The sequence below is a fragment of the Dioscorea cayenensis genome, chromosome 7 (assembly GCF_009730915.1).
Source record: "Dioscorea cayenensis subsp. rotundata cultivar TDr96_F1 chromosome 7, TDr96_F1_v2_PseudoChromosome.rev07_lg8_w22 25.fasta, whole genome shotgun sequence".
NCBI lineage: Eukaryota > Viridiplantae > Streptophyta > Magnoliopsida > Dioscoreales > Dioscoreaceae > Dioscorea > Dioscorea cayenensis.
In genome coordinates, this window is record NC_052477.1 from 26,781,717 (window position 1) to 26,853,805 (window position 72,089).

Below are 72,089 nucleotides of genomic sequence, written 5' to 3' on the forward strand. Positions count from 1 at the left end.
GAACTCAGCAGTCTCAAGACAAGAGTTTCACAAGTCAATATTCAAAATCCATATAAATCGATAATTGGACTCAGCAGTGTCAAGACATCATAAGTCAAAGACCCAAAGAGTTTCACAAGTCAAGACTTGAAGGAAGCTTCACAAGCACAAAAGCCGAAGCCTATGGAAAGTCAAAATCAAGTTTATGATTCATCAACATAGAGAACCCAGAACTTGAAATACAAATCAAATCAAAAGATGCAAAAATTTCAAATTTCTTGTATTTTTGATGAAATCCATGAAATAAATGAAATTGATTGTCACAACTTATTTCAATGTTCACACTTATTTCTTAATCGGAGGTTCCTGCGACAATGTCCAGGGTAATTAACATTAAGGGCTTGCCCCTAATGGAAGTCATGAACCCACAATCTCTTGAAGTCATAAAAATTTAAATTTGATTTGTGATCCATTTATTTCAACCGGTCCAACCCTAATTAAAGGCCGGGTGAGAAAAAAGGAGTCCACAGACATATCATATGTGTCATCTAGTTTCGGGATTGTTCTTGCAGAAGATGGGAAGTACATGGCCTACCGTACAAGCATGCATGTGCCATGATCATTCAAACAGACACAAATGTCCATTTTTACATATACAATTAATTTATAGTTAAATGGTGTTGTCGGGCGTATGCCAACCTAATATCCTCGAATTTTTTGACAATGACAAGCCATTTGATAACAAGCAGGAGCTTTGAATTCGGCCGGCAATATAAAAAAAAACGGGCCAACCGTCCAAGAAGGAAGAGAATCGAGTCACAAGCCTTCGATGTCTGCTATTTACATTGTAGCCAGTGTCATCAAGATGGACATAATCGTAGATTATGTAATGCAATCATAACGGACTAAACATTCTATCCATAACGGTAATGTAATTTATTTGTTTTTACTATTGCAATGTTTAGTTTCCGTCTAATATAAGCATGAATTATGTTTGTTTTTGTTGTTGTGTAGTTTTCTTTTTACTTGTGTATTAAATCTCTTTCCTGTATATATATTCGGAGTACTATGTATTATTTTCGTTTCATGTGTAGAAAACCGGCTTCCTGTGGTGTGCTTCAGTTTGCTGTGTACTATATCCGTTTCCTATGTGTTATATCGAGTTGGTGTGTATTATTTACATTTCCTGTGTATCTTTAACTTTTCCTGTTTAGTAAATTATATTGATCTGCATTATTTTCTGTGTACATTTCTTATTTAATGCCAATTTTGTAATTAACTGATACGCAATGTTTTTATTCACAAAGAACAAAAAAAACACAAGTACATATATGGAAACTAAAGTTATGAAAATGTAATTGTTCACATGAATACGGAATACATCAACATTATGACCGTTTTGAAACGGCTTCGTCGTTTGCAGCAGCTTTTTTTTGCTGTCGATCTCCTAACCATCAACAACTCTCTTTGTCACTAGTTAACACAAGTTTGAAGAACTACAAAGCAATCACACAACAAATACAATGTCGTCAAAACACTGCATATTAATTATTTATGTTTCTTGTGTATTGTTCATATTTTCCTGCTTAACATTCAATTTGATGTGCATCATTTGTTGAGTACATTTCGAATTTACGACTGATTTTGTAATTACAAACAACAACAAAAAAATGACAAGTAATAATATGGATACTGAAGTTCTTGCAATGTTAATGTTTACATTAGGTACTGATGTCAGAGCCCAACAGATTTATATCAGGTTTGATGTTTAAGTCTACCGTTGTCTCCTCCATCATGTATAACACACCATTAAAATTAAGAAAATCTTAATTTATACAGTTAGTATCCATTATGTATAATACACCATAAAAATTAAGAAAAGTTTAATTAAAAACAGTTAGTAAACATGTATATATATATATATTGCATAAACCAATTTTTAAAAATTATAAAAAAACCAAATTACAAATTCAATAATTCTTCAAAATTGTAGAAAAACTTAATATATTTTTGGATTTTTTTCTATGAATAACGGTCTAATTAGATATGCAATGTTTTTTTTTTGTAAAGTTGAATATACCATAATTTCATTTATAAAAAATTACAACAAAAAAAAACAAGAAGATAGCATGACAAGAAAGAAGCAAAGAAATTGAGATAGATCATTAAGAGTGATTGATATTCTTACAAAATAAAATAAGTTTTATTAACCAATTTAAAAATAATTTTATAAAATAATAATTAAATATTATTTAAAACTATTTTAATCTTTAAACAAAATTAAAATAATATAAATTTTAAAAGAAATAAATTTATTATCTTTAAAATAAAAAAAATAAAAAAACAAAAGTTTCAAATCCAGCTGTTCCCAAGGAAAAAAAAGCAGGGTTAAAAGCATCATTTCAGCCAGTTGAAATGATGGCCAATTAAATCATCTCACAGGTTATCTCTCAAAGGCATGAGTGTAATTTCACATGCCATTTAACGCTTCCGTCTTCTCCGTTAATAGATATTGGGCTGAAAAGTAAATTCAAGAAAAAGAAGGGACCCCTGACGAAACTCAATACTTTGGGGGATTAAATGGAATTATTCAAACTATTGAGTGATTTTTAGGTAATTCCCCAAAATTTTTAAATTTTAAATATCAAATTAAGTAATTATGCTTTTTTTATTTATTAAAAATAGAAATTATATAATATTTTTATAATTATTAAATATTATAATATAATTTTTAATATTTTATTATTGCACCAGTTTAACTCAGTCGAACACATCGACCCAAGGACATCGACCGGAGCCTTGGGTTTGGCCGGATTGATGCCTGGGCCGGGTCAGACAACTTTCACTAAAACCCCTCTGGAATGGACCTCCTATGCTTTGCTTGGATGGGGGTTTTAGGGGGTTTTATAAAGTATGGTTTGAGGGCAAACCTTGTTTGGATGCATGGTTTTATAGATGATAAGGTTTTATAGGGTAAAATGGAGGTTTGAAAACCTTTATTTTACTCTCATTTCTCAACCCTCCAAAATGGGGGGTTGAGAGGGTTTCAATTTTTCATTAGACAAAAATACCCTTTCACATTTCCGAAATTTACATTTAAATCATCTCTCACCCCTATACATTCTCTTCTCTCATTTCTAAGCCCTAAATTCTGCTGCGATTCCATTGTCTCCACAATCCGGCCAAGCTTCGCCGGACCTTCACCGGAGTCCATCAAATCTCTTAGTTCAAGCAAAGGTATGTGGAAACTAGAGTTTGTTCCTCAAGCTTTTAAAAATTTCAGAGCCTTTTATTATACTTTCCTAGTTTTGATCTTCATTTTTTTCACATTCCAGAACCTTCAAGTTTTGATACTCTTTGCTGTTGTTGGTGGTGGTGTTGTTGTTTATCTTCACATTTGAACAACATCTTGAAGTAAGTTTCATTCTTTTTTTTCTAAGCTAGATCCACTGATTTGATTCTCACTAGTATTTGCATTTTGATGCTGGAGTGCTACTATGGATTGTTCTCCTTTTGTGATCTTGCTAGACTAGTATAGAATTTTGGATCTCTTTGTTCTGATGAATTTTTTGTAGAGTTATTCATCTAATCAGTCATGGAGAAATAATATTTTCATCAGAGAGTAACATCAACCCTGTAGAAGAAAGAAACCTTACTGACAACTTGTTCATTAGAAAAAAAAGATTGCAAAAGACTTTCTTAACAATACTGAATTTATAGCTACATTAAAGAACTCTCTAACCTTCACGAATATTACAAATAATTATGCAAAATTAGCCTATTAAATGCCATCAAAGGTAGCCTTAATTCTCTTCAAAGTGTCAAATGCAGTTAAAATTTTGATAATTCAATGGAAGAGGGGAAGAATGAGTAGAATAACAAAAATTCGCTTTGCACACCTGTGATACTTGGTCATCAATAGAATACATGATCGCCATCCATCTGGACACATAGGTTTCTGTCCACTTGGAGCTCTTTGTTTGCTTCAACTCATCTGAAATGCTAGGTAAATTACCTGACATGCACAATGTGTGACAATATAATGAGCATGGTTACAGATGATTTGCAAGTATATACTCTATAGTACAATTTTGAAATCCAAAATGTCCACATTCCTATATAATATAACAAAAGACTCCTATGGTAAGTCATAGAATAGATCCTGAATAGCAAGAGCACAAGCTATTTCACCAAAACAATATATTTTTTTTTGAAGAAAGAACAAGATTACTGCATCATATAGGTGCGAAAAAAATATCAACAGTAGTTATACCAGCCAAATGCTTCCACCTTAACTTAAGTGACTCAACATTCAATGATAGCAGGAAAATATTGAATACAAATTTGTAATGCCCAATGACTGAAAAAACTGGAATATATGATTAATTATATTTTAAAAACTGAAATATTGAATAATAGGAAATACTTTAATGATGGTAGGAAAAGTACAGACAAATTTTCTCTTCTTCCTTTCTGCTTAGTATAATAATACCACCTCTTAATGGAGGGTTATATATGATTAATTATGGGTTTTGTTATATTTTAATTCCTGTACGAATTATCGTGGATAATCCTGTCATGAAATTGCACAGCATGCAACATTTAGCAACAGCTCAAGTGGTTATTGCCATAATTAGTTCGCTTATGCGACGTCGGAATGAACGTAGACAAAGCAGAGATCAAATCACACGTGAGATACGGATTGAAGGCGACCGAGCAAGAGATGAATTAATGTCTTACTTACTTTCAAGTGATTTATGTCATAGTATGATTAGAATGAGTTCGTCGGCTTTCTTAGGGTTATGTGATATGTTAGTTAGAGATGGTGGTCTTAGAGCAACTTTACACGTATCGGTCGAGGAGCAAGTTGCAAAAACACTTTACGTGTTAGGTCATAATGTTACCCATCGTGAACTCTCTTTCTTTTTCCGGCGTTCTCGTGAGACCACTTTTCGCCATTTCCATAATGTATTACAAGCTATAATAGAATTGGAGGACAAATATTTGACACAACCTGATGGGTCACAAATTCCTTCAGAGATATTCAACAGTAACAGATTCCATCCATATTTCAAGGTAATCATATATTTATGGAATTACAAATTTAATACAAATATGATAACATGTAGAGATAAAATATCAAATTTTTTAATGTCAGGATTGTATTGGTGCTATTGATGGAACACATATTCGTGTCAAAGTTCCAAGTGCTGAAGCTCCCAAATATCGTGGTAGGAAGGATTACCCAACACAAAATGTGTTGGCGGCTTGTACATTTGACTTAAAATTCACGTATGTGTTACCTGGGTGGGAAGGAACAACATCTGATTCAAGAATCATAAAGAATGCTCTAATTAGACCTTATCCACTAAGAATTCCCGAAGGTAACTATAAGTACTACGTAATATTGTCCAAAATTCATAATATACACTCACATAATAAGAAAGTTTACTATCTTTATAGGGAAATATTATCTTGTTGATGCGGGATTCATGTTGAGACGTGGACTTATTACACCATACCGAGGGGAGCGATATCACTTGAAGGAATATTCAAGAAATCCTCCAAGAAATCCACGTGAATTATTTAATCTTCGTCATGCGTCATTGCGTAGTGCTATTGAACGAGCATTTGGTGTTCTTAAAAAACGTTTTCCTATAATAGCAAGTTCAACCGAGCCTCATTATGGATTGGAGACACATAAAGAAATCATTTTTGCATGTTGTATTTTGCATAACTATTTGATGGGGGTAGATCCCGATGAAGCACTAATTACCCAAGTTGATAATGAAATTCGGGATGAAGCGGGAGATGAATATCGTGCTAGTGGGGAGAATAATGAAGAAACTATTCAAGGGGAGATCATTAGAGATGAAATAGCCGTGGAAATGTGAGTTAATTATGTGGAATGATGTAATTCGTTAATGTCGTATTATGCATTTTTTTTATTTCAACGATATGTATTAAATGGTTCTATGGTCATTTACTAATATCATATCATTAATAAGTTATATGAATTGATTCAAATGAAATAATTGGCACAAGTAATTTATTGTCTGAGTTATATGAGTTGATTTCAATGATATATTTGGTTTATGTAAATGTGAATTGTATATGTAATATTCTTGCTATACACAATTTGCAATAAATATGAATTGTGTATGTAATATTTTTTGATGTTAATTATAGGCATATTGTTAATCTATCAAATGTGTGTGTGTGTGTGTTTTTTCTTTGTTGATGTAGCTAAAAAAATGACAAAGAGGAAAACAATTTCAAACACTAATGATGCAAACACCACATGCATATGGACCGTTGTGATGGATGATGCTTTGATAGATGCATATTTGCACTAACAAGCAATGGGGAACCGAGTTGGGGGAACTTTCACTACACATGCATTGGATAATATAGTTAATGAGATGAAAGGTAAATTCCCCGATAAGCCAATAGACAAAGAAAAAATACAAAATCACATGAAAAATATAAAAAGACCATTTACTCGATGTTATGACATTTTTAAAAATGGAATGAGCGGATTTGCATGGAGTCCAACAACGGAAATGTGGAGTGTCGAGCCAGAGGTGTGGCAACACCTAATTGAGGTTAGTTTATTTATTACTTGAGACATAATTGGTTTTATATGCATGTCATGTTTGTGATATATTTAAAAATATGTAGGCTAAACCCGAAGCCGTCGAATGGAGGAATAAATGTGTTAGAAATTATGAAAAGTTGGTTCAACTTTATGGACAAGATAGAGACAACCGGAGCAACATGCCGAGACCGCTTCGGAGATGAGAAGAAGAAGACTTCAAAATTCGGAAATAATTCATGTGGTCCTAATCCGGGGATACAATCGATGATATTGATTTAATGGTTTCTCAAAATGAAGCAAATTTGGAGAATTTGGTCGACAATGAAAATACGGCTACATATCCGAATCAAGTTGAGGATGAAGCTTCACCTCCAAACCAAACATCACAATTTGAGACTCCAAGTTCATCTAGGGCCAAAAAGAGGTAAAAAGAAGTGATAATCATGAAGATGTTATCTTGGCCACATCCCTTGATGGGGTAGCTAATGCTCTCATTCAATCAACCAATGCAATGCTTCAAACAAATGCAACCATAGAAAAATCCACAAACATCTTGGAAAAATGTGTTGCAAATCGGGATGTACTTCAAGATTTTGATATATGGGGTATGCTTAAGGACATAGGTATACCACCATCTCTTTTCAGGAAAGCATATGTGTTCCTTGTCAAGAACTCCAAAATGTTAGAAAGTGTGATTAGATGCCCGGTTGAGGATCGTAAATCGATTTTGTTGGATCTAATGGGTATTGTTGATGGATCATAAAGCTAAAATGAAAGGTTAGTATTTTTTTTATGTTTTTATTTTCATTTGGACACCAAACTATTTTTTTATTTAAATTACATAATTGTCATACTAATGTATTTATTTTTATCTATTCTATTAGTTAATGAATATAATTGGTGTTGATTTTTTGTTTTAATTTATCAGGGCAATTGCACCGGTTACAATGTCGTCACAATGATGTCTTGCCCGATGTTTCGTTGCTTTAAGTGTTGGGTTTTTATTAAGTGTAATAACTATAGTGAATGATACTTATGAAAGTGTGGAGGTTATTATGTGAACTTTTTTTGTTGTTGAGAAATTGATGTAACTGTGGATTGTATCATGTTGACTACTTTATTATCTATGAACAAATTGGTATTTGGTAACTTTGTTATGTTATTTTTGCAAATTTCATATGGTAGGATTCGCTAGTCTCACTCTTATATATACAAATACATGTATACAAACACTAGGGTTTGACATGTTAATTATATAAATATATGAACTCATTGAATTAATATGTGTTTATGTTTGTTATTGGACTAAAAAAATAGCATTTATAGTTATAATAAACAAAAATATAATATTAAAATTAATATGTTTGATTTATATACATTTTAATATTCAAAGGGCATTATTGTCATTTCAGAATAAACCTTACTCTACCTTACCTTTAAACCAAATACAACATGGTTTGAAAACCTTATTTTGCCATACCTTTCTCCCAAACAAAGTATGATTCATAACTTCTCTAAACCATACCTTACCATCCTTTATAAAACCCCCCATCCAAGCAAAGCTCTAATCTCCAGCAATGTTCCGATTGATCACCAAAAACCTAACAACAATCCAAACCAAAAACCCCAGAAATCCAACACCACCAATCCCCAATTCCTCCTCCATTGCATTCTACCTCATCGACTCCTTTGGCCTCTCGCCGGAGAAGGCCTTCGCTGCCGTCAAGAAGCTCAACTGTCGGTGCAAGCTCGATATCAAGAGCGACAAGATCAAAGCCAGGCTTGATCCCAATGCCGTCCCCTCCTTCTTCGTCTCCAATGGCTTCACCAAGGACCAGATCTCCAAGATCATCATCAAGTTCCCCCGAATCCTCCTCTGCCGCCCTAATCGAACGCTCAAGCCTAAGATTGACTTCTTTCTCGGCGCCGGCTTCTCCCGTAGCGACTTGGCGAGGCTCATGTCCGATGATGTGGAGATCTTGCAAGCGAGCTTGAACAAGCGGATCATCCCAGTTTTCGATTTTTTGAAGACGATCCTTTACTCGGACAAAGAGGTCATTGCTGCATTGAAGCAAGCCCCACGGTTGCTTCACTACCATGCTGAGAAGAGGATTTCGCCCAACGTCGAGACCCTGCGCGGTTTCGGCATGCCAGAGCACAGGATCTACACGCTCTCAAAGGCTCGTGCGAGGATACTCGTCTGTGAAACCGATCGGTTTCGTAGATCGATTGAGAGGGTCAGAGACTTGGGTTTCAAGGTGTCAGACTACTCGTTCGTCGTCGCGCTTCAATGCGTCTCCTGGTTGAGCGCTGCTACTTGGGAAAGGAAGGTGGTGGCTCTCAAGAGCTTTGGGTTGTCTGAAGACCAGATCCTTTTGGTTTTCAAGAAGGAACCTGCGGTTATGATCATTTCTGAGGATAAGCTGAAGAGAAACATGAGTTTCTTTGTGAGCAGGGTGAATTGGTCGCCGGAGTATGTGGTTTTGGAGCCGCGTCTGCTTGGCTTCAGCCTTGAGAGAAGGCTTTTGCCAAGGACTTTGACTTGCGAAGTTCTGTTGTCCAAGGGTTTGATAAGTGATAAAGCTTTCAATCATCGGGTGTTTCTTATGAATGAAAGCAGGTTTTTTGAGAAGTATGTGATGAGGTATCAGGAGGAGCATCCTCAAGTGCTGGAGGTCTACCAGGCTGCGCTGAAACAACAGCATTAGAAGGATGAGGCTGCTGGGGGCATTGGATTTTTCAAGCGTTCTGCTTCTTCACTTGACCAAGTGAAGATTTTGAAAGGTGTTAATTTAACCTTTCCTTGTTACTGTAGTGTGGCATTTTCAGCCTTTTTTTTATTATCGTCCGCCTGGTTTTTTTTATGCTATATTGAGAATATCTTGTTTTCTCGCCCAGCTTTGAATTATCTTAAATCAGTACTGCATGGCTGTGAGTTTACTTTCCTTTGTTGTATTGAATTTTTTAAATGCTAGATTCATTGAAAAATCTGGTCTTGCAACATCTTCTACTGCTGTTGAGATGATATGGCACAGAATGTACCAGGCTGAAAGTGGTTCATTCTAGTGGACTTTTTTGACTTGCAAAAGTTCAATCTTTGCAAATAAGATAATTGCCCGCCTCTCTTATGCTTGTAGAAAAGCCATTTAATTGACTAATAAAAATGATAGGATTGTTGCAATTGTGAACGGTGCAAATTATTTCCAGACTAGGAAATGCTTAGTCAAATGTGCTTGAGAACAGATCAGATTTTGTGTTCGTTCAAGGGGTGAAGACTCGTAATTGGTGTTTATTTTTTGTGCTTATAGTCTGAATACACTGGGGAATGTGATTGCTGCTGATTCTTATCTAATTTTAACCACTTTATTTTGTGTGGTGCAAAAATTGACTTTACTGAGCTTCAGGAAGGAGTGTTGTGAGGAACAAATTGGTGCCATCTTTGCAGAACTCTTTCATTGAAGAAATGATGCAAATTTTTTAATTTAGGGACCATATTTATTCTTTTGGCTCTATAAATGGTATTTGTCTCAGTATGCCTAAAAACATGAAGCCACTGCTTTATCAGCCTTTTGTCAATAATCAGTCCCCATCAACATATGAAACCATTTTACATAAAGGTTGATTAAATTCTGTAGGTATGCTGCATTGTACTATAGAGCTGCTAATGCATGCACACAAGAGTGTAAGACCAGGACACTCAGGTTAATCTTACAAATAAATGCATTCATGGACCAGTCTTTTGGTTAAAGGGACTAGATCATTATAGTACACTCCATTGTTAATGCCTTGTCTATTTGAACTCCCGGTTTCTGGAGAAGTTTGTTGGTGTTTATGTTTCTCAGAGGTATTGAATTTTGTTAAGAACAGAGAGGGATGAATACACTGTATGTTATTTTTCCTCTGTTGCAATCACATGTGGGACTATAACCATACATTCTCCTTGAGATATGTCATGAATGATGATAGAACAATGTTCTGTGCTAACAATGATGAGATGCAATAATTTGTCATATGTTTACCCTCTTAGTTACATAAGCTAATGTACTTGTGTCCAATGTCCTAATTGATTCTTGTCTGTTGCCAGTCTTCATATCAAAAGTGATTTGGGATTCTACTGCTATATTTATTCAATCTGATAAATTAGTTGAATGGGGCATCCACATATATTTTGGTTGCTGGTTGCTGGTTGCTGGTTGCTGGTTGCTTGCTTAATCTCTCTTGTTTTTGCTTTGCAGTAGGGAGTGAAAATGCATATTTAACTTGTCATTTGTTAGCATTTCAGCTCAAAAGTCACAAGAAGCATGAGGTGAAAATATCCTTCTATATAAGTTCTTCAAAGGCAAGCTTTTGATGTGAATTCTTATTAGAAGATCTTGTGAGCTAGAAATGTAATCTACAGCAGAAAAATAAAAATGGAAAGAAAGGCGATGAGAGAACAGAAGCAGCACGATGGCACTGCATAACATCCGGTAAGAATGGTTCCAAGCTTTCAGCATCATAGTGTTTCATTTCTCGATTCAAAATAGAGCAATGTGCATTTTGGAGACATTAGCATGTGCTGCACCCAAGTGGAATTCCAATAGGTTGTTGTTTAATCTAGTTGAAGTGATCGATCATCTGATCAAGTTCAGAGGTTTCTTAGTGTTGCCTGGTGCACCGAATTTCCTGTGCCTTGTTTGTTCATGTTTAATTTGATCTTGCATAACTTTAGATTTTGTTTAGCTTTTAGTATATAGTTGGAAAGTGTATCAAGATAACAATGTTGTCTAGTGAATTGATTTGCATTTGTATTAAGATACTCTCTGCAAAAATTGCCTTAGAAGTTTTATTTAATATATTCTTGTTTTCATTGTGAAGTGCTGGACTTTTATTCACAGCTTTATATTCAGGAATTGAAACAAAGTATAATTTTCTGATAAAAAAAAATAGGGCTTTACTGATGCTTATGAAACCCTCCATTGGTTGTGCAGCAAAATTATTGGTTAAATATATATAAGCAACTCAAAACCTGAGGTTTCATGCCGTGCCTTGCCCATATATATATATATATATATAAATTTTAATTGTTAATTAAGGATTATTTCAAAATCAAATGATCAGTTTATGAAAATGTTCATTCCTTATTAAAATAATCTTTTTTACAGAGGTGATTTTATAGTGGTGCACCAACAATGATTTTATGACTTTCACATGCGACTCACCGCCTCTCCGCTCACGTGCCTCACATGTTTGTAAGCCTTAAATAATAAATTTGTAATCTTTTAAATATTTTTTATTAACAAATTATTATAATCTGAAATGCAAAAAAAAAAAAAAATTGTAAAATTAATTTATAAATAAATACATAATATATATATATATATAATGATGTGAAAAGTTGCGTGATAGAATTAATCAGCTAAGAGTAGAACAAACATTGGGGTTTTAAGGGATCCTCTTTCACTTCTTAGACAATCTAGTCCTCTCTTCCCGTATACTTGATAGGTCAGTTGCACATCTCTCAACTCTGTCATTCCTTGCTAAGAAAAACACCAAGATACTCATATCAATGTTCAAACGCCCGCCAAGTCAAGTGATAACCATTCTCAGGAGAGAAGTTATGACAAGGAAATGCTGTGAAATTCTCTTGTAAGTCCTCTCTTTTACCTGATTATGATGTCATTTTTTTAATAATCTTCCTGTAATTCTCCAATTTTTTTTTATAATCTTATGGCCAGATGTTTGATCTTCTTTATTGGATAAATAATACTAAAATTTAATTTATTGGGTTTATTTACTTATTCTATATATTAATAGTCACAGTGTTGTTGAGTTTGCGGATGCGCTTCACATCTGTGAGCATCCCTGACTATAACTTTTAAATGAGGTGCTTGTCAGTAATGCATTTTCTTACCCCCAACTTTAACCTTGACTTCACATATGTAGAATAATTTTTTTCCTAAGAGGATTCCCCTACATTTTTTATGAAACATTATTATTATTTTAAAATAAAAATAATTAAAATCTATACAATAAACTAGAAAAAAATTTCGTAAAGAATGTAGGCGAAATCAAGGGTTTGCTTTGATTAAGCCAGTCCATTGATCCTTTGATCTAGTTGAACCATGTTGAAATACCAAAATGTCATAATTATTTATAAACCATTCTATTGATCCGGTCATATTGTAAATTGCTTTGAACAAATTCGGTTTTTTTAAAAGGGATCTTTTATGTTTATCTGTTTAAAATTTTTTATTATAAAAGGATCTTTATAAATGTATTTTTTAAATACTAAATGTAATTTTTAAAAATATAGAGATGTATATATTAGGGGACAAGGGAAAGCCGAAAGCTGTTTAATCGGTTAAAAAAATCCCTTTAAATTAACATTTTTTTGTTGAAAAAAACTGCTACATCTTTGAGAAATTTGTTTGGTTTTCAATTTTTTATAAAGAAAAATAAAACTGCATTAGAAATTTAGAATAATATTATTCTTTAAAAAAAATAATGGTGGCTTTTGGTTTTTATTTTAGTGGGTTTTTAGTTTTTACCTCTAGTTAGCTTTATGCCTTATAAATTATAAACTTTTGTATTAAAAACTAAAAAAAATAATACATAAATATAGATTTTCTTTTTAATCCATAGAATTCGCTCTCCAATCTCATCTCTTACTCTATTAAATTCGTCCTTCTCAACTCAAATTTTATTTACTATAATAATCTTTGCTAATGATGTAAAATAAATTATTTAAAAATTCATAAAAATATAATCTAAATAGCAACTCTTTTTTTAATAATATTTATTTAATTATCAATAATATGATAATCAAACAGAGTAATGGTTTTTGAAACCTTTATTTAGATATTTATAATAATAATTTAAATAATTAAATTATGTAATTCTGGCGCTGGATCTGTAGAAGGTATTTTCACACACGTATAATTAAAAAGTGTTTTAAGGAGTAAATTTATTATTTTTATTATATTTAAATTTTTATTTATATTAATTATAATATTAATAATCAAAAATTAATAATTATATTTATTTATTTGTGATATAAATTTTTAGGAGACCTTTTAAAATTTTAATATGGCAATCCTTTTATTACAGAAATTATTTAATCATATTTTTTTTCCATTGTATTATATATATATAGTAAAATTGTAAAAGCTCACTGCAAAGTCGAGAAGTTGGCCTAGGAGATATATTTTCAGAATCTTGAAGTACATTTGCATGTATTTATATTTATATTTACATAAATTCAATTTAATGTCATTAATGACTTCGATTTAATTTGACCTTTAGATTGGATAAATAAATTAATCCAAATTGTTCAGCAAGATATATAGCTGGCTTATTATCCTCATTCCAATCGGTATGTTGTGAACTCTCTATGTGGCAGGAGATATGCATGCCATGTTGTCATTGCTGGAACACGTTTCAAACAACAGCGGCCAACTAATCCTATTATTATTATTACAATTTTTTTTTTTAAATGAGTCGGCCACTAAAAAAAATAATAATATGTATAAATATCGACTGAGTAAATAGTGAGACTCATGCACATATGAACAATGGAACCACCTGCATACAACCATTTATTATACTCCAAAAAATATATACTCACTAGTGATTCAAAATCTTACTATATTTATGAAGAGTTCTAACTAGTTTCCAATTACAATACGCTAGTTGGTGGTTGGTTATTACAAATTTTTATTTTACCATAAAATGCATCCCTCCACTCAGAATCTATTAAGCATTAGAATTAATAATATACCAATTAATTTCTACCGTATGTTAAGGCGATGTATATGCATGTGGACACTCTTGAACTTCTGACTTCATTGCTACAAAAGGAAAGATACAACCTGGTCTCACGTATGGCAATAATTAATCTTATTGCTGTGATGTTGTATAAATAGCTATTTCATGCAGCGCTTTTATTCGTCAAGAAACACTTGCAGAAAACTTCTTGGCTGTAATTATTCTTGAAAGAGATGGATCTTGGAAGAGTGAATGTGTTTCTAGCTTTCGCTGTAATTATTCTGTCTTCATGTGCTCCTTCAAATGCTCAGCTTCAAGTTGGTTTCTATAATGGCGCATGCCCCGTAGCTGAATCCATAGTAAAAGAAGAAGTTATGAAAGCTGTTAATGATGATCCTGGCTTGGCTGCTGGCCTTGTTAGAATGCATTTCCATGATGCATTTGTCAGGGTATGTGTATGCATATTTATATAAACTTAATTAATAGTGTGTATAATGTTAATAATTAGTTTCTGCATATGTACTTCTTGACATATATATATATATATATATCTGTTTACATATTATTAATGCAGGGTGCTGATGGATCAGTTCTGATAGATTCAACAAGCAACAACGTAGCAGAAAAAGATTCACCGTAAAACAATCCAAGTCTCCGAGGATTTGAAATCATCGATGCAGCGAAATCCCGGCTCGAGACTGAATGCAAAGGCATAGTCTCATGTGCTGATATCCTTGCATTTGCAGCAAGAGATAGTCACTACACCAAAAAAGTGCTTTTGAGGCGGTTTTCAAGCTCTATAGAGGCGGTTTTAACCGTCTCTATAGCTGTAGTGTTAGTTTTTTTCACCCGCCTCTAAACCGCCTCCTATCAAGCCGGCTCTACAATATAGAACCGGTTTATACCAACCGTTGGGGTAAGTTTTATTTATAGAAGTGGTTTTTAATAGCACGTATAGAGGTGGTTTTAACCGCCTCTAAAAATTATAAATGGTATAGGCGGTTATAACCACTTCCATAGTTAATAGGTTTTCATCCCTCTTCAATAGTTTTAGAGGCGGTTATAATCGCCTCTATAGCTAATATTTTCTTAACTCTTCAAAAAATTTTAGAGGCGGTTATAACCGCCTCTATAACTAATAATTTTTTATTTCTTAATCTTCCCAATAGTTTTAAAAGCGGTTATAACTGTCTCTATAGCTAATATTTTTTTTTCCCTCCTTTATACTTTTAGAGGTGGTTATAACCATCTCTATAACTAATAATTTATTATTTCTTAACCCTTCCCAATAGTTTTAGAAGCGATTATAACTGCCTCTATAGCTAATATTTTTTTTCTCCTTAATACTTTTTAGAGGTGGTTATAACCGCCTCTATAGCTAATAATTTACTACATATTCAACTTTTAAAAGTGGTTATAACCACTTCTAATTTATTCATTAATTGAATTAAATTTTAATTTATTTTTTTACTAATAATAAATAAATCTGTATAACATGTAAATCAAAAACATAAATCTGACTTATATAGACAAGTAATGAATTCAAGTGCAATGTATTTTGATTAATAACAAAATGTAAAGAGTTTTACACTATTTTTACTTTAATTACAAAATATTCTTTGGCTTAATTACACGAAGTGAAAAGCTTCATGTGTCCTCTTCATCTTCAACCCCCTTTATCTTTATCCATGAATTCTCCTGATTAAGTAAACAAATATTATCAAATAAAGAGCTAATGCGTAATTGCAATGGTAAACATTCCAACATGAGTTGATAATTAAGCATAGGCAATGAGCATGGGAGGGCTTCAATATGTTTTTATGAATGAAAACTACTAGCATTTATGTAAACTAGAACTGTTAAAAAAAAAAAAAGAAAAGAAATTAGAATGTTACCACCATATCTTTGACAGTAGCATCATTTGCTAGAATTGCTGCTTCATCTTGAGGAGTCATATCTAATGAATCGCCATTTGACAATTTGCCGACTGTGAGGAAAAAGGAAATTTACCATATGCAAAAGTATAATTTAATTTGTATGCAACAAAAGCAAGGTTCAATTCATTACCATTAACTTCAATTATTTAGTTATGATATATGGAATCATTGAAACATTTTTGGAATACAAAACTACTAGTCACATGTGATAGTTACCTTCAAGTTGAGTTATTTAATCGGGTTTGGAGTAAAAGCAAGTTCGTCTTGTCCAATTCCATATGTATCAAAAACCTGCATTGGCAAAGGTAGAAGGTTTAACCAACGGTGGACTTTCAACTTGGACAATAATCATTCTACCTAACAATGTAGAAATGTGGATAGATGCGTAATTAAGTTGATGGCATTATTATCAGTTCACAACATGCCTAACAATGTAGCCAAGAGGCATAAAGCCACCCTCTTTTCTTTAATCAACTTGATCTATTTTAAAATGGGTCCAATTAATATAAAGCCCACATCACCCACAACTAGTAGCAAGTCTAAACTACACCCTACTGTGTATGCTACCATAACTATAGTCCCAATGAAGAAAGACTTACAGGTATTAGTATTCTTCCATCATGAAAAGCAACATCAGATGCCAAGTAGATGTCTCCAATACATGCTCCTTTTGCCTATATTATCCATGAATATATTTGTTTGTCCTGTTACAAAAGATGGCTAAAGGGAAAAGATAATCCACAGACAAGAAAGAAGATGCATTATAAGAAAAACCAGGGTCAATATATTCAGGTTGATGGGATATCCTTGTAATTGGACAAAAATTTTAAACATACACTAAAACCACCAACAGTTCTAACATTAATGATAAGGTCAGGCTTCAAAGCTTAAATAGAAGCATATGTATGTTATAAGAGATGTTGAAACGGTCCCTACACTGTCAACCCCTGAAAGATGGCAGAATTATTTTAAGAGAATGCAAATGGCAATATAGGGAAAACGAATTACATTAATCAAATAGAACTCTACCATAAGATTGATCATGTAATATGAAAATGCCATAAAAAATATATATTATATCATGGGCTAAGAATTTCTTGAAATAAAATTTTGGTCATAACCCTTCCTTACTCTTATTCATTAGAATTTACCGACTCAAATATATACCCAAGTCATTTCAACACCAGAGATAATACACACTCACATGTGATTGGAAGAAATTTAATTTTTGGCATCATGAAATGCATCCATTTTGTATTTTGGAGATTTATCTTCAAAACAATCCCCTCTACCAACAAACAAGCCTTAGTTACGACATAGAATAGCTTATTTAGTTCGGATTACTAAAGTATCAAAGCCAATTCACGTTTGGAATGAAATTTATTAGTGAGAGCATTATTATGAACTCAGCGTTTTGAAAGCTAGCTTAAGTTTCGACAAATGAAACACTTACCAATGGCAAGATCCTTCCCTGACCAAATTAGATTTATATGCAAATTTTTATATGTGCCATGAAATCTAATCCATGGGACCCCTTTAGGGAACCTAGAAAAAAAGAAGAAAGATTATACGGGAGAAGCTTTAAGGGAAAATTTCTCAATAACTTATGTTGTGAGACATACACATTCACTCCACTTAGTCATATCAGGCATAACTGCTATAGAAAGTATCTGAAGACTTTTACATGCATCTAAAAATACAGCATCTTCACAGATTTTAGAAGCTAAAAACTGCAGTTGTGACCTTAAAAAAATATAGGATTTCCACTAGCTGATATTTCTCAACAACTCTTAAGTTTACTATTCTATCTTTGTTGTCAATTGCTTCCATATATGAATTCCACTCTTTCCATGTGAATTGTTTTAAAATTGGTTTTTGTAGAAGTTAGCAAACAAACAGGTGTTTCTTGGGGAAAAACCCTTCCAATAAAGAAAGTTTTTTGAGGGGCCATTATTTTCAACAAAAAGAAGTAATTAAATATAACCTTTTCATTTTTGTTTCCTCTTTATTAAATCTCATCTATTCTTAAAATATAAAATATGTAATTATAAAATATTTGCATTATTTTTAAAGCATTTTTTGAAAAGAAAACACTAAAATCATGGCCTAAGAAAAACAATTTTCCAAAACCTATCTAAATTAGATCTTGGTCAAGATTTAGCAACTAAAGTTGGTGCCATTTGATTGGGTTTCAGTGAATGATAGTCTTTACCCTATTAGTTCATTTATTTCATGTTTTTTCAATTTAATTATTTTTCTTCCTTTACCCTATTAGATCATCTATATTCAATGCTTTCATCCTTTGCCATCTTATGTCATCTTCAATCTATGGACTCTAAAATTATATTCATGTCATTAAATTCTAAGACTACAATATCATCTATTAATTCTTAAAAAGATGTTAAATTCCAACAATAGATAATAGATGTTTTGGATTTAACATTGTGATTCAGCACGACCTGTGACATGGTGGAACTTTAAAGAGCTACTATTTCCATTGCCTTCCAAGCTATTTTATTGAAGGCATGAACTAAAGGCATAGTAAAACTTGAAAGAAAAGAGAGAAAATCACAGCTTACCTTCATTAACTAGTGTAGAAAGAAATGGCTCCTTTGCTTCATGGCTGAGAGATCCTGCACAACTACCACAAAAGTATAACAAAACTACTCAACAAGACAAAGCTTAAATGATCATGGAACATGGTATTTATATTCACTATGCATCATTTAACACAAAACATAAGCAACTAAGTCAAAGAAGAGTTAAAGAATCATGTTAATAGCATGTACAACAAAAGCAATGCCAATTGTGAAACAATAATCGATTTACAAATTTCTATAACTTGTCCAAAGTCCCCATCTAAAAACATTAGTCGTTTAATAAGACAAAGATGAACCTTTACATGAAATAGTCAATGATAAAATATAGAATAACATACGAGCAGTAACTTACCTCAATCATTGGATTAAAGAATAGAGGAAAGTCTTCTTCTAATCCTAATACAAAAACCTTTTTGATATCCTGCAATAATCAAGAATTAGTTCATTCCACAACCCGCACTTACTTCTCACGAGTTTCCCTCACTGGCTGCAGAAAAGAATAACATGGCCCATACTAAATTAGATTGTGTGTCAAAAACATTTAAGGTAAAGCTAAAACATTATCAATATAAGACAGTACAGAGAATTAGTAAATACTAAGCACAGATCCAAGATGTTACTCCACTGATCTAGCAAGCATTTAGGGAAAAAGGATTGGATTGGAATTATCTTATAGCTTAACATATGAAAACTAAATAATAGAATTCCAACTCTTTTTGTGAACCGAATCAAAAGACTTTTAAAAACTATAGTCCTCTTAAACCCACATGAGGCAATTCAAGCAAAAAACTAAATTCTATAGCATAATTCATGCGAAGTATCTCTACAATCTCTACCTACACATTGCAATAATATCAACTGATCAATTGAATTTTGTGAACAAAATATAATACTGTAAATATTAAAAAATAAAATAAAATTGCTGATATTCTACATTGCGATTCTTCAATTTTTGAGAATCTAACATTTATACAATCCACTTGTGTTATTAATTAACATATAAAATTATGCAAACATCTTTCAATTAAACAGAAAATACCTTAACATTTCACCATATAAAAAAGCATTAATTTGTTAACAAGGATTTAACAAACATAATGCTACAAACATCATTAGTGGCCCATTCCATAAAAAGCACATAAAAAAACATTACTTGCAAGCATGGTTCAACCGAGACACTTGGAGTAAATATTTAAGTGATTCTTTCAAGTTGTTGCTAGTCACACTTCATGAAAGGCAAATCATGAAAGTCAATATGGTGAAGATAAAAAACCGATCAATATATCAAGAATAATTACAAAGCACCATGGCAATGTATAATATGATCACAAGGGAACTAAGAGCATTATCCCAACTTAAGGGAACAATCTGTCCTTTTGATGATTAAGTATGAAACATCTACCATTCCTTAATAGAATTGAAAGGTTATTCCCAAACTCAATATGAGAGAAAAAAAGCTGGCCCACATCTGGAAAATGACAACCATAGCAGAATTGAAGCCCAAGGAAACAAGATTTAGAATCACTAACATAAAACACACATACACAACACACAATTTCTACCAACTCTTGTGTTCAGACAAAATACATCCAGACTATGGTTAAGACTAAGTGGGAGTTGCACATGTAAAGGAAGGATTCCTATTGACCCAACCATGCGCTATTAACCGGTAAGATCAAAGAACAATCAGTATTTCACACACAAAGAAAAGTCACACAATACATAGGAATCCATGCATTTTGGAGCAACAAAAATCTAAGAGCTTCTTATCTGTGAATATTATATATAATTACTAAGAAACATCGCGTGATTCTCAACCAAAAGGGGAAAAAACAGAGGACAAAACAAAGAGAAGCTTATCCGGGTCCTTACTTCTTTCCGCAACACTAGAGAGATTACCAGAAAATAGGCCAATTCCAACGCGCTTCATTCCATCCAAGCAGAGACCATTGATCAGCAACTGCATTTAAAAATCAATACACAAGAAATTTTCATATAGAGCTCAAAAATAGAGGAATAAAAACCTAACAAACCCTAGATTGATAAGAAGAGAAGAAAAACCGGCTCTATAGAACAAGAAATCATAAATTAAATACCTCGATTCGGGAAGCGGATTAGGGCACCGAATGAGGGATCGAATCATTAATATTAGGTTTGAAAGGTTAAAGAAAACCAATTTGAATAGAACTTTCTACACCAATTTGATTGGGGCGAAGATTAGCCACCCGGAGAAATCGACCGGAGGATCTCCGGTGGCGGTGCGGCAAGATCGAGAACCCACGGTGGTAGGCGATCGGAGAGGAGATCCAACGCTCTGGATTCCAACAGCCGAGAGGCAATCGAAGAGGCGACCGAGAGGTGATCGGAGGGTTTTAGAGAGAGAGAGAGAGAGAGAGAGAGAGAGATTTTAAGAGTGTGAGTGAGAGCTGGAGAGAGAGTGCGTGTGAGAGAGTGATTCTTTTTTAATTTGAGAGTAGAAGGGTTTCCATTAAACTGCATGTATAGATTGTTATAAAAAAAATTACACGGTTTACGAGGCAGTTTTTAAAAAACCCCTCAATAAATCCACTGCTAAAACTTAAAAATGGTGCAGTGAGTGTTCTATTTGTATATTTCTCTAAACCCTCTCTGTCAACTAAATTTGTTTATTCATGCGTATTTACTCACTGCTGCTATTAATTACACACTATATAATTTGGATTTAACGTTTGTGTGTATGTATATATATATATATATATGCAGAGCATGGGAATACCATATGATGTGCCGTCAGGTAGAAGAGATGGAAGGGTTTCATTGGCTTCTGAGGCAATGTCCAACTTACCATTTCCTTCTTTTAATCTCACAGAGCTCACGCGAAACTTCAATGGCAAGGGTTTGTCCCAAGAAGAAATGATCAATCTAGCAGGTACAAAGCACTTAAATTAGTTTATTAATGTCCATATATACATATATACATACATATATATATATAGCATAGGCCGTTAAAAAGCTGCATATTTTTGTCATTTAGGAGCACACACAATTGGACGTTCTCACTGCACTTCATTCGAGAGCAGGCTCTATAACTTCAGCTCAACAGTAAGTCAAGATCCAAGTTTAGATCCAACTTATGCTGAACAACTGAAGAAACAATTTCCAAATGGGAGCACTAACCCCAGCATTGTGGTGCCAATGGATCCTGACACTCCTACCATATTTGACAGTAACTATTACAAGCTCATCTTGGCTAACCGTGGCTTATTCACATCGGATCAAACCCTAATTTCCACTCCAGAGACCATGGAACAAGTGCTAGTGAATTCATATACTCCACTGTATTTCCAGTTGAAGTTTAGGGATGCATTTTTGAAGATGGGAAGCATTGGAGTGCTTACTGGAGATGAGGGAGAGATCCGTATCAACTGCAGGGTCATCAACTGATGATATCATGCATTAATGTTAATATTAATCCAAAGTTGCTAACATTATTCATCCAAAGTTCTCACTCATCATACGCCATTTCCTGATGCATTATAAACGTTGTTAGTCTGTTCTCACTCATCAAAGCCTATATTGGCTCACTCATACTCCTTGAATCTATATATCCTTGCTCTAAAAATTATCCATCATTAATTCTGTTATACCATGCCCGTGGTGTTTGCTTCAATCCATACAGTTCCTTTTTGAGCTCTAGGATTTTGTCTTCTGTCTTTGATGATAAAAACTTGTGGCTATGCTCTACGTAAATTAATTTTTTTCCTTGTAGATATCAATGGAAAAATTAAGAATTTAATAGATTTTCTAGTATTGTTGTGCTGCAAAGTCAATAAAAGCATGGATATAGTTTGAGGCAAACAATAGGAGTAAAGGATCTAATATATTTAGCATCTAGATATCATGAGTATTTTTTGGACACCAGCTGAGCCTTGTGCTTTTGGATTAATTCTTTTTTGTTTTTTTGTTTTTGTTTTGTTTTTGTTTTTGTATTTATTAGTTCGGCTGGGTGCATGTGGGTTAGAATTCACTCATAACTCTCATGTAAACAAGCACACAAACATACCACAAAGCAGAGAAATGTGATATAAAAATTTGTAACCCAACTAGGTATAACACTTATCTACATATGGGGGTCAAGTCCGGAGATAAAAATTCACTAAAGGTAGGGAATAAACATAAGTACAAAGTTTTCACTAATCCTCACAAAGGTTTATAAGACCTTTCTGAGATTGCCCGATGCTCACTTTCTCACCCACACAAAAAAGCCTCCACTCTGGTAGCTCATTCTAAATCTCAAAGTAGGATCTCTTATATAGACATCTGATAGGGACGCAAGTGTACATGCCGATCGCGTAATAATAGTGTGCGTAAAGCAGAATGTCAATCCACAGAAAAGAAAATGAATATTAGTAGTAGCCCTAATTCCAAAAATTAGCTTAATCGATCAAATGATGTGTGTGTGTACAAAAGAGAATGAAGCAAGAAATATGAAAATAAAACAGAAGAGAAGTTAGGGGAAGAAATGATGTCCAAGCATAGTATCTATCTAGGGTTATCAAGTGCATGACAAAGGTTGTCTAAGTGTGCAATTATATTCGAACCAAGAGATTTTCTAAATTATGCTAAACCCTTCTTGCGAAGGTGAATAGTAACTAATCACCATAAAATTGCATTAGCACTTTATGAAATATCACTGCAAGCTAATGATGATCTCTTAAGTAGAAAATCTCCCTTGTGAAGAGAGATTATCCCTAATCCGAATACAGAATAGAGATCCTATTTCTCCTAAAATCTACTCCACATGATTGCAAAGAGCACGAAGATAATCACTAACACATTCGGGAGAATTGAGGGAGAAGGGGTCTCCAAAATACCCTAACTGGAGGCTTACTCACAATCCCATCGAATTGCGCAATGTCTATGCTAGATGGGAATTTTTTTTCGTCACCAAGCACATCAAACGTATGAAAACTAGAGGCTTTTGCTACAATAGCAATCATTCAATAAAAACACGCAATTAGATACGAAAACATGAATTGCAATTAATGAAATAAAAGATCACAAGCATCCACAATCATCGTCAAAGTATAAGCCCTAGATTCAACTATGCCCAAACATCTAACAAATTAGCCCTCTATAAAGAAAGAGCTATCGATCCACATACAAGACACGATGAGTAAGATAGAAAGCATTAAAATCCCCTTCTCAATCGTGCCGGAGTGGGATCGCCGGAGAATGCTCCAAGAAACTTCCACAAGAAATTTGGGTATTCTCTATGTTATTTTTCGCTACATAGTAACTTTCGTAGATAACTATGCCCAAACATCTAATAAATTAGCCCTCTATATAGGAAGAGTTATCGATCCACATACAAGATACGATGAGTAAGATAGAAAGCATTAAAACCCCCTTCTCAATCGTGCCGGAGTGGGATCACGGAGAATGCTCCAAGAACCTTCCATAAGAAATTTAGGTATTCTCAATGTTATTTTTCAGCTACATAGTAATTTTCATAGATAAATATGTTCCATTATCTACGATTTCTAGATTTCGTAGGGCTAAATAAACATTATAAGGTGCTAAATATTTTCTATCCAGGGGATGATCATGGCTTATGAATGACTTTAAGTAGCTACAATTAGTTTTTGTAGATAATCCAAAACATTTTTATCTATGAAATATATCGTAGAGAAAAGATATTATAATTTTGGCCATGAATTTTGAAATGTAGGTAATAGTTTTGCTTTCATCTACGCATGAAACTGTAGGTACAAGTATATTCCAATATTTACAATTTCTAGATTTCGCAGGGCAAAAAAACGTTATGAGGCTCCAAATATTTCCAACTCGCGGGAAGATAATGGGCAACGAAATGATTTTAGTAGCTACAATTATATTTTGTAAGTAAAGAAGACCCCCTTGTTCTACGAAATATATTGTAGAGAAAAGTTATTCCAATTTTGACCATGAATTTTAAAACGTAGGTAATAGTTTTTTTTTTCTACACACAGAACCGTAGGTACAAGTATGTTCCATCATCTACGATTTTTAGGTTTTGTACGAGCAAAATAAACATTATGAGGCGCTAAAACTATTTCTCATTCACGGGAAGATCATGGGCTACAAATGATTTTTAGTATTTACAATTAGTTTTTTAAGTAAAGAAAAACACTTTTTTCTTTTGATGTGCATTAATTTTTGAGTGTCTTTTATACACATATTTAATTCTACAAATAAATCAAAATTAAATCAACTTGACATGTGGAAGATGGCCAGCCAATTATGAAAACATTTAAATAAAAATTGAATGAACAACTTGACATCCCCCAGTAATATATTGAGGAAAAGTTAACATAATACTCATTAAATCAAAGTTTATTGCAAATAATACTCATTAAATCAAAGTTTATTGCAACCTTAAATGATAATAATAAATTATAAGAACTGTTAACATCCAATCCAACATATAATGTGGTTAAACATAAGTATAAAAAAACAGTCCTAGCTAACAAGCTAATGGATTGAGTTGGGTGTATATGAACTTATCCGGGACCAAGAGAAATCCGTTGGACATTAATAATACTAATAATACTAATAATAATAATAATAATAATAATAATAATAATAAGGTATACTAAAAAAATAGATACAGTAATATCATGAGTTAATATTATAATGAAATGATGCTTTTTATATGTTGAACAACCTCATAGTCTATTAACATTATAAATTGACTCAACATTAATAAATTTTTATGCTTTTCAAAATTTCCTTTTTCATTATTCTAAATTTCTAACAACCTAATTTATTATAAATTTCGACATTTATATTGAATTAAATATCATTATATCAATCAATAATTTAATATTATGATTAAAAAATAGTTTAATATAATATAAATTTATAAACTATACTAAAATATTTAAATAAAGTTGCATGCCCATAATTCAGATTTTAAAGAATTCATATTTTCATCTCAACTTTTTTTTTAAAAAAAAATAAATTTAACAAATAGCAAAAATATATTTCTAAACTATTTATATTATGCTCTTCAAAATAATATAAAAAGTCTTATTTCACATAAATTTTATTTTTATATATAAAAAGTTAAAATAAATACATTTCCTTATTTAAATTTTGGCCCTCTTTCAATATTTGTTCTTCTCTTGCTCATTGTTCTCCAAAATTTAGGGTTTTCAATCTCTCATCCCTATTGTACTCCTTTTGCTCTACAAGGGTTTTCAATCTCTCATCCCCATTGTGCTCCTTTTGCTATCCAAGGATTTTCTCATTACATCTCTTACAAGTGAGTGGCTACATTTATGAATATTTTTTTGTTTCCCAAAATGGAATCCGATTGCATCTCTTTTAGGGGTTCTTTAGGTTTTTGAGTTGGCCGGGCATGGGAAGCTCTTGGCTGGAATAACCAATTCCGATTTCATCTCTTTTATGCTGATTTTGATTGCTTGCTTAGGTATGAGATGCTTCTCGTTTTAATTTTGTTTTGTTGATGCTAATGAGGTCCCTCTTCATCTATGCTAATGAGGTCCCACTTCTCCAGTTTACTTTATTGCTTGCTTTATTAGATTACTTTATTGGAAGTGATAGGTTTGGTCTTTCATGTTGGCACTATTCTTGAATATTTCCATGTTTTAGTCAAAAGTCTAAGGTAGCGTTTGGTTGGATGTAATTCTAAATGCAGTGGATTTCTAGTTACAATGTAAGTGGAAATCCTTGCCTTTCAAAATACAGTGCAATCAAATCTTGTGTTTGGTTGGATGTAACTGGAATTACTGTATTATAAGATTTTATGTTTGTTTGGAAGGATTTGTAAATCTGGAATTGGAAAACATGTGTATAAGTGTATGGATATGTCTGCGTATATGCATATATGCATATATATACATATATGTATATGAGTATATATATATGTATATGTATATGTATATATTTGTGTATATATACATATGTATTTATATATATATACATATATATGTGTATTTATATATGTAAACATACTATATATAGGTATATCTAGGGAATGTATATACATACATGTATGTATATATAAATATATGTATGTATATGTATGTGTATACATATATGTGTATATATGTATATGTGTATGTGTATATGTATAGATTTATGTATATATATATATATGTATATGTATGTGTATACATATATGTATATGTGTATATATGTATATGTGTACATGTATATGTATAGATTTATGTATATATGTATATGTATGTGTATATGTATATGTGTATATATGTATATGTATATGTATAGATTTTTGTATGTATATATATATATATATATTTATGTATGTATATATACATATGCATATATACTGGTTTTGAACTCCCGAGATTTGGTTTTACGGTCATTTTGACCGTAAACCAAAATCCCTCAATGATGGGATTTCAAAAGCACATGAAAAATGAAATACATCAAAACAAACACCCGATTTTAAAAAGGTAAGGGATTTGGAGTTACATGTAACTCCAAATCCCTTGAAACAAACACTACCTAAGTGTCGGGGCTTGTCCGGGCTAAGCTTGGCTGAATTTATATTTTTCTGTCCTGGGTTTGTGATAGTATAAGATACTTCTGAGGATACTAAGAACAAAAAGAATAGGCAATCCTTATCTCACCTTCCTTCCAGTTGTCTACCACTTGCTTCTGTCAATTTTATATGTTTATGATAGTAACATAGATGCTATAATGTGGACCCTAGTTCTTTAATAATAATCTTGAAGCCTTCTAGTTCTCTTCTCTCTCTCTATCTCTATGAGAACCACAATTTACTGCATTAAAAGCTTTTCGATTTAGTTAAGGATGAGGCCTTGTGTGTTATATATGAGCAATGAGAAATTGAGCACCAATGCATGCATGCGTGCATGCATGAATGAATAGAAGCATTTAAAGCAATGTACCATATCAATGAGAATTCCAAACATATGTACTTCGTATGTGCATGAGTTTAGAAGAGACAGTTTTGTCACCTATTTTTCCATGCTTTTAAATCAAGGGAAAACACTGTTAAATGAGAAGAACATTAACATCAATGAAAACGACTTGAATCAATGACTGATAGATATCATTGGGAGCTTTACAGACTATGTTGGAGTTTGAGTTCTCAAGAATGTCTTTTCCATTAATCAGTAGTTAGAATAGAGAAATGCCCACATATTCCTTTAATTCTCTAGTTTATAGTAGTATTTTAATATTCCAATATTGGTTGATGTGTTATCTAACAATGGTTTTTATTTTTATAAAGTTAACATAGCCATTTTCTATTCTAAACTCTTGCAAATCTTCATATCTGTCATTTTCCTTTGATTAATATGAGAAGTTGGCTTAATTTATTAGTGTGACCTTGACTGAGATTGGAATTCGGATTGCTGTTTAGTTTACCTGATAATTGTCTAGGCCAAGCATATTTAGTATTGGACACCATGTTTTTCCATGTGAATGCAATAGAGACATTGGAATATGCCTCGAATTGGAATTATAAGATATGTTTAACTTATGTTGTACTCTTTTATTGTGATCTTGAGTTTGAAAATATACTGGTCCTAATTCAATGTTGTTATTCATAGATCTCCTTGATTCAAACTTTTGATGGACTGCTCAAGCTTTTGATTGATGTGTTAAAGTAAGCTACATCTATTGCAGAAGAAATCATCACATCATTGAGTTTAAAGCTCATAATTCATTAGTCTTGTGATATTTGGATTTTAGGAAGCACCAAGCGAGATTTTTCATAGAGATTTGTTTACTTTGTATCATCAAGAGGTTGGGTGCATTCAAGCTTCCTTTGTGCAGAACATCCTCTCTTCCATTCCAAGGTTAGTTTTCTTCACTGCATCAAATGTACAATTTCTTTGTCCCTTTCAATAGATGGTTTACTAGTTTAAATAATATTTACTGAATATTATTAGCAACATGTTTTCATTCTTATGTGTTGACTCTAGTATAACATGATAATATAGTTTTTTTTTTTTTTTATTTATCTCAAAGCTAGTTTTTAGTTTAGGAAATTGTGTGTGTACGTATATATAATAAAATGGGTTTATTTAATATATGAATATATTGGTTAGGGCCTTAATCAGAGTTAGAAGTGTAACATATATTGTGAGTAAAGGTCAAAAATACCCTTATAGATCATTTAATTATTATATAATTAGAAAACTTATAATAATATAATTTCCTGCTACTCTGTATTCGTGGCTTTGAACATTCAACCAAAACATGTACTGTGGACCCCGCCCAAAGCTTGATTAGTTTAAAAAAAAAAAAGCATTGTTTCCCCCACTTATTCCCTATCCTTTTGTCAAGTTGTTCTCAAATCTAGTGATAATGATGTGGACCCCGCCCATGCATTAAACCTTGCTTAGGATGCTAATCATTTGTTTTTCTTTTTTTCCCTTAATCCTTCTTCTCCTTGTCATCTTGTCTGTTAAAATTTTGTTAGAATGAGGAATTCCCGGAGGATTTTTTGGGTTCCATCACATCCATGTTTTGCTATCAAACCAAGTTTCAACCTCCTTGCCTCCTTCCTCCCTCCCTTGCTTTCTTCATCTCCTTGGTTTCCATTACTTCTCCACTTAGAGCTTCAAAGGTGAGGAGCATTACGAGTAATCGTAGCGACCGGGTGATCAAGTCGGAGAGGAGATCGTCATTGCCAACTTGACACCAAACCTAGAGGTATAGTTATTGATGATTGTCCACCCTCGATCAAAAAGCTTAACCTCCCATTCATAGCATGTTTGTATGCCAAGATGAAAACTTGTTTGTGTATATGCTTATGTTTGCTTCAAGATTTTTACCCCTTTTGAAGGACTATATATAGGCATATATTTGCATGAAACCTGCAACCTGTTAATGTTTTTTCTCTCTTAGTTTGGTTCTACAACTTTTGTTGTTGGTGGAGTGGTTTTGTAAAGTTGATAGCATTATTGTGTTAATGTGTCTAAAGACTAGAGCTTGGTTGTGAATCTGCAGAAATGTTTTTGGTGTTAATGGTTTGCATATTTTTGTTTTTATTAGTTCAAGGCAAATGTCAAATGAGTGGAGGTTAAGCACTGGATCACTTTAAATTTAATCATGTTAATTATTTAAGCTTTTAGGGTGTGTTTTAAATTCCTGCATGAGTGCATGCAAGACAATTATTGTCATTTATTTTATTTTATTTTATTTTTATTTTTGGTTGCTCTCTAGAAAATGCTTAGGGTAATACTTGATGAGTGTTTAAACTTGCGATTAGAGTAATTTTGTTTTAACTATGGTAAATCATTGGATTTTAGGATCGTTTTAGGGAGTGGTCTTGGATCTCATTTTTTTGGGCCTAAGCTAATATCAGTAAGTAATCTCACCGATAACTCCAGTATTTTTCGATGTTGAGAAATTATTTTATTCAGTAAAATAATTATCTAGTATTTTGTTATTTTATTTTGAATATCTATTATTTTTGTTAATATTGAAATTATTTATCTGGAATATGTATTTTGAGGTATTTTTCTTTTAATTAATTATTTCTATTTAGTTGTTGACTTAGTAAATCTAAATTGGTGTAATGCTAATTAAATAATTGCTATTCTTTTTAACTTGGTTATTAATTTATTATTTATACTAAGTGTGTGGTTACATTCAAATGATTACTTTGACATTTATAAAATTCGTTTGTTTGTAGGCATGGGTTAATGATTCTGCTATCATTTGGATTGACTTAGTTAATTCCATTATTTATTTAGTTATTTAATCATTTAATTTAGTTTTGAAGGAGCTGGTGTTTTGAATAATTTTAAATACTTCTTGTGCTTAAATTTTTTATATTTCATTTATGGTTATTGATTTATTTTTCCCTAAAAGTGAGATTTTTGATATTTATTAGTATTTCTGAATATATATGAACTTGAGAAATTTTAGTAATTTATGAACTTGTACTCTGCAAATATTTTGTATCTGAATATTTTGGTCTCCAAATGAACGATATGCAAACCACATCGGGTGGGGGTTAAACCCCGACCTTGTCGACAAGTAATTTTTGGGAAAATGAGATGCAGTTTCATACCGTGTCCATTCGGTGAAATAATCAACGGCTACACGGTATTCGGGTCTCGGGTCACCGAGGGTAAATAAATGATATCTCATTATTTTTGGCTCGGATCATCACTGAGGATAAACAAATGACCTTTGGCACTTACAGTGAATTTGGAGACATACTCTTGAATTTGTTATTTTTTGGGTTTGCCCTTTTGATTTTGAATTTCTGCAAAAACACAAATATTCGTCCTGCCTTGAAATTTTCTGTATTTTTGATATCGTATTTCTGGGTTTTAAATTCCGGTAAATCATATTTGTAAATATTCTTTATTAGAATATTTCACTTTGTATTTTGTTTTGTTTAAATTATGTTTTGAAGACCTATGCTCATTTCTGGCGAATAATTATTCATGCAGTTCAGAAACCTGGTATTCTTTTGTTTTTAGTTATCTTGAATAGCGTTACTACTTGAGAACTATACCTCTGTTGAACCATTTATTTTGTATTTGTTTAAACTATGTTTAATATCTGAAATCGAGATTCATAAAGCCTGTTGTTTTAAAACAATTTCTGGATTACTTACTGGGCTAGTGAGCTCATGGATTTGTTTTAAATCCTTTTCAGATCAAGAGTGGTAGACCGTGGTGGATCTTGAAAGACTGCCTGTAGATGTTGCTTGTCCTATGTAAATTGTAGTCCTTGTCATTGTCTATCACTATGTCCCTGTATTTTGTATTTTGGACTTCTGTATCCCGATTTTGTGTACTTTGTAGAGTTTGTAATCCTGTAACTCAGTTGGGTTATTATAGTTTTACTTGTCCTGGATCAGATTTTGAGGCCTTGCAGGCCTATGGGGCTCACCCCTTGTGGGTCTGCGGCCGTTTGTCTGCGCACCGGTTCTGGTGAGCTGGGTTCGGGGCGTGACATGTACATTGCTCCTAGACTATCAACTTTATTAATTAGCATGTTGTGTGTGAAAAGTTTATTTGATCTTTGGGTTGAAACATGTTCTTCATTGTTTTTCAAAACTAGAAATTTAATTATGCAGTAAACTTAGTTAAAGTTTTCTGTCTTTTTTTAGCATTTAACAATTATATTATGGTGTACTACACTTAGTCCTGTCATTTGCTACTCATTTATTTTGAAGTTATCTCATTTAGTAGGCTGCAAACTCATTTCAGACATATTTAATTTGAAAATGAGGGATGGAAGGAACTCCCCCTCAAAAACCTCTAGTCTAGCTTTTGTCTAATCTTTTACTAAACTTTAATTCTTTAAATGCATTAGTAATCTCTAACAATACCCACTTTGATTGGTGGATCTGCCAACTCCATTTGGAACTCCCCCTCATGATTGGTGGATCTGCCAACTCCATTTGGAAAATACACTTCGGCACTCAAGATAGAATCTATCAATTTAATACCAAAATCTTTGCTTGAAAGCATAATTCAAGCTAGATACCCCTTTTTCCAATCATTTTTAGTTTAATAAATTGTTTATATTTATATATATATAATAAAATGGGTATATTTAATGTATGATTTTTTGGTTAGGGTCTTAATCAAAGTTAGAAGTGTAACATACACTGTGAGTAAAGGTCAAAAATACCCTTATAAACTTTTTGATGTTATATAATTAGAAAACTCAAAAATACAATTAGTTTTGTCTACTTATCCATTTATTTAGACCATGCCATTGTTTTATCGCTTCATATCAATAATTATCTATTTTATATTAATATTTATTCAAATGCATATATTATATATACGCACATATTGAAGCTTTTTGTGAAAAATAATTTCAATTAATTAAAAAAATATTCTAGAATATTCTCATGATAGTAACAGATATTGTTACACTATTTATTGCTATGAAAAAAATTAATAATATAGAATTTTTATTAAATATTAATAAATCAAATATTAAATCTCCAAAAAAAGTATAAATAGAACATGTTAATTTTGCATTAAAACACAATTAATTAATTAATTAATTATTGCAGTTGTTTGCACGTTGGTGTATGTTAATAAACCATATATGATTTTTCTTCAGTGGAGCCCAAACTAAGTCTATGTTGCTCAAAGAATTGGAAGACTAAGGTTGACAAGTCAAAAGTGAAGACAAAGGCTAGAAACTTTCTTGTTATAATGTTCTTATCCAAAATTGAGAGGTAAAATTTTTGCAATCACTTCACTAAGTTATTGGATCACTTTCTATTATATTCATATAATTTTTTTTTCAGATTCTTGGCTACTCTTAAACGATATTTGAGAAATCGAACTCGACCAGAAGGTTCAATTGCAGAGGCATATATTGCTAATGAGTGCTTAACTTTTTGTTCAATGTGTTTGCATGGAGTTGAAACAAAATTCAATAAGGATGAGCATAACGTGGATTCAAATCAAGAAGGTGGCTTATCTGTCTTCTCACAAAGGTTGAGATTGCTTGGAGCTGGAAAATACATTAAGTTGGATAAAATGGAGATTGATATGGCTCATTGGTACATACTCAAGAATTGTGAGGAAATTGATTCATTTGTTATAGAGCATAAAGAGGAGCTAAGACATGATAGTGAAATGAATATTGAACAAAGGCATAAAGATCCTTTTGCGAATTGGTTTAAAAGACTTGTAAGCACTTGTTGTCATGTTATATGTTGTCACGTAATATTAAATTATATTAAATCAAGTAATTAATTTTTTTCCTAATCTTTTTTTTTGGTAGATGATTCTATTGCACAATTGTGAAAACTCACAAGCAATAGAGGAATTATATTCTTTAGCATGTGGACCGAACATATGTTGTAAGAAGTATACAAGGTGCATTGTTAATGGAGTGAGATTCCATACGAATGCTCGAGATAGCCGTATTCGAAGTCAAAATAGTGGAATTATGGTTGAGGGAAATCACAAGGAAGATATCATTGACTTTTATGGTGTCATATCAGAAATTATTGAGTTCGACTATGTGAGAGGGTGACAAGTTGTACTTTTCAAATGCAAATGGTTTAATCTTGGTGATAAACAAAAGGGTGTCAAGAAAGATGGTATGTTTACAAGCATTAATGTTGGAGGAACTTGGTACGAGAATGATCATTTCATCCTAGCTTGCCAAGGTCAGCAAGTTTTCTATCTAAATGATACTAAATTGGGCAAAGATTGGCTAGTTGTTTAAAAATTTCACCATCATCATATTTTTGATGTGGAAGAAATGGAAGTTCAGAGGACGAACATTGATGAAAATGAGAACTCTGACAATATTGTCTACCAAGAAAATGAGGCTCATGGAATTGGATTACAAGCAACAAACATTGATGATCAATTTATATCCTTCTATAGAGAGGATCAACATCCTGACATTGTGGATGAAAATGATGTATCTAATTACCTCTTCAATGATAGAAGTGGTCATGGTGACAATGTGGATGCATTTAGTAATGAAGATGATTATGATGATACATTACTTGAATATTGTAGTGATGGTGATCATAATGACGATGATATTAATGATGACTGTGATGATTAGTTCACATATTGGCATAAGCTTTTTATTTGTGTAAGATTGAATGTACAAATTAGTCACACATATTTTTAATTGCATTTTTTTTATGTTGCCTAAAGTTGCTTGAATATGTTAATAATACCTTTTACGAATATGTTATGATGATTACAAGCTTATTTTTAATTATTTTAATGTGTTCACTTCTTATAATTATTGCAGAAATATGGCTCCAAGACGTCAATGAAGTAATAAACTTTCAAGAGTTTCCCAATCAAGTAGTTTGCAGCAAGAGGAAAGAATTATTGATTCACAACAACATGTATCATTGCCTCTACTTCCATCGGTCACATCTACACAGCCATCTTCTAATGCTTCACTTTAAGCCGGTTCTTCTAGTAATTTTTTTTATATATTTTACATTGAGTTGGTGTGATTAGTAGATAATTGTGATTGCTTATTTGATGTTAACTTCATTCCTTTTTTTGTATCTTCTTTTTATTTCCATAGCTTCTAGTGTGATGAAGAAAAATTGTAAAGGTAAGACACAGGGTTGTAATTTGCAAAAATTGGTGAATTCATTAAAAAAATATCCTTCCTATTTATATAGACGTGGATCAAGGTAGACCATTAATTGGATGCAGTGCAATCCACAAAGCTATCAAATGAAATAGGTATTATTGCTCGGACTTATTTACCTTGTCCACGATCAATCAAAAAACTTGATTGGGAGGAGCACATGAGCCGGCATTTGATCGTCTTGGAGTATGGTTAATATTAAGTAAGATATGGAGTTTATGTATTCTTATGTGTTAACAAATTTATTTATTTTTTATAGATGAAATTGAATGTGGCATTGAGACAAATCCGAGGATAACTGATTGTATTGTCAAACATACTAAAAAATAGAATTAGAGATCATCATCAATCATTGAAGAAGCACTATTTGAGCTTCTCAAACTATGAAGATGCAAAAAGGAAGAAACCCAATGAGTTTATTACTCAAGAGAATTGGGAGGATTTATATGATTATTGGAACAATGATAAAACTAAGGTACGTGTATCTTATTATTAATGATTACCAGTAATGGATTTATATATATTTTTTTATGTCAATAATCTATTGAATTTTTAAAAGGAAAAGGCTGAAAGAGCAAATGTTAGTAGATCATATATGGACACACATCACAATCAAGGATCCAAATCCTTCGTTGTTGTTCGTCATGAGCTTGTAAGAAACAAACTTAATCTCTAATCTTATTTAATATGTAATTTATACATAGTCACTTCATATTTTTTTTTTTATAAAATAGATGATGAAACCGGAGAGCAACATGGGTGTCATAGGATTGAATTGTACAAAGCACACACTATAAAGAAGGAAAGGGATAGACTTAACCGGAAGCAAATGCTAATTATGTGAGTTTATCATCTTATCTATGTGGATTTTCATTTAAATTTTTGAAATTTTGATGTGCACTTATTATTACAATTTCAGTGTGCAATGCAACAAAAGTTACAAGAGGCAATTGATGAAAATCAAGATGTTGATGTTGACAAAATTTGTGATGAGGTTCTAGGCAATCGATCCGGTTCTGTTAAGGGATTAGGTTATGGTCCAAAACCAAATGCTTCAAGATGTGGACATGCTAAGTCCATTAAAGACCTTGAAAAAGAGAAAAATTTGTGGAAAAAAAGATATGAAGCCGAGGTTCGTGAAAATGAAAACAATCGAGCTCAGTTGTCAAAACATGACATAATGTTAAGGAAAATAATGGGAGCTAAATATGATGAGTATGACGAAAATAGTCAAAGGTATTATTATGTAATTAAATCTATTACAACGTGTTGTAACCTAGTAAACGTTTTTGACATTCATTTTCTTTATTGAGCAGTGAAGATGAACAAGGAGAACATTCAACTTGACTATCATAAAGTAGTTGGATTCTTTCAAGTTTGTCATATTTGATATTTATCAATTTATTTGTGCATAACAAAAATTGATTTGAATGTAACATTTGAATAGAGATTTAGGGCTTGAATTATCTAACTTAAATATCTAATATAGTTGGTAACATTTTTTTTATTTCTAATTTTATTGTAGGAAGGTAGGCGTCATTAATGAAGAAGTGGTTCATAAATTGGCAAGGGTTATTCTCTTTTATGATACAAGTGATGGAGATCTAGTTTGACTTTGATACTTTTGTTTTTGATACTTGGCATTAATGATTTTGCAAATGGTTTTTGTGGATAAGTGTTTTTCTTTTTTTTCGTGGAGAAGTGTTTAGGTTGATATGTTTAATTAAATATTTGTAAACAAATGGTTGAACGCAACATTTCATTCTACAATTGGGTATTTGTAGGTGTATGGATTGGAACTTTTTGAAATGAACATTTATGGGTACGCATTTGAGTCCAATATTGCTACGATTTTTATATTGTAGATAAAAACAAAGAAAAGTTAAAGCTTTTACTACACAAATAATCATGGTTAAAGAGCAAAAAAAGTACAAAATCACTATGAAATTAAAAATTACAGACAAACATTATTATTTTCTACGACAACGAATGTAGCTAAATTTCAAATTCGGTAAGTTTTGAATGTCGTAGACAATGATCACTTATTTGCTACAATTAAATAATCATAGAGAAAATATCATTCATTACCCATGATTAAATAATCATAGGAAAAAGATCATTCATAGCCAACAATTCAATAATCGCAGGTAAAAAATCATTCATTATCTACGATTATAATAATCGTCGTCGAAGAAAGGAAACTCACCTACAACTTTATTCGTAGCCAAAATGTATTTTCCTTTGCAATTTGTCTTTCTTAACAACGAAATTTCTTACATTTCTCTATGACAACAAACGTCGCAAAAGGATTCACTTTTGGCGACAAAGACATATATTCGTAGAGAAAGACTTTGACCTATAGGGCATTCTCCATGATTTGGTCTATGATTTAGTTTCGGAGAAAATAAATTTTTCATACGATTAAATTATGTTTCTCCATGAATTGTTATTGTAGATATTGGTCACATTTTTTGAGCTTAACGGCTACGATCTTCATTCCCCTTGAATGTCGATCCAAATCTCCCTTGGAATAGCCTCTTGAACCTTGGAGAATCGTTTTTTTTCCCTAACTTCGCCTCCAAGAAAAATAACAAAAGAAATCCAAGAATGCCCTAAAAATCATAATCAAATCTATTTATACCCATCTGCTTAAGGGTTGCTTATGGGCGTAAGCCCGTAGCCATAAGGGGGCTGGAGAAGATGGTCGCGAGCCTTACAGGAACACTTATGACCGTAACTCACATATGTAAGGTCTTTTGTTTGTGTTACTGTCTAGCTTATGCCCGAAAGCGCTAGATTGTAAACTTCACTATGCAACTTCTTCCAACTACCCTTATGGGCTCAAGCTGTGATCGCAAACTCCTCAAGGTATACCCACAAGGTTCTCTGGAAAGTACTTATAACCGTAAGGTAGACCGTAAGCTGCCCATAAGCCACCCAGTTTGCCTTGTCCTTAGTCAAATGATACCGAGAGAACTCTAACTTCTTCATTTAAGGTTTGGAATGCTTATTTTGGTTCTCTCTCATCTATAATTGCTGCCTGAAGCTTGAGAATTTGAAACACATTAGATTTAGCATCAAATTCCACAAAATGATTATCGTGTAGACCAAATGAGTGTACAAAATGATATGAAATACATGAATGTTGTAGACTTATCAACCTATCTAAGTCCCAAAGATAGAACCTCCCTCTTTTAGAACCTCCACTGCTCCTAATTTGGATACCTTCCAAACTTAAATGTTGTAACTTCTATTATAACTGAGTTTGCAATGTGACCTCCAAATGCCTCTAGTCCTTGCCTGTGTTTAAGTCTGAGTCTATGCTATTGAATCCTCCTGATTTTGACCTACCAAAAATTAGCTTGCCTCCTCACTCCTTATTAACAGTATTCCTACGACAGTGGCACCCCATATAGCGTGTGATCTTCATACCAAAAATGATCTTCAACAATCTTTTAATGATCTTCAAATCTAGCTTCTACCAAACTTGATCGATCTCTAAGCCACCCAAGTTTGTTCCTCCCAATCTTCCAAATTACTTTGATCTTCATTTATCCAAGTTTGGTTATCACAATTATTTAGTTTCCAAACTTGATTTTTATTCATCCAAATTTGGTTTTCACAATAATCTAGTTTCCAAACTTTATCTTCATTCATTTAAGTTTGGTTTTTCATGATTGATAGGGACGCAGGTGTACATGCCGATCGTGTAATAAAGTGTGCTTGAAAGCAAGATGTCGGTCCACAGGGAAGATTGAGAATATTAGTAGTAACCCTAGTTTTGAAAATTTGCCTAACTAATTAAGTGTTGTGTGTGAACAAAAGAAAGTAAAAGCAAGAAGTATGAAATAAAACAAGAGGGAAAATCAGGGGAGGAAGTGATATCCTAGCGCAGATTCCCTCTATGGTTTAATAAAATGCAGGACAAAGGTTGTCTAAGTATGCAATCATATTTAAATTGAGAGGTTTCTTGAATGATACTAAACTCCTCGATAGAGGGATGAATAGTAACTGAATCATTGCAGAGATGATAAAGTCATCCACACAATTGCATTAACACTCTATGAAACCTCATCGTGGGCTAATGAGAATCTCTTAAGTAGGTAATCTCTCTTATGAGGAAAGATTACCCCTAATCCGAATACATAATAGAGATGTGATTTCTCCTAAAATCTACTCCATATGATTTCAAAGAGCACGGAGATATTTGTTAACTCCTCAAGAGAATTGAGGGAGACAGGGTCTCCAAAGTACCCTATGTCTAGGCTTATAATTTCCTCTAATCACAATATGTCTATGCTAGGTGAGAATTTCTTCTCATCACAAAGCACAACAAGTATGATAACTAGGGATTTCGCCACAATAGAAATAAAGCATTCAAACATGGAATTAGATTCAAATAGAATGTATCTCAATAAGGAAAATAAGTAAATCACACAAATCTAACAACTAATGTCAAAAGATAAACCCTAGAGTTCAACTATGCCTAAACATCTAATAAATTAGCCCTCCATTGACGGAGGGAAATCATTCAAACAACAAGACACGATAAGAGACATTGAAAATAATAAAAACCCCCTCTCAATACTGCCAGAGATGAATCATCGAAGAAACCCTATGTAATCTTCCATGAACACCGCCAAGATGAGCTTGATTTGTACGATCAACTTTTCCCTTGAATGTGGATCCAAATCTCCTCCTAGATTAACCCCTTGAGCACTGGAGATTTGTCTCTTCTCTCCCCTAGCTTCACCTCCAAGAAAAGACCTTTGTCTATAGTATGATCCAGCTTACAGCCGTAAGTACTGGACCGTAAGCTTTACTGTGCAGCATCTTGTGACCGCTTTTTACAGGCATAAGTTTTGGTTGTAAGCTCCTCTGGATGGCCCTTACGGGCATCTTTATGGGAGTAAGTATGGCCATAAAGTCCTCTAATTTGGCTTTGAACCCCTCCTTACGGGCATAAACATGTCTGCAAGATTCTCTAGAAAGTGCTTACGGCCGTAAGCCAAGCCGTAAGATGCCTGTAAGCCATCTAGTTTGCCTTGTCCTTATTCAATTGATGCCGAGAGAGCTACAACTTATTTGTTTAGGGTCTGGAATGCTTCTTTTTATTCTCTCTCATCTTTAAATGCTATCCAAAGTCTGAGAATACAAAATACATTAAGTTTAGCACCAAATCCCACAATATGATACTAATACAAGCCAAATAAGTGTACAAAGAGATGTGAAATACTAGCACATTGTACACTCATCAATGATCTTGTCTCTAATCCTCTGCATGTATAGTCATGTCTTCAAATAGCTCAACCCATAATTAGCTTTAATCTTTCCTCCAAATATGGACTTCAAGTTGTTTTACTAAATATGATTTATGTCTTCTTGCTTGCTCTTGAATTTTCTAACTTGTGTCTTCATTTAGCCTCTCATCCATATTTATAATTTGAGCTTCAAGTGATTGTGCTAAATATGGTCATCACAATAATAATTTGTTCTCCAAAAAGATATTGTCCTCCAAGTGCCATATATAGATTGTGCCTTGATTTAGATTTCCCTCCATATAGTCATTGCTTGCTTACTCTCTCTTAGACATCTTCTCAAAATGTCTTTAACCAACATATCTTTTTCAATTTACCACATCATCAAGCCTTGCCATCTTGATTGCCATGTCACCATGTTTTGTCATTAATGCCATCACTTGGAAACTTTGGTCTAACAGCATTGGTATAACTCTCCAATATGTCCTCTTGCTCTTACGTGATCGAAGATGCATGTTGCCTTTTATAGTTTTTGGACTTGCTTAGTTTTCTTGCTTTTGTTGGTTTAATTTTCCTCGATAAAGGGCAAGTGGCCTTTACTACCTTTGAAAAAGTCAATCTTCATGTTTGATTATTGAGCATGCTCTCTCCGCCATTGGAGATGTCTCTCCTTCATTATATATATGGTCAAGTGAGCATTGCAGCTTTTGGAAGTTTGATTTCCTTCATTGAACTAGTAAATACCCAAATCTAGCCTATTTGTTTAGATTGTACCAGTTCCCCTATATGCTAAGTGTCAGGTATATATACGTATTTAACAAATTATATATGAAGATTAGGGGTGAGCAAAAAAACCCTAATCTAATGATCTAATCCGGTATCTGATTTTTATACCCAAATTTTGTGGATGCCTGATCCAAAAAAAATGGATCGGGTACCGATCTGAATTTTTAAGATAAAAACCTGACCGGATCGGATCTAGGTTGGGAGAAAATCAAAATTGGATACCTGAATCCGATCTAGTTTTCTATATATTCTTAAATTTAAATTTTACATGGGTTAAAAGTAAAAAATCTAAATTCATAATCAAACCCCTTTAATTATATAGATACATTAATAAATTAAATTTTACAAGGGGCTAATAGTAAAAAAAATATCTAATTGTCTAATCCAATCCCTTTTATATATATATATATATATAAATTAGATTAATCTCCTCTAGTACTCCTCGCTCCGTCTTCTCTCTAACTTCATCATTGATGAGATGTTTAATGCTTCCAAAAATATTTGGATTGTTTTTTATTGTTTAAGGTTGATAATTCATTTTATTAATTTTGTTGTACGGAGAATAATATAAGATTTTAATTTTTTTTAAATTATAAGTTTAATATATTTGTTTTTCATCTAATGTTATTAGATATATAAAAAAAATTCCATAAACCACTAAAACTTAAATTTGGATCCGGATACCTGATATCTGATTCGCTTTAAATTGGGTATCCTGTTTTAGTATCCGGTTTAAACCTGGTCAAATATGAATTGAGTTTTTGCCTTGTGTGCCTGATCCAGTTTTGCTCACCCCTGATAAAGATTATATATATATAATTTCAATATTTTGAAGGAATATATTTGCACGTATCTATATTTATTATTTATATTTATGTAAACTCAGTTTACAGTTATTAATGACTTATTAAGAGGAGTTAATTTGACATTTAAATTGGTTAAATATGTTAAACCAAATTATTCCGCAAGATACTGGGCCATTAGCATCAATCCATATGCATGGCACGTTGCAACCCAAAGTGACGCGAGATATATATATAAGCATGCCATGTCGTCATCAATGGAAGACATTTCAAACATTAGTGGCCATGTAATTAGGGATTATGCCCCCAAAAGTCCTATAGATGATTTTATTATTATTATTACAAATTCTTATTAATTTAACATAAAACGTATTCCTCCACTCAAAATCAAACACTAAACAAATAATAATACACCAACTTGTACTTTATTCTTAGTCGATGTATATATGTGTATATTATTGAACTTCTGACTTTATTGCTCCAAAATAAAAGAAACAACATGTTCTCACGTCTTCATAGACTCAAAGTGCTGTTGTGATGTTGTATATATATTTATATATATAAATACCATTTCTTGCAACCCTATTATTCACCAAGAAATTAACAAGTATAGAAAACCTCGTTAAGGTTTGAAGAGATGGATCTTCGAAAATTAAATGCCTTTCTAGCTTTCGTTGCTATTATCCTGTCTTCGTGTGCTACTTCAAATGCTCAGCTTCAGATTGGTTTCTATAATGGCTCATGCCCCGTAGCTGAATCCATAGTCAAAGAAGAAGTTATGAAAGCTCTTCAAAATGATCCTGGCATGGCTGCTGGCCTTGTTAGAATGCATTTCCATGATGCATTTGTCAGGGTATGTGTATGCATATTTATATAAACTTAATTAATAGTGTGTATAATGTTAATAAATTTCTGTGTACTTGTTAATTAGCATCTTTGCATCTTGTTAATGGTTAGGGTGCTGATGGATCAGTTCTGATTGATTCAACAAGCAACAACACAGCAGAAAAAGATGCACCACCAAACAATCCAAGTCTACGAGGATTTGAAATCATTGATGCAGCAAAAGCCCGGCTTGAGACCAAATGCAAAGGCATAGTCTCATGTGCTGATATCCTTGCATTTGCAGCAAGGGATAGTGTTTTATATGTATGGTCCTCGGAACTCTCTTTATCAACCTTTAGTTTTTTTAAATTTATTCAAGTGTATTTAGTCACTGCACGTACAGGTATTAATTACACTATATAATTTGAATTAAAGGTTTGTGAGCATATATATGCAGAGCATGGGACTGCCATATGCTGTGCCATCAGGTAGAAGAGATGGAAGGGTTTCATTGGCTTCTGAGGCGATGTCCAACCTACCACCTCCTTCTTTTAATCTCACTCAGCTCACCCAAGCCTTCAATGGCAAGGGTTTTTCACAAGAAGAAATGATCACTCTATCAGGTATATAACATGACTTGTATATATATATAGTATATATAAGGCAATCCCTTAAAAAACCACCATGTTTTTGTCATTCAGGAGCACACACAATTGGACGTTCTCACTGCAGTTCATTCAGCAACAGGCTCTATAACTTCAACTCAACAGTCAGTCAAGATCCAAGTTTAGACCCAACTTATGCTGAACAACTGAAGAAACAATGCCCAAATGGGAGCACTAACGCCAGCATTGTGGTGCCAATGGATCCGGACACTCCTACCAAATTTGACAGTAACTATTACAAGCTCATCTTGTCTAACCGTGGCTTATTCACATCAGATCAAACCCTAATTTCCACTCCACGGACCAAGAAACAAGTGCAAGTGAATGCATATGTTCCATTGTATTTCCAGTCGAAGTTTAGGGATGCATTTGTGAAGATGGGAAACATTGGGGTGCTCACTGGAAATCAGGGAGAGATCCGTATCAACTGCAGGGTCATCAACTCATGATATAAACTAATGTTATATTAATCATTCATATCTGATTTTTGCTATTTTTGTTTTGTGTTATGCGGTAACAAAAATATGTTGTTATGTATTGTTTTTGTCTTTTCTTTTTATTTGAGAAATTATGATGTATTGCGGTTTGTATGTTTTAATTCAAGGATTCTATCTTGAATAACTATTTCTTTTTTTTTTTAAATGCTGTTATTTAAGTCATATAATTTTTTTTTTGCATTTATTTAACATAATAAATTTTAGTGTTTTGTGCTTATAGTTGTGACCATATATCCGTTATTCCTTCCATGATGAACTTAAGTTATTTCTTAGATGCCCTTCTTTTCTAAAAATTCTTTTTAGTGTATAGCTAATATATAGTAATGTATTGTATTGTATTATATATCACAGTTGTTAGTAAAAGGAATTAATGAATTAGGGTTTTGTAACTTGCACACCTTACAGGTTGCATCCTTCTCATATTTATATATAAGATAGTGTTACAATTTTATGGCTTACAATCAACATTGATACATATTCTGTAATTATGTGATATGATTTGGTTCTTACCAATTCTACTTGGATGTGATATGATTTGGTTTTTTACCAACTATACATGGATCCTAATTATCTTAACAGCCCCCTTCCATCACAACTGATGAAGATTGAGATTGCGCTTGAATTTCTCCTGTAGTTGTACCGGCAATGGCTTCGTAAAACCATCTGCCACTTGATCTTGTAAAGGGATGAATCGAATGTTAAGAACCTTGCGTGTAACTCATTCTCGGACGAAATGGAAATCCACTTCAATGTTCTTGGTCTTGGCATGGAAGACCGGGTTCGCTGACAAGTAGGTGGCACCAAGATTGTCACACCATAAGCATGCCATCCGAGATTGAAATACACCAAGTTCACCAAGTAACAACTGTACCAAAAAAATCCCCACCGTAGCATTCGCAAGTGCTTTATATTCTGCTTTTGTGCTAGATCGAGAGACTGTTGCTTGCTTGCATGCACTCCACGAGATCAAGTTAGATCTAAAGAAAACATCAAAGCGACCTGTAGACCTCCTATCATCCGGACATCTCGCCTAATCAGCATCATAAAAGGCACTCACCAAGGTGGAGGAAGACCTGCAAATCTTCATACCAATTGTTGCAGTGTGATTGAGATACCGAAGTATTTGTTTTACCGTCGTCTAGTGCACGTTGGTAGGAGATGAAGGAATTGACACACCTTGTTAATAGAGTAAGCTATGCCAGGTCGTGTAAGAACAAGGTACTAAAGCTCCCTAACAGTGCTTCTGTATTTGGTGGCCTTCTCGAGACCTAACGAATCCCTAATAGTAACAGAGAGCTTGTCGGTGTTGGACATGGGAGTAGTAGCACCTTTGCATGTCGTCATGCCAACCCGATATAGAAGATTTGTAACATATTTGAACTGAGAGAGAATAATGCTATCATCCAGTTTCTTCACCTCCATTTCCGAGAAAAAAGTGTAACTCACCAAGATCCTTTAAGGCAAACTCACTTTGCAAATTTGGCAAAAGAGTCTGAACCGCCAATGAGGAAGAGCCTGTGACAATAATGTCATCAACATAAATGAGAACATAGACAGTAGTCGCACCATTGTTATAAATAAATAAGGAAGTGTTAGCGCAAGATGACATGAACCCAAGTTCATGTAGCTTTGAGCTTAGTCTAGCATACCAAGCTCATGGTGCTTGTTTTAAACCATACAGAGCCTTATGCATCTTGCACACAAGATGCGGTTGCCAGTGAGTCTGTATGCCCAGGAGGCTGATGCATAAAAACTTCCTCTTCCAGAACGCCATACAAAAACGCATTCTGAACATCCAATTGCCACAAGTCCCAACCATGTGATACAACAATGGAGAGAACCAAGAGAATTGTAGCATGTTTAACCATTGTGCTTAAGGTATCCTCATAATCAATACCATAACGCTATCAAAATCCTTTTGCTACTAGACAATCTTTGTATCTATTGATACTATCATCCGCCTTGTGCTTAACCTTGTAAACTCACTCGCAGTCTATGATGTTTTGACCACGAGTGGGATGAACAAGACTCCAAATACCATTCTGCTGAAGTGCTTCAAATTCCTGGTCCATAGCATGCTTCTGATTCGGATTTGCCAGCTCCATATCAACCGACTCTGGTTCACGGATGGCACTATACCCGTAACGAACAATGCCATCTGTGAATGTATGAGACACCCAGATGTTGTCACGGAGACGTATCATCATGTGGTGATTACGCCCATGTGGGGCAGGTGGTACAGCAGGAGACGCAGATGCTTCAGAAGCACTCGACGCTGTACTAGCCCTTGACTCGACATGCACTACCTCTTCAATCCCATAAGGTAGTCCCATGCCAGCAGAAGCAGATGGGGCCAAGCCCATCCCAATCGTTTCATCTAGCACACCCGGAGGCACTCGCAGCCGCAATGTCATGCACATTCATCTCACCATGCCCAGGGACAACTTGTGGCTGTACAAAAACACTTGGTTGCACAATAATAGGAGCATTAGTAGGTTCATTAGCCGCATGGCCATGATCAATACCTGGAACAGTTGGAAAAAGAACGGTTTCTAACAAGATGTGAGGACCATTCATGCACAAAGAAGTGGGAAAGGGAAATACTCCCTCATCGAAAACAATATCGCGGGAGATGTATATACGACCAGATGTTGGATCAAGACACTTATAGCCCTTATATAAAGTACTATAGCCGAGAAATACACATCGGCGAGAGAGAAACTAAAGTTTGCGAGCATTGTAGGCTTGAAGATGAGGCCAACAGGAGCACCCAAAAACCTTTAAAGAGGAATAATCAGGTTTGATGTTGAATAATTTTTAGTGGAGTGGAATTGTGTATAACTTTACTTGGTAGCTGATTGATGAGGTAACTGGCAGTGCTAAAGGCTTTATCCCAAAACTTGAGGGGAATGCCCGAAAAGGCAAGAAGAGCTGAACCAGTTTCGACGATGTGCCGATGCTTTCGGTTGTATACACAGTTTTTGCTGAGGTGTGAGGACAAGAAACACGATGAGCAATGGCAACTTGATTAAAAAATGAATGTAATTTGTGATACTCAAACCCCCCTCCCCCCCAAAAAATCAGTTTGCATGCAAAGAATCTTCCTATCAAGTTGTTTTTCAGCAAGAGTTTGAAAATGAACAAACGTGCAAAAAACATCAGCCTTACTTTTAAGAGGAAATACCCAAACAAACTTGCTGAAATCATCAAGAAAACTCACATAATATTTAAAACCCCCAGCAGAATAAGAACAGGGACCCCTATACATCAGAATAGATAAGTGCTAATGGAGACAATGAAAGTTCATGCGAAGTAGTGTAAGGTAACTGATGACTTTTAGCCTGTTGACATGAATCACAGACCGACACATTATTGGAACTATTAGAACATGGAAGATTATTTAGAAAAAACACACAACAAACTATAGAAAGCGACGGATGGCTGAGATGATTATGCCACCTTTCTTAAGTGGGTGTGGCAATAGAATAGGCATACTTGGAAGAAGCAAATGGTGAACTCGATAGGAGGGATAGAGGCCACCCCTATATTTCCTGCGAAGAAGCGTTCTCTTCATTTCCAGATCCTTAATAAGAAAATGGTCAGGATGATATTTAAGAAAGACATTGTTATCAGAGGTTAAACGGTGTACCAAAACAAGATTTTCCTTGGCATTAGGAACATGAAGAATATGTTTTAAGGATAAAGCTTGATTAGTGGTATTAATCGAGGAATGACCAATATGACTAATAAACATGCTTGCACCATTTGCAGTGTGCACCTGATCACAACCATGATATTTGTCACAGATCGTCATCTTATCGAGCTCGCCAGTGATGTGGTGGGTGACGCCCATGTCGGTGTACTAATTGGTATTGGCATTGTAGGGGATGGTGTTGATGTAGTTAGCCACATGATCATCCTTTGCCTGGTAGGAGTGATTGGAGTAATGACGACACTTCAACGCATTGTGTCCTACCTTACCACACACCTGACATGTAGGCCTTGAGCTACCGCCGCCCTTCTTGTTCTGGCCTTTGGAGTAGTCGCGGTGTTCGCAGCTCTTCTGTTGTGGTCTACGACCGCCACCGCCGTGACCGCCATCTTGGCCGCCACCAAAATGGCCTCCCGAAACCACCACCATGGCCGCCACCTTAATAGCCTCTAGAAGCGAGATTGACGGTCGAACCAATTTGGAGAGCCTGATTCTGTTGTTCCAGGTGAGTCTCATATGAGAAAAAATAGGTGTAGAACTCGGACAGACCGATCGAATCAGACCTAGTTATAACAAAGGAAACCAGCGGGTTATACTTAGCGTCGAGACCCGCCATGATGTAGCCGATCAGATCATCATCGCTCATTGGATGGCCGGTAGATACCATCTGATCCGCAAGCAATTTCATGCGGTTGAAGTACTCTATCATGCTCAGATCATTCTTGCGTGTCATGGAGAGTTGCATCCGGATTTGTATGATCCGGGCCTTAGATTATGATGTAAACATGCATTCGATGGCATCCCACACCTCTACCGCGGATGTCAAGCTAATGACCTACAACCACACCACCGGTTCGAGCGACACAAGAAGTGCGTCGAATACTTGCTGATCCTTGAGAAGCCAAATGTTGTACTCCGGGTTGGAAATAACCTTCTCAACTATCTTGTAGTCAATCATCTCAAACACCTTGATAGTTGTTGGCGATGCGACTACCGATCCATCCACGAAACCAAGAAGTTGATAGCCTCCAAGGATAGGCATCTGCTGCACCTTCCATAGCAGGTAATATTCTCTCGTGAGTTTCATATTGACGAAGTGGGTGAGACCAAGAGATAACGCCGCCGCGCCGGCCGAAAAAGCACCAGAATTCATTGGATGTTTTGTGGAAAAGAACCGCTCTAATACCATAAAAGGAATTAATGAATTAGGGTTTTGTCACTTGCACACCTTACAAGTTGCGTCTTCTCATACTTATATATAAGATAGTGTTACAATTTATGGCTTACAATCAACATTGATATATATCTTGTAATTATGTGATATGATTTGGTTTTTATCAACTATACATGGATGTGATATGATTTGGTTTCTTACCAACTATACATGGATCCTAATTATCTTAAAAGTAAGATCTATATAAATGAGTGTCATATATACATATGATAAAAGTGGATAAACTATGACTTTATTAGAAAACATATATATATATATATTTGAAAAGGTATAATCCACTTAAATAAAAATAAAAAGAGTACAAAAGAGGTGCACTAGATGGAGGGGCGACAACAATAGAAGGAGAGTATGGAGAGCACTTGAACAGGGTTGACTCCAACTGCACAAGAACATATGCCTATGTGATATGCCTTTTGAGTATTACAGTACCACAAGTAAACAAATTGTAAGGAGTAGTAAAGTGTACTCGAAGGTCGAGTACAGTTGAATCCATAGGAACAATGCTCCTATAGTATTAGCTTATCCTCTCTTATCTAACTGATGAAATCAAGTGATGATTGCAAAAACCCTAACTAAGAAAGCAATGTATTAAGTTGATTATGATGGTGAATAAAGGCTGAAATCAATATGAGAATATATATATATATATATGGTACCTTACACACAAATCCCCTTACCTTGCAATTGACTCCCTATATTGGTTAAGTGATGAGTATTCTTGGACCATGAAAACTCTTAGATTAGTTTAGTCCTTTTCTCAAGGCCGATAAACCCTAATCCTATAAAGTAATACCAATTGCCCTATGCTTTCATTGGATGCTCAATAAATCCTTTATTTAGCTCTAATCTGGAGAGTTTGACATCATACACCTTATCTCTGGGCATGCACTCAACCTCTTTCCTCCATGTGTAATCTATACATTATTGATTTCTCAATCATAATCATGCAAATGAAATATGTATTTGGGGCTCTTGTACTATCAAATACAAGCATGAAAAAACATAGAAGATTCACAAGAAACTCAAATAGCCAATATAATAAAAGGAAAAATTAACTACAAATCATCTCAAGTCTCATTGGTCCAAGGCACTATCAAAGATTTAGCCTCTCATTATACAAGAAACCATGAAACAATCTAAAACTAGAGGCATGATTGGAAACATAGGAAAAACTCCCTTAATTCCTCTCTCTATAGGATGATTGATAGGTAAACCCCTAGTCACTTACAGAACTCAAGTGTATGTGTCGATCGAGTAATAAAGTGTGCTAAGAAGGAAGGTATCGGTCCATAGTGAATTAGAGAATACTAGTATTGAATCTAAGTCTGACAATTAACCTAATAAAAAATTGTGAAGCATGAAAGTGAACAAAAAACAAGAATAGAAAATGTAAAAAAAAAAATACAGCTAAACAAGCATAAAAAGGTGGTGTCAGGGTATAGATTTCCTCTAGAGTTGGTAGGTCCCTGGATAATGGTTGTATAAGTTTTTGCAATCTATTTGAAATGAGAGAGTTCCTAAAATATGTTACCCCTTTGTCAAGGTGAGTAGTAGCCGGTCCAATACGGTGCTGGTACATACAAGCCTATATATATGACCACAATACAGTACTTTATGAACTATTGTCTAGAATAAGCAAGCATTCAAAATATAAATAGTTCTCCTCTTAAAGTAATTGCCCCTAATCTCATACAAAGTAGAAGTGGAATCGTTCATTGAAACTACTCCCTACGATTGTAATACGAATGGAATTACTTGCTAATTTACTGGGAATGATTATAGGAGAAGAACTCTCAACTCCAAAGTATCCTATCTTTGAGCAAACTCATAATCCCCTTCAATTGCATCTTGCCTATACTAGGTAGGTCTCTTGACTCATCAGACAAGCACATCAAACATAGATTCACGACTCTCACTATAATAGAATCCAAGACAATAGATATGCGCAATTAAATTCAACAATGAAAGATTGTAATTAATAAATCAATGTAAAAGCATTCAAGATCCACAACCAAATTCAATCAAATTATAAATCCTAGAGTTCATCTATGTTCAAACACCTACAAATTAGTTCTTCATTAAAAGAGAACAATCAAACATTTTACAAGAGACAATAGACATGATTAAAAGCTAGCATAAAACCCCATTTTCTAATCTTGCCCCTTAAGAAGCTGATAGACTCCTTCCCCATCTTCCACAAATGCCGTCAAGGGTGCTCCTTGATGGCTCTAATGGTGTACTCGAAGGTGGTCGAGTCTCCTCTCCTCAATGGATTGCCTTAGAAAGTCTAGGGAAGTTTTTTCTTCTTTTTTCTCAACTTGGCCGTCAAAAATATCTCTAAAACCCTCATCAGAATATTTTATATTTACTTACTTACGACCACCTTATGGGCATAAGTACGAGGTCGTAAGAAGTTGAAGATGATGATCGCTTTCCTTATGGGCATCTTATTGGCCTGAGCACTACTCCTGTAAGTTCTTTTGTCTTGATATTACAGCCCAACTTACGATCGTAAGCGACTGGACCATAAACTTCTATGAATGGCACTTACGACCCTTCCTTACAGGCGTTACTCTTTGCAAGCTCTTCTGGATAGCCCTTGTAGGTCTCCTTTATAGGCGTAAGTCCCACCTATAAGTCCCTATGTTTAATCCTTATGCTCCTCCTTACGAGCATAAGCATGCTCCCAATGTTCTTGGGATGAGGCTTACGGCCGTAATTCTTATTGTAAGGTAGTCGTAATGTGTCTTGTTTAGCCTGATCTTCAGTTGTTGATGTCGAGAGAACTCTATTTTCTTCATTTTGTCTCCAAATTACTTCTTTTGGTTCTCTTTCCTCCTTAAGTGTTGCCTGTTACATGAAAATATAATTTTAACAATGTTTAACATCATCTTCCGAATGATTACTCTAATACATGCCAAATAAGTGTATAAAACAATATAAAATGTTGTACAAATATATACTTATCAACCATCCTCCATTTCTTAGGCCTAGCTGTCACTTCCTAACATAGTTATCAATATCATAGGATACAGGATACATATCTAAACAAGATTTTGATATTATCAGTGGGTGTATCAGTATAATTTAAATTATCGTAATTTATCATGTGTATCTATCAAAATAAAGTTTATCATCGGAAGTGGCAATATTTTAAAATTCAAAAATTCACGACTTTATCCAAGTGACTTTTTTGCTTCAGATATTTATTTCTTTTTGCAAAGTTTTGATGGCAAAGAAAAAATAATTTAAGGAGATTTTTTATGGAGAAACCGTAAAGAAGATATTATGTAGAGTTTCGGACCTTCGGTTAATATTTAAATTTTAATTTCTAGATTTTAAATTTTTTATTCATTCCTTTCTTCCTCTTATTTACTCCTTTTTAAGATTTCATAAAAATTTATATTTGAAGTTTATGATAAGTTTTATAATTAATTTCAGTAGCAACTTTTAAATTAAAAAATAATACAATTTAAATGTATTTATCTAGATCAAACTAGGATAAGATTCATAAGATTTAAATCAGAGAGAAGACCGAGATAGTTATGTAGCAAATTTGGACATTGACGATGATTTTTGAAAACTTTTGTACTAATCTATTCTAGACTATAACTTATGATTTTATACTATTTCCCAAACTTTTGAAATGATGTTTAATTTAGTTACATGAAAAATGTGAAAATGTGTATGTTATATATTTATATGTGTATATATATACTATCTATATAAATATCTTAAGATAAAAGATACGCTATGTTACGTTACATAAAAATTAAGAATTCGATACACCATACAATACACGATTTGACAACTTTGCTTTCCCAGTCTCTCACCATCTTGATTCTTTCACAAAACTTTGTTTGAACTCCACCATCAACTCTCGTTCATCTGTTGTTCTCATACCTGCCCATACTGTTGGTAATCCTCTCTCCCTCCCCTTGACTAGCTACTTCTCATTTGATCAAAAGACAATTTTTCAGACTGTATATATACCCCTGCAATTCTTAACTCCTCATACCTCTTATTTTTATTTTATTTTTTTAAATAGATTATTTAGTTTAAGTGTCACAGAGATTTTAGTAATAGTTTTTGTTTTCATATAAGTATATATATATATATATATATATATATATATATACATTTTATGGTAATAGAATTTTAATTTCATTGCAAAACCTATTGAATATTATTGTAAGATAGACATATGTATGTATGTGTGTGAGAGTTTAATTGTGGGCCCTAGGTCAATGGTTGTGGATGTTAACCAGACATATGTATGTTTTGTAGAAAGGGACATTTGGTAGTGTGGAAGTGAGAAGATCAAAACCTCTGTTTTGCAGCTTAAGCAAAGAAGAAACATCTATGAAGTTGTATGAAGCTATTGTATTTGTGGTTTTGTTTCTGCATATTTTTTTGATCTTGTTTCTTTGAGCAACAAAGTGGCACCAGAGACTCCTGCGAAGGGCCACCATCGGCACATCGGAGAAAACCACAAAGATTTGTTTTTGGTTTGGGATTAGGGTTTGGTTATCTGCAGGGTGTGAAGCAATTGAGGTCGTGGCACCGGAGCTGTGTTGGATTCGGAGCTTGGGATCGAACTGAGAAGAAGCACAACAGGGATTGTGAATTGTAGTAGCAAATCTAGTCAATATTAGGCAGTGAGGGGGCTGTTCAAGAAAGAGTTCATCTACACAGCTTAGTCTACATCCTTCTATGCTAAAGCTTCAATTGATCTTGTAGACAAGAAATTGCAATTTGAGTGTGATCTTGTTTGGTTAATCTCTAAATCAAATTCTCAAATTTGTTTTGACAATTGATTATGTTCTGTGATTTCAAAATCAGTGAATCCATCACACATAGTGATCAGAAAAGGTGTGTGAGTCTTTGGGCCAACACCAAAGGGGCCACATTTGTTGGCTTTATTACTAAAGTAGAAGCAGAAACTATTATTGTTTTGAAGACGTTACTGCTACAAAGAGAAGTATGATAATGGATACAAGCATGCTTCCTTTTCAATTTCTGAAACTCACCAAAGAGAACTATGATAATTGGAGTATTCGCATGAAAGAAATGCTAGGATCACAAGCTGTATGGGATGTTGTTGAGAAAAGTTTTGAACAACCTGATAATGAACATGCTTTATCTCAAACACAGAAGGATGATTTGCGTAAAGCTTGGTAGAGAGATCAACAAGCTTTGACACTCATCCATATGTGTTCGGATGAAGGAATGTTTGAGAAAGTTTCGAGTGCTACTAGTGCTAAACATGAATGGAAAATTTTGCAGAATTTCTTCAAAGGAAATAATAGAGTCATCAAACTTCATCGTCAAGCTCTTCTAATAGGTGAATTTGAATCTATTAAGATGAAAAGTCCAGAATCAATCTCTGAATACTTTTCTAGAGTTTGTTAGTTGTTAATCAATTAAAAATATATGGAGAAACTCTAGATGATACTCATGTGGTTGAAAAAATCTTGCTATCTTTAGACACAAAATTTGAGTTTGTTGTTATAGCAACTGAAAAGTCAAAGGATTTGAATTCTTTATCTATTGATGAGTTGATGGATATATTGCATGTCCATGAAGAATGCATGATAGAGAAACAATCTCAGTCTGAACAAGTTCTCTTGTCAAAATTATCCTTAAAAGACAAAGATGAAGACAAGGATGTTAATCAAGAAGGAAGAAAAAGAGGAAAAGGTAGAATGTATGTTCGTGGCCGTGGCAACTACTTTGGCAAAGAAGGGGAAGATATGAGAGAAATGTTAATAACACTAAAGAAATAAGTCAAAGACAACCTGTAAGAGGACGTGGTAGAGGAACATGGCATAGAAGAGGTAGAAGGAGAGTAAATGTGTAGTGCAGCAATTGTAAAAATATGGATATTATGTAGTTGAATGTAAAAGCAAAGTTATAGAGGAAGACAAGGTCTACTGTGTAGAGGCTAAAGATGAAGAAGAATATGTTTTCTTGTTAACTCACAGTGAAGAAAAGAATCAAGAAGCATGGTTCCTAGATACCGGTGTAAGTAATCATATGACAGGTCAAAAGGATTTATTTGTGTCTTTAGATGAATCTTCTGAAAGAAATATTTCTTTTGGAGTTGAAAGAAAACTACAAGTTAAAGGAATAGGTAACATTCTGATTTTGGCCAAAAATGGATCTCATCAGGTTATTTCTCATGTATACTATGTGCCTACATTAAAAGCAAATATTTTGAGTTTGGGTCAACTTCTTGAGAAAGGATATGACATCAGACTAAAGGATAGTGGAATGACAATTAGAAACAGCAGAGATCAATTGATTGCAAGGGTAGAACTGTCAAAGAGAATGTTTTGCTCAAACTTCAGATTGATAGTGCCAAATGATTGAAAACTTATGTATCTAATTCTTCTTGGATTTGGCATCAACGAATGGGTCATCTATATTTTGGCGGCCTAAAGCAATTGGTGAGAGAGAAGATGGTACATTGTTTGCCTTATATTGAACATCCAGATCAGATTTGTGAAGGTTGCACTTATGGTAAGCACTTCAAATATAGCTTTCCAAAGGAGCAGCAAAGCCACTTCATCTTGTGCATGCTGACATTTGTGGTTCAATTAATCTATCTCTTTAGGTAAGAACAAGTATATCTTACTATTTATTGATGATTTTAGCCATGAAACATGGGTATTTTTTCAAAATAAAAGGTAGAAACATTTGAAACATTCAAGAAATTTAAAGCACATGTTGAGAATGAAAGTGGTCACTTGATTAAAGCTTTAAGAACTGATAAAGGTGGTGAGTTCACCTCTAAGCAATTTGGGCACTTTTGTGAATCACATGGAATTAAAAGGTTCTTAACTGTTCCAAGGTCACCACAACAAAATGGTGTTGTATAGAGAAATAACATAACCATTCTTAACATGGTAAGAAGCATGATGAAAAGTAAGTGCATAACTAAAGAATTGTGGGCATAAACTATATCATGTGCAGTCTACTTAAGCAATAGGCATCCAACAAGAAGTTTGCAAAAGATCACTCCTCAAGAAGCTTGGAGTGGTAGAAAGCCAACTCTTTCGCACTTAAGAGTTTTTAGGTGCATAGTATATGCTTACATTGCTGATGAACTAAGAGTAAAGCTAGATGACAAGAGTGGAAAACTTTTATTTATTGGCTATGAACACAAGATCTAAAGGTTACAGACTTTATAATCCAAAAAGTAAAAAAAATTGTTATCAGTCGAGATGTCAAATTTAATGAAAAAGAATGTTGGAACTAGGAGAAGAAAAAAGAAGATTACAGTTTTCTTCCAATGTCTAGTATTGATATTACTCAAGCTGAAAATGCAGAGCAGTCTACTTCTCCTACAACAATATCACATGAACCAAGTTTTTTAGCATCAAACAATGGTTATTCAAGTCCTTCAAGCTCAGTTGAAAGACCTCAAAGAATGAGAAGTCTTCAAGATATTTATGTTGACACTGATGAAATCAATGATTCTGCTCTTTGTTGTTCGTTTGCAGGTTCAGAGCCATTAAGCTTTAATGAATCAATGAAAGATGAGAAATGGAGGTTAGCCACGAATGATGAAATAAAAGCCATTCATAAAAATGATACTTGGGAGTTGGCCACTTTGCCCAAAGAAAAGCAAGCGGCTGGTGTCAAATGGATTTATAAAATCAAGAAAAATGAAAGAGGAGAAGTGGAAAAGTTCAAAGCTCGGTGGATTAGTAAGGGATATAGTCAATGACAAGGTATTTATTATGAAGCAATTTTTTGCTCCAGTTACCCAATTAGAAACCATTAGGCTGATCATGGCTCTAGCTGCTCAAAATAAATGGAGGATTTATCAAATGGATTTTAAATCAGTGTTTTTGAATAGACAATTAGAAGAAGAAATGCATATACAACAACCACCTGGCTATGTAGTCAAAGGTCATGAAGGAAAAGTGCTAAAATTAATTAAGGCTTTGGATGGCTTAAAGCAAGTACCAAGGGCTTGGTATAGTCACATTTGACAATTATTTCAACTAATAGAAATTTTGTGAAATGCCCATATATATATGGTCTATATGTGAAGAAAACAGGAGAATGGTGGCATGTTAATTTTTTGTCTATATGTAGACGATCTAATTTTTACAGGCAATAATTCATCATTGTTTGATGAATTCAAGAAGGAGATGGTTATTGAATTTAAGATGACAGATATAGGGCTTATGACCTATTATCTTGGAATAGAATTAAAGCAAACTAACAGTGGGATTTTTGTTTCACAAAAAAGTTATGCAATGAAGATCTTGAAATAATTTAATATGGAGAATTGTCAATCAGTTTCAACACCTGTTGAATGTGAGATTAAACTATCAAAAGTTGATGATGGTGAAAAAGTGAATCTAACTTTATATAGAAAGCTTGTTGGAAGTTTGAGGTACTTAACTTGTTCAAGACCTAATATTTTGTATGGAGTAGGTATTATCAGTCGCTATATGGAGGTGCCAACAACTACACATTTGAGGGCAGCCAAAAGAATCTTGAGATATATTAAAGGAACCTTAAATTATCGCTTGTTTTATACATCTATCATGAACTGCAATTTAGTTGGTTACAATGATAGTGAATGGGGAGGAAATGTCAATGACAGGAAGAGTACTACAGGCTTTCTGTTTAGTTTTGGAGATGCTGCATTTACTTGGAGATCGAAAGATACAACCCATTGTCACTACAAGAAATACAGGAATATGCAACGGAAATATTGCCACGGATTTGTTTCATTGCTTATTGTAAACATTGGCGACGGAATTAGCATTGGATTACCGACGGAATAAAACTGTAGAATTTAAACTTGTTTTTATTACATTACCAACGGAATTGTATAATATAGCAACGGAATTGTGATAAATACCAACAGAAACAGAGCAACAGAATTAGTTCGTTGCTATTCCGTTGCTAGAGCTTACATGCCCTAATTTTCCTGCCTATTTTTGTTGCTAATAAATTGCTACGGATTCATTCCGTCGCTATTTGTAAGCATTGGCAACGGAATCAACATTGGATTACCGACGGAATAAAACTTCAAAAGTTCAACTTATTTTTATTATTACCGACGGAATGTTAAAACATAGCTATGGAATTTAGATTAATAGTAACGGAATAAGTCTGTTCCTATTCCAAACTTATATATATATATATATATATGTATATTATTTATTAATATTTGTAATTTATATATTATTCATTAATACATTTTCACTTTTAATAACAAAAATACAATTTTAATTATAAAATGTTTGTTATAATTAAAAATTAAATTACCTTAGTGTCCAAAATATATGTTCATAAATCAACTAATACAGTGTTACCCAAATATTATCATCAATGAAGATTTTTAAGCAAATCAAATGATTATTAATAAATAATAAAGGTGAAAATAGCATTTTCTAATACAACCACTCATAGAGCTTCATCATGCCACTAATTTCATATGCCCCACCTAATTTCCACTCATAATAAACAAACATTAAAACACGATCATCGAAAACATGGGACCAAAAAAATAATCACTCTACTAACCAATCCTCTTCACACAGAGATAGCCCCCACTTTTTTTAATATACATAGTTAAATTAATAAGGGGAAAAAAATTAATAAAAATCACTGAATTATCATTGTTTTATTTGCAAGCCATTCTATCATTTAAAATGAAAAACCAACCTCTCCAACCCTAATCCCTAATCGTAGCACCACGGTCACTCCTTCCGTGTAGTGGGCCATCCAAACCTCTGTGTGGTGGATTCATCTATCGATTGAAAAACTCCAATGTCATCATCGTTCTTTAGCACATCCTCGAGAAGCTTCACCTACTCAACTCCATCGCATTGCCAAGCTCGGCCTCAAAAACCTCTTTATCATCCCCATCTCCGACGTCAACCTCTGCTCTAGCCTCCTCATCAACCCTCTAGATCCCAACCCCGACGACCCTAATCCTCACAAATACTTGGATTTTTGTGATCTCGAAGAGTGCCAAGCTGAAAAACGAGGTGAAAAATGCAGAGATAGCTTGTTGTTCTCTTATTTCCCTCATTTATTTATGGTGTTGTTGCTCATTGACCTTCAATTTAGAAATATAGGGTTCATTTGTTTCTTTTTTTCCTTTTTGATTTTTGTGATTTTTTTTAGGTCTCACCGCCAGTTTGGAATTTGGCACCGGATTTTGAGTCTGAAGCTAATCTTAATCGGGAGTTTATTAAGGTTTTATATATATATATCTTCAATTTATTATCTAATGTTGAATGTGTTTGTTGCCTATGAAAATAAAACTTTTTTTAAAAAATTTTGGAAGTGTTTCAAGCAATTTTGTGCTTTCCTTGTAGGCATCATGTGTAGTGAAATAACTGATTAAACAAAGCAGGATGCTTGTTGTGATAAAATGATTGAAAATCTAGGTAGTGTTTCAGAATTTCAGTGAGTGATTATTGCCCAACATCAGTCATCTCTTTGTTATATGATTGTTAGTAGTTCGTAGAGTTGTGCGTCACGGAGTTGTATTTTTTGCCCAGATGAAGCTTATGTTGCACTTTTTATTTAGATTGTAAATTTACCAAGCTTTGTTTCTGTTTGTTGTTTTTTGTAGGAAAAGCTATATCAATGGATCTTGATACTAGCATAAGGAAGGATCAAGAGTATCAGTAGCTGATATAGTTGCCCATCTACAGGTTTGTAGAATAATTGCTCTTCTATGTTGAATTGTCATCTAGTCCCCATTATCAAACTCTCTTAATTGTATTTTGCATTTGTGCAAGTCGCCCTACCTATGTACTTATGATTTTGACCAAGCAAAGCTGAATCTTTCTCATTTTTGAGTGGGAAACACAGTATGCAGTACACATTTCAAGCATGATCTGTTAGTTCTTAAGTTAACTTTCTCCATTGTTCACATTCTATTCCCCAACTTTAGCTTTACCAAAAATTACATGTTAGGCATAAATACAACCCAAGAGATGATAACTTTTTAAATTTAAAAATAGTAAAATAAATTTAAAGAAAAAGATGAAAAATCAAGCATGTGTGCAAGGATCTATATGCGAGGCATATATCATACAAGAAATCTCATCATTTTGTTCAATGCATTTTGAATCTACTATGGAAACAAGATTAAATCGTGTACCTGGCAATGACGATAGTGGAGATGTAGAATCTGTAGGACGACTTTCAATTTTCTCTCGTCCTGGTCGACCTTTTGGGCCAATGAATAATGCTAGATTTCTAGAAGACAAAGAACATTATGCTGCAGAGCTATATGTACTTATGAATTGTGAGGAGATATATCCATATGTGGAGTAAGTATTATTTTGTAACTAGTATTTATGGCGCAAAATACAAATTTAAACTTAATCAGTATCACTGACTTTATTTTCTTACATATAGGATGTTCGATGAAATGGCAAAAAAAGAACGTGTGAATATATCATACGGTTGTAAGTTTTGTAAGTTTAGACAATTTGTAAGTTTTAGACAATTTTTTTAGACAATTGTTTAGACAATTTGTAAGTTTTGTTTAAAAATATGGTTGTATTACTAGTGAATGCATATATTTTTGACATATTATTGATCTATGTCTTACACTTTTAGGTGGCTAAACATAAAGATGAAATTGATCCTCGTGTTGTCGAAATGTCGTATGGTCCTGGATGAATTGCTCAATGTTACAAAGGTTGTTTTATAAATGGTTTCAAGTTCCACACCCAAGACTATGGGAATAACCACAATACAACAAATTGTGAAAGGAAGTTCTTACAATGATCATGAGAGAGATTTTTATGGTGTCTTGGAGAATATTATCCAATTAGAGTATTTTGGTGTTGGAACAAAGTTAAACTTTTTAAATGTCATTGGTTTGACATGGAAAAGGGGGTTAAGGTTGATCCTCGTCATGGTCTTGTTGAAATTAAACGCAAATCAGAACTTCTTAGCAACGAACCATTTGTTTTAGCTGATCAAGCTCACCAAGTTTGTTATATTCCTTATCCCTCTAGTAAGAGAGATCGCCGTGATTGGTGGGTTGTTTTCAAAACAAAGGCAAAGAGTACATTTCTTGTTTCTCCAAGGAAGACTTATGAAGAAAGTCCAGTTCATTTAGTTGATGACATTTATCAAGAAGATGAAATATGCATTTCTACATTTGTTACTCCTTTAGAGGAACTTGAAAACCCAATTTTTCTTGCTAATATTATATTTGAGGAGGTAAATTCATTTGTTGAAGAACAACAAGAAGCTGAAGATGAAGTTAATGAAGATGAAGATGAAGAAGAAGATGAAAATGACAATGAAGATGGGGATGATGAAAACAATGTGGTTGATGGAGATGATGGAGATGAATATGAAGATGATGAAGAAAATGATTTTCATTACTCCGATGATAATTAAGAGCTTTTAATATAGTACTTGTCAAGGACATATATTTTTATATCTAGACTTATCTATGGTCTTTTATACAATTTACTTATTTTTCATAAAAAATTGTTAATCTCTCCATTTATTTCATGCACATAATTTATCTTGCCTATGAAAGGTTTTTTTTTTTTTGTTCATTTTAAGTTTTTCACTAATGTACTCACTCAATATATGTTTGCAATTTGTCTAACGTAGTCACTAGCTTATAGGCTAAATGTATGTATTTTTGTTGTTAACAAATATTGTTTAATTTTGGTGTGTATGTTTTGGTTATTATGATAGTCACCAATGTATGTATTTTTGTTGTTCATGAATATTGTTTAGTTTTTATGTGTATGTTTTGATTATTATGGTAGTCACTAATGTATCATCAATATGAATATTATTTAATTTTTGTATTAATATGTAGCTAAAGATTTTCAATTTTAATTGGTCTTAACAATTAATGATTTTTGCAATAGTGCTACAATGGCTAGACCCAAAGATCCAAAGACAAAAAATAAAGGTAAAGGTCAAGCAATTGAAACAAGCAACAATCATTCTATAAGGAATTCTGTATATCGTCCACCTTTGAAAGTAACTTCCACTATTCAGTCCACCATGGAACCAGTTATGATTACATCTTCTATGGGTAATCCAGGCAATCAAAGATCAACAAATAATGATCCACCACTTGAAGTGCCATCTAATTCGTCGATTGAACCAATAGTAAATGAGACATTGGAATTAGGTTATGGTGGATTATCAACTGAAGGCGAAGATGTTGCACGACAACGTCGAACAAGGGGTCCTACTTTAGGAAGAATCGCTGCAGAAGATGCAAATAAAAAATGTACTTTGACAATTCTTGGTGATAGGTAATTTGAAAAAAAATTGTATTTAATGTGATATATTCACAAGTGATTTTTTCTTTGGGTTTATTAACTATTTCTTTGTTTTTATATGTTTATTGTTTAATTGCTAACTATAACATGTTACAGTGTTTTTGCGGAGAAAGGAGTGTCATCAACTATTGTTAAAATAATAAAAAACTATTTTACCGGCATGTGGCCAACACGGAGAAAAATTCCAAATGATGTAAAAGAAGCTATGTGGAAGAAATTTGGGGTAACTATCAATTGTGTTTATCTTATCTTAATTTGCTTTACTTCCTTAAACCTTAAATCTTATTTTTGTGGATGTGACTTCTAATTTTAATGCATAATATTAGGAATATTTTAATTGGCCCTTACAAGAGGAACCTAATGTATGAAGAGTATGGGAAAAGACATGTAAGGAGCAATTGAAGGATACATTAAATGGTGAAAAAACAAAAGCTATAAAAAAAGCTGGTGTCACTAATATTGTTGATATTAAGAAGTGTAAAGGAATGAAAAGGCATTGGATGCCAACTAAAATTTGGGATGCTTTGATTGATATAGTTTGGAGTACAGAGAGTTGGCAAAATAAATCCAAGAAAGCATTGGCCAATCGTTTAACTGAAAAAGAAAGGAGTATCACGAAACACACTAGCGGTTCTTGTTCATTTCTTGCTTCTCAAAAGCTAATGGTAAACTTTTTCACTTCACTCATGTCATGGATTTAATTTTTCCAATTTGTTATACACACATTTGCAATAATAAAATTATATGTATAGTCTAATTAAAAACATTTCTTATGTAGGAAGAAGAGCTTCAACGACCAATACAATATCCTGAATTATTTAAGGGAACTCATAAACGGTCAAAAGGAAGTGGTGATTTTGTAGATAATAAATCCAAAGTTGTTAGTGTATGTTAATCATTAGTAATTCATTCCTTAAATTGTGAATTGTTACTTCATATTTTCGTAAACTTAAATCAATTAATTTTTATGTTTTTTTCACTTGTTATAGGATAAATATCAATCTACATTATTCGAAAAATATGGTGATAATACTTCTGATCATCCTGAGTGATCCAGAAGCATGGACGTCATCAATTAGAGGAAAGTTAGATACACGCACGCATGTATATGGGTTTGGCACCATGGTCAATTCTAAAGCAGCTGCATGCACAACTAACTCAGTTTGTGGTCCTTCTACTAGTACTCCACATATGGATGTTTCTCTTAATGATGATAGAATTGTGAGTTTAGAGCAAAAGCTTGAATCATTGACTGATGATGTAAGTCAAGTGAAGAATGTTATAGGTGACATAAGCGACTTGAAAAATCAATTTCAGATTATGATGAGTTTCATGATGGAGAAATTTGGATCAAATATTCCTCCACCAACAAGTAAATGATTTTAGGTATGAATTTGATCTTACTCTTCTTAAGTTTTAGTGCTTTACTTATAAATTTCTACTTGCAATTTAATTTGATGGTTAAAATTTCATGATTTTCATAGAGGAAGATATTGGGGCAAGAAGATAGCAATAAAAAAAACAACTCAAGGTAATTAATTAAATGTACCTTCATATATTAATTTTACTTTGTTTGTTGCTCCACAATTATATTTCTATAGCAATTTTATTTGATGGATTTTAAATTTTTATGATTTTTAATAAAGGAAGACAATGGCCAAGAAGAGGGAACAAAGAAAATCAAGGTAATTTAATGTATGTTCATGATGACTTCTTGTTTCACTTTGTTTGTTGGTGACAATTGTATTGATGGATTAGAGAATTGTTGACGATGGATTTTTGGTTGTGATGGAATGTTGGACCATTTGTATGGATTATTTGTATTTTTTGTATGAATTGAATGTTGGATCATTTGTATGGATTAATTGTATTTTTGGTATGATTGAAATGATGGATTGTGGATACTCGATGAGATAATTTTTTTTATGTATCATTTGTATTATTCGTATTTATATAGGTAATTTTTTTATTTGTGCAATAAATTGTGTAGGTTGTGTGAAAAACAAATTCAGTAGCTAATAGCTATAATAATCAATATCAAAGAATAGTGACGGATATTCCGTTGCAAAATAACAAATGATAATGGAAATTCCATTGGAAATGGAAAAATAGCATCGGAAATTCTGTTGCTAATATATATATTGAAATTGTGTAAGGAAACAACAACCAAACTTTCATTGCTACAAAAACATAGCAACGGAAAAAAGGAAATCCATTGCAAATAAAAAAACAAAAACTATAATTCCATTGCCACAAGAAAAATAACAATGGGAAAAAAAAACTCCGTTGCTAATAAGAAAAACAACCACCAAAATTTAGTTGCTACAAAGGAAATAGCAACTGAAAAAAAGAAATTCCGTTTCTAATAAGAAAATAACAACCGAAATTACATTGCTACAAGAACAATTGCAACTGAAATATAATGGATTTTGTAGTTAATGAGGGCATAGCAAGTAGCAATGGACTTTCATTAGAAATAAGATAATAGCAACAGACATTCCCTTGCTAAAATAAGAAAAATATTGTTATTAAACTAAAAGCTTTCCGTAGCTATAACAATAATAGTAACCGAATAGTCCGTTTCTAGCCAACATTAGTGACGGAAATATAGCAACAGAAGTTTTGTGAACCAAAAAAGATTGAATATTTTATTATTATATTAATAACGGAGTTCTTGTGTTTGGCAACGGAAGCGTCCGTCGGCACAATATAAGAAATAATGACAGAATTTCATCATACCAACGGAATTTGAATAACGACTTGGGAGTAGCCATCGGAATGATTCCGTTGCTAATTTCATTGCTAAATATATATAGCAATGGAAATGTAGTTTTTAGCAACAGAAAAATCCGTTGCTATTCCTGTATTTCTTGTAGTGTGTGACCCTTTCCACATGTGAAGCCAAATATGTTGTTGCTGTTCAGGATCGCACTGTAAAATTCAGTACCCAAAAGGATACAATTTTAGTAACCAGAAAGATACAAAGTTAAAAGGTGTAGCTTTTTTTTAGAGAGAATATTTTACCCATACATACTATTGGGCTAAACCAAATCTATTAAAAAAACTTTCAAAAAGTTCTTCATCATGACTTTAGAGTTCCAACATAAAACAACGTTAATTAAAACTTAGTACTAGAAAAGACATAAAGGTAACATTAAACTAAGCTCTCATTAGCTGTAGTGACACTGAGAGATCTCCCAGCTCCTTTAATGCTGAGTGGAGGTCCTTCAATCTTATTAGTTGTTTGACAAGTCAATCCATCTTTTGCTTCTTCACAATCCATCCCTTGTGTTGCTGACCAGTCAACCTCTTCAAAACAAGTTTCAAGCACCTTACAACACCCTTCCTTGCTTGAAAGAACTTCAACTCCTAGTTGTGTTCTCAAATAATTATGCTTCTTCACTGGCAGAGATTTTGTGAGAATATCAGCCTTCTGATCTTCAGACTTGCAATACTTTAACACAATTAAACCATCAGCAACTAAACCACGAATAAAATGGAAACGAATGTCGATGTGCTTTGTTCTCCCATGGTGTGCTGGGTTCTTTGCAATTTTTATAGTAGACCTGTTATCACACCACACTTCAATGGCTTTATCACCCTTCATTCCACAATCCTCCAGCATCCTTCTTAACCAGACTCTTTGACAAGTTGCAGCAGTGGCAGCAACATACTCATCTTCGATTGTGCTTAGAGCTATCACCTCTTGATTCTTGGAGATCCATGAGATGGCCCCTGAACCAAGATCAAAAACCATCCAGAAGTGCTACGTCTGTTATCTATCGAGCCTCCCCAATCACTGTCACTGTAACCCCTTAGCTTCCACTCTTCAACTTTAGTATACTTTATTCCAAAATTGGTTGTCCTTGCTTTATATCTCAGCAGATGCTTTGCAGCCCCGAGATGCATTTTGGTAGGTTTGCTAACAAACCTTGAGAGTAGATTCACAGTGAAGGAAATGTCTGGGCATGTGTGTGTTAGATACAACAGCCTTCCAATCAAGCTTCTGTAAACCTTTGGATCTGCATCTCCTGAATTGTCATTGCTTTGGAGTTTCTCACTGCAGTTTATAGGTGTGCAAACTGTGTTGCAATGTTGCATCTGAAATAACTTCAATGTCTCCTCTACATATCTCCTTTGAGTAATAAAAATTTCCCCTTGTTTTTGTTTCACTTCCAATCCTAGGAAGTAATTTAACAGCCTCAAATCTGTCATCTCAAAGCAATCCTTCATTTCTTGCTTAAAACTCTCCACCATTGCTTGAGATGAACTCAAATAAATAATATCATCCACGTAAATGCTCACCAACAGTAGGTTACTATCTCTATCACTTCTTTTATATAGAATGTGTTCATTTGCACTCCTACTGAACCCTTTACTCTGAAGATACCTGTCGATTTTCGAGTATCGAGCTCTAGGAGCTTGTTTCAAACCATACAGTGCTTTTCTCAACTTGAGCACCTTGTTCTCTTCTCATTCTTTCTCATAACCAATTGGTTGCTCGACATATACCTCTTCAAGTATTTCTCCATTCACAAATGCCGACTTGATATCAAATTGATAAACCGGCCACCTTTGTTGAGCTGCCACAGTAAGGAAGAGACGCACGGTCTCCATCCTAGCCACTAGTGCATAGATTTCATGAAAATCAACCCCTGCTTATTGAGTGTAACCCTTCGCGACCAAGAGGGCCTTGTGTCTTTGGACTCTCCCATCTGAAAGATACTTGGTCTTGTACACCCTCTTCAGCTACACTACCTTCTTGTCATGAGGGAGCTCAATCAATTTCCAGGTGCCATTTCATTCAATTGCATCCATCTCCTCTCTCATTGCTTCTCTCCACACCTCAGTCTTTACTGCTTCTTCGTATGTGGCTGGATCACAGATATTTAGAGCGAATGTGCAGCTCTCATAAATGTCCTTCAACAGTTTTACCTTCCCCCCTTGGTGATTCTCAAACTTGATCAACATCATGACCAATGTCATCTCATGTATCTCCTTATGTATTAACTGCATCATCTTCACTAGTTTAAATTGTTGAAGATGAACTAGGGACTCGAACAAGCATCTTCACTTGGACAACATGCGTTTACAGCTGAGTCTTCATAGAGAATCAGTAGAGAATTCCAATCCCAATCTGCACCTTCGTTAAATATTACATCTCTACTTATAATAACCTTAGATGTAATGGGATTGTACAGCCAATATGCCTTAGAATCCAGGAAATATCCAATGAATACACATCTTTCAAATTTTGTGTCTAACTTTTGGAGTTTATTTGAGGGAATTAAAGCATAAGCTATGCACCCAAAGACTCTGAGATGACTCACCTTGGGTTTGCAATCATGCCAAGCTTCGTATGGTGTCATGTTTCTCAAAGCACTGGGGTAGGTGATAAATTAATGAGATGCACAGCTGTGTTCACTGCTTCTCCCCAGAAACAATTTGGCAACCTTCTCTCCTTCATCAAAGCTCTGGCCATGTTCATAATGGTCATGTTCTTCCTTTCCGAGATGTCATTCTGTTGTGGTGAATATGGGGCAGTAAGCTGCTTGATGACCCCGCACTCCTTACAAAAAGAATTAAAGTCATTGCTGGTCAATTCTCCTCCTCTATCCGTGCGCAACACCTTAATCTTCAAACCCGATTGAGTTTTCTCAGCATCTGTTTGAATGTCATGAATATTTGTAGTGCCTTAGACTTTTGCTTTCAGATAATAGACCCAGCACATCCTGGTGTGATCATCAACAAACAACAAGTAATACTTGTTGCCGCCCAGAGAACTCGTCTGCATAGGCCCACAAATGTCAGCGTGGATCAATTGTAAGGAGGCACGAGCACTTCCACCAGTCTTTGATTGAAAATGTTTCCTCACTTGCTTCTCCATGGCACATGTTTCACATTGATGCACCTTACCAATGTTGCCAAGCCCCAACACCATTTCACTACTCTTCATACTCCTTAATGCATCGAAATTCAAGTGGTCAAGCTTGAGATACCATAACCTGGTTGTTTCCTTCACTCATTGCAACATTTGCTTGCCCCACATCTGAAATATTGAGAGGATACATGTTGTTTCTTGTCCTGATTATCCTTACCATTATCTCACCAGTTTTGTCACTACGAATCACACATCCACTTCTTACAAATGTCACTGAGTACCCAGTGTCTACAAGTTGGCCAACACTCAAGAGATTGTGTGACAACCCTAGAACATACTGCACACCATGCAATAGCTTGGTCTTTCCTCCAGAGGCTGCAAGTGACACAGTTCCTCTCCCTTAAACAAGCATCTCCTTGTTATCTCCCGGCCTTACATTGATCTTCTGGGTTTCATCAAGGTTTGAGAATAGCTCCTTCGCACCGGTCATGTGATTGGAACATCCTCTGTCCAGCAACCACACCGATGTGATCTTCTCTCCCTCTTCACACACAGCCATGAATAGATTGCTTACTTCTTTCTCCTCAGCAACCATTGTAGCTTCCTTTTCTGTGTTCCTGTCTCTATACCAACAGTCTATCTTCATGTGGCTAAACTTCTTGCATAGATGACATTATATGTTTCCTTTGTAACTCCTTTGTTCACCTCGTTGTTGTCGATTCTCACTAGATCGACCTCTTCCTCTTCCTCTGAATCTTCCTCGAGAGTATACTCTTCCACGACCTCTAGAGGCATACTTTTCTTTGTCTTTGCCTCCCGGTGCTTCACCCTTTGACATGAAATACCTTCTCTTCCTTCTCGGACTGATCATCAGCTTGTCTCAGCAACCTAGCTTCATGAGCAAGCAAAGCGAACCACTCACATCATCCATTGTGAGTTTGGTGAGATCCTTAGACTCTTCAATAACAATGGCCACATGGTTGAATTTGGGTCCTAAGCTCCTCAATAGCTTCCCAACAACCATAGCTTCTGAGATAGTATCTCCCAAGCTCTTCATCTGGTTTGCCAGTTCTAGAACTCTTATAATATAGTTCTAAACTCCATCATTCCCTTTTATCCTGAGATTCTCAAAGTCATGTCTCTAGTGTTTGAAGCTTGACAGTCACCACCTTCGGGTTTTCCTTGAACTACCTTCTTCAAAGCAGTCCATGCCTCATTTGTTGTGTTTGCTGAAGCAATGCGTGCAAGAATGGGCCCGTGAGAGAGCTTGTTGTATGAAGAACAATGCCTTGGCATCCTTCTTCCTGTTCTCTCTCACTTTGGCTTCATCTTCCTTCTCTGAAAAACCCTTCTCCACAAGCTCCCATAGTTCTTCAAATCTAAATAGAGTCTTCATCATGAGACACCAAAGGTTATAGTCTTCTTCATCAAAGATGGGCACAGCTGGTCTTGAAACCCTCCTTGTGGATTGCTGCTGGATGCCATGGATGTTTGACAAGAACCAGCTTAGATACCACTGTTCAAGATTGCACTGTCACAATTCAGTACCTAAAAGAATATAGTTTCAGTAACCAGAAAGATACAAAGTTAAAAGGTGGAGCTCTTTTTTAGAGAGAATATTTTGCCCATACATACTATTGGGCTAAACCAAATCTATTAAAAAAACTTTCAAAAAGTTCTTCATCATGACTTTAGAGTTCCAACATAAAACAACGTTAATTAAAACTTAGTACTAGAAAAGACATAAAGGTAACATTAAACTAAGCTCTCATTGGCTGCAGTGACACCGAGAGATCTCACAGCTCTTTTAATGCTGAGTGGAGGTCCTTCAATCCTATTAGTTGTTTGACAAGTCAATCCATCTTTTGCTTCTTCACATTGCATGCTGTGACCAGTCAACCTCTTCAAAGCAAGTTTCAAGCACCTTACAACAGCTGCTACTACTTGTGTTTGTCATGCATTTTGGCTGAGGAAGTTATTAAACACTTTGAGTTTTGAATAAGTTGGAGCAACAGAAATTTTCATTGACAACATATCATTCTTTGCATTGGGGAAAAATCCAGTATTTCATGACAGAAACAAACACATAGACACCAAGTTTCATTTTATTAGAGAAAACATCACAAAGAATGAAGTTCAACTCAAATATGTGACATCTAAAAATTAAATTGCTGACATTTTTACCAAAGCATTGAAATTTGAAGACTTCTATAGATTAAGGGTTGTGCTAGGAGTTGTTGAAAAATGACTTTGATATTCCATACTTGCTGGAACAACATCATGGGGCCATACTGCAGCTTTATTTGGCTTTACAACTTTATCTTCACAATTTCAGTTCTTTAGCACAATCTCCACTGTAAGCAGATTTATCTATTGCATATTTGCATGTTGATATAGTTAATTGATGACATGACTGTTAAATTTTCACTATTATTGTTAGGCCACAACAAGCTTCAGCATGTTCCTTCTCAGTTGGGATGATATAAGGTGGCAGCATGTTCCTTCTCAGTTGGGATGATATAAGGTGGCATATCAGATGGTGTCAACTACCACCATGAATGCTTACAAGTTTAAAGGGGGAGTGTTGAATATTATGTAAACTTGTAGTTCAGTTGTATGTATGTGTGAGAGAGTTTAATTGTGGGCCCCTGGTCAATGGTTGTGGATGTTGACAAGACATATGTATGTTTTGTTAAAAGGTACATTTGGTAGTGTACGGAACTGAGGAGATCAAAACCTCTGTTTCGCAGCTCAAGTAGAGAAGAAGCAGCTATGTAATTGTATGAATTGCTATTGTATTTGTGGTTTTGTTTCTGCAGGATTTTTTATCTTGTTTCTTTGAGAAACAAAACCAGTCAGAAAATGCAGATCTTTTCTTAGATATATAAATATATATTATTTTTACTTGTTTTTTCTTCTTCACATGTAAATAATTATACAAGTTTTGAACTCAACTCATCCATTTTGTGGAGAACGTGTTAGAAAATGCAAATATTTTGAACCTGGTGTGGTGTGTTTAATTTAATTAACTAGTTCTTTGTGTGTCACTAGCATCATTCCAAATTGCACGTTGCTAACTCTCAAAGTGACAGGAGATATGCATGCCATGTCGTCATCAATGGAAGACATTTCAAACATTAGTGGCCATCTATTTTGAGGTTATACCCCCAAAAGTCATATTGATGATTTTTTATTATTATTATTATTATTATTATTATTATTATTATTATTATTATTATTATTACAAGCTTCTTATTTTTTAAACATGAGAAGTATTCGTCCACAAAATCAAACAATAAATAATAATACACCGAATTCTACCCTATTCTTAGTCTATGTATGTATGTGTATATTCTTAAACTTCTGACTTTATAGCTCCAAAAGAAAGAATTCAACATGCTCTCACGTCTTCATTGCCTCACATTGTTGTGATGTTGTATAAATAGCCATTGCATGCAGCCCTTTTATTCACCAAGAAACACATACAGAAAACTTCGTTAAGGTTTGAAGAGATGGATCTTCGAAAAGTGATCAATGTGTTTCTAGCTTTCGTTGCTATTATCCTGTCTTCATGTGCTACTTCAAATGCGCAGCTTCAAGTTGGTTTCTATAATAGATCGTGCCCCTTAGCTGAATCCATAGTCAAAGAAGAAGTTCTGAAAGCTCTTTATGATGATCCTGGCTTGGCTGCTGGCCTGGTTAGATTGCATTTCCATGATGCGTTTGTCAGGGTATGTATGTATATATATATATATATTATTAATAGTTTGTATACTGTTAATTAATTTATGCGTGTTAACATCTTTGCATATTAATTGTTAATGGTTAGGGTGCTGATGGATCAGTTCTGATCGATTCAACAAGCAACAACACAGCAGAAAAAGATGCACCACCAAACAATCCAAGTCTCCGAGGATTTGAAATCATCGATGCAGCGAAATCCCGGCTTGAGACAGAATGCAAAGGCATAGTCTCATGTGCTGATATCCTTGCATTTGCAGCAAGGGACAGTGTTCTATATGTATGTTCCTCGAAACTCTCTTTATCAACCTTTTTTTTTCTAATTTAATCAAGTGTATTTAGTCACTGCAGGTATTAATTACACTGTATAATTTTGATTAAAGGTTTGTGTCTTGTGTTTA

General features: G+C 33.9%; 4 protein-coding genes, 1 non-coding gene and 2 pseudogenes across 7 annotated transcripts in view; 6 read left to right on the forward strand and 1 right to left on the reverse strand.

The window, feature by feature from the left end:
• The first annotated feature begins 4,547 nt into the window (after positions 1 to 4,547).
• Positions 4,548 to 5,873, forward strand: LOC120265266 (putative nuclease HARBI1). Its single transcript, XM_039273145.1, has 3 exons — positions 4,548 to 5,055; positions 5,138 to 5,363; positions 5,443 to 5,873. Exons 1-3 carry the CDS (start codon positions 4,558 to 4,560, stop codon positions 5,871 to 5,873), a joined length of 1,155 nt encoding a protein of 384 aa, XP_039129079.1. The 5' UTR covers positions 4,548 to 4,557.
• Positions 5,874 to 8,063: 2,190 nt separating this feature from the next.
• Positions 8,064 to 11,371, forward strand: LOC120265634. Of its 3 annotated transcripts, none has more exons than XM_039273587.1 (2): positions 8,064 to 9,361; positions 10,813 to 11,371. In XM_039273587.1, the coding sequence occupies exon 1, from the start codon at positions 8,155 to 8,157 to the stop codon at positions 9,283 to 9,285; it is 1,131 nt and encodes a 376-aa protein (XP_039129521.1). In that variant the 5' UTR covers positions 8,064 to 8,154; the 3' UTR covers positions 9,286 to 9,361; positions 10,813 to 11,371. The 3 variants fall into 3 exon arrangements, with proteins under 3 accessions (XP_039129521.1, XP_039129522.1, XP_039129520.1); XM_039273588.1 differs by having other exon boundaries at positions 10,852 to 11,371; XM_039273586.1 differs by having other exon boundaries at positions 10,860 to 11,371.
• Positions 11,372 to 14,364: 2,993 nt separating this feature from the next.
• On the forward strand, positions 14,365 to 22,283 carry LOC120265268 (annotated as a pseudogene).
• A 13,612-nt stretch (positions 22,284 to 35,895) lies between these two features.
• On the forward strand, positions 35,896 to 43,756 carry LOC120265269 (annotated as a pseudogene).
• Positions 43,757 to 48,031: 4,275 nt separating this feature from the next.
• On the reverse strand, positions 48,032 to 48,165 carry LOC120266247. The gene has a single exon (XR_005538089.1). It is a non-coding gene; the product is annotated as a small nucleolar RNA Z247 (small nucleolar RNA).
• Positions 48,166 to 53,739: 5,574 nt separating this feature from the next.
• LOC120265270 lies at positions 53,740 to 55,122 on the forward strand. The gene is made up of 3 exons (XM_039273146.1): positions 53,740 to 53,917; positions 54,265 to 54,486; positions 54,644 to 55,122. The coding sequence occupies exons 1-3, from the start codon at positions 53,740 to 53,742 to the stop codon at positions 55,120 to 55,122; spliced, it is 879 nt and encodes a 292-aa protein (XP_039129080.1).
• Positions 55,123 to 71,459: 16,337 nt separating this feature from the next.
• LOC120265910 (peroxidase 5-like) overlaps positions 71,460 to 72,089 on the forward strand; it is a 1,301-nt gene continuing 671 nt past the window's right edge. The window contains exons 1-2 of the mRNA XM_039273867.1: positions 71,460 to 71,678; positions 71,777 to 71,968. Coding sequence (XP_039129801.1) covers positions 71,460 to 71,678; positions 71,777 to 71,968 — 411 coding nt within the window. The remainder of the gene's footprint in view (positions 71,679 to 71,776; positions 71,969 to 72,089) is intronic.

Coding starts and splice junctions, on each gene's coding strand:
- LOC120265270 (XM_039273146.1), top strand. CDS start 53,740: ATGGATACAAGCATGCTTCCTTTTCAATTTCTGAAACTCACCAAAGAG. Junction 53,918..54,264: donor AACACAGAAGGATGATTTGC/GTAAAGCTTGGT, acceptor TTGTTGTTATAG/CAACTGAAAAGTCAAAGGAT. Junction 54,487..54,643: donor TGGCCGTGGCAACTACTTTG/GCAAAGAAGGGG, acceptor GATATTATGTAG/TTGAATGTAAAAGCAAAGTT.
- LOC120265266 (XM_039273145.1), top strand. CDS start 4,558: ATGAAATTGCACAGCATGCAACATTTAGCAACAGCTCAAGTGGTTATT. Junction 5,056..5,137: donor GATTCCATCCATATTTCAAG/GTAATCATATAT, acceptor TTTTAATGTCAG/GATTGTATTGGTGCTATTGA. Junction 5,364..5,442: donor TCCACTAAGAATTCCCGAAG/GTAACTATAAGT, acceptor CTATCTTTATAG/GGAAATATTATCTTGTTGAT.
- LOC120265634 (XM_039273587.1), top strand. CDS start 8,155: ATGTTCCGATTGATCACCAAAAACCTAACAACAATCCAAACCAAAAAC.